General features: G+C 40.8%; 7 protein-coding genes across 7 annotated transcripts in view; 3 read left to right on the top strand and 4 right to left on the bottom strand.

Moving 5' to 3' along the window:
- Positions 1-13540, top strand: part of LOC111217575 (excitatory amino acid transporter 2-like) — a 20756-nt gene extending 7216 nt beyond the window's left edge. Inside the window, exons 2-11 of the mRNA XM_022739509.1 lie at positions 2245-2403; positions 3371-3523; positions 4317-4570; positions 6402-6507; positions 6677-6803; positions 8657-8890; positions 9743-9937; positions 12047-12181; positions 12322-12760; positions 13358-13540. Coding sequence (XP_022595230.1) covers positions 2250-2403; positions 3371-3523; positions 4317-4570; positions 6402-6507; positions 6677-6803; positions 8657-8890; positions 9743-9937; positions 12047-12181; positions 12322-12760; positions 13358-13540 — 1980 coding nt within the window. The 5' untranslated portion in view covers positions 2245-2249. The remainder of the gene's footprint in view (positions 1-2244; positions 2404-3370; positions 3524-4316; positions 4571-6401; positions 6508-6676; positions 6804-8656; positions 8891-9742; positions 9938-12046; positions 12182-12321; positions 12761-13357) is intronic.
- Positions 13541-22016: 8476 nt separating this feature from the next.
- Positions 22017-27057, bottom strand: LOC111217578 (potassium voltage-gated channel subfamily A member 7-like). The gene is made up of 2 exons (XM_022739512.1): positions 26368-27057; positions 22017-23012 (listed from the first exon to the last, which is right to left on the bottom strand). Exons 1-2 carry the CDS (start codon positions 27055-27057, stop codon positions 22074-22076), a joined length of 1629 nt encoding a protein of 542 aa, XP_022595233.1. The 3' UTR covers positions 22017-22073.
- A 3123-nt stretch (positions 27058-30180) lies between these two features.
- Positions 30181-36468, top strand: hsd17b14 (hydroxysteroid 17-beta dehydrogenase 14). The gene is made up of 9 exons (XM_022739519.1): positions 30181-30390; positions 30481-30519; positions 30758-30855; positions 31497-31563; positions 31676-31767; positions 33607-33711; positions 33811-33878; positions 34930-35026; positions 36184-36468. Exons 1-9 carry the CDS (start codon positions 30309-30311, stop codon positions 36328-36330), a joined length of 795 nt encoding a protein of 264 aa, XP_022595240.1. The 5' UTR covers positions 30181-30308; the 3' UTR covers positions 36331-36468.
- A 248-nt stretch (positions 36469-36716) lies between these two features.
- Positions 36717-48616, top strand: LOC111217581 (branched-chain-amino-acid aminotransferase, cytosolic-like). The gene is made up of 11 exons (XM_022739515.1): positions 36717-37105; positions 38837-38908; positions 39374-39574; positions 39692-39802; positions 41451-41570; positions 41944-42107; positions 44710-44852; positions 44984-45069; positions 45734-45874; positions 46395-46469; positions 46983-48616. The coding sequence occupies exons 1-11, from the start codon at positions 37088-37090 to the stop codon at positions 47022-47024; spliced, it is 1173 nt and encodes a 390-aa protein (XP_022595236.1). The 5' UTR covers positions 36717-37087; the 3' UTR covers positions 47025-48616.
- Positions 48617-49787: 1171 nt separating this feature from the next.
- Positions 49788-55162, bottom strand: ifi35 (interferon induced protein 35). The gene is made up of 10 exons (XM_022739516.1): positions 55088-55162; positions 54727-54753; positions 54285-54365; positions 53400-53558; positions 52645-52761; positions 52419-52563; positions 51243-51352; positions 50965-51148; positions 50572-50678; positions 49788-50454 (listed from the first exon to the last, which is right to left on the bottom strand). Exons 2-10 carry the CDS (start codon positions 54739-54741, stop codon positions 50248-50250), a joined length of 1125 nt encoding a protein of 374 aa, XP_022595237.1. The 5' UTR covers positions 54742-54753; positions 55088-55162; the 3' UTR covers positions 49788-50247.
- Positions 55163-56677: 1515 nt separating this feature from the next.
- On the bottom strand, positions 56678-60195 carry rpl27 (ribosomal protein L27). The gene is made up of 4 exons (XM_022739522.1): positions 60115-60195; positions 59088-59257; positions 57228-57338; positions 56678-56762 (listed from the first exon to the last, which is right to left on the bottom strand). The coding sequence occupies exons 1-4, from the start codon at positions 60193-60195 to the stop codon at positions 56714-56716; spliced, it is 411 nt and encodes a 136-aa protein (XP_022595243.1). The 3' UTR covers positions 56678-56713.
- Positions 60196-61501: 1306 nt separating this feature from the next.
- rundc1 (RUN domain containing 1) lies at positions 61502-68227 on the bottom strand. Its single transcript, XM_022739511.1, has 5 exons — positions 67711-68227; positions 65920-66078; positions 64767-64965; positions 64563-64658; positions 61502-64005 (listed from the first exon to the last, which is right to left on the bottom strand). The coding sequence occupies exons 1-5, from the start codon at positions 68101-68103 to the stop codon at positions 63143-63145; spliced, it is 1710 nt and encodes a 569-aa protein (XP_022595232.1). The 5' UTR covers positions 68104-68227; the 3' UTR covers positions 61502-63142.
- Between the last annotated feature and the right edge of the window lie 1518 nt (positions 68228-69745).

Below are 69745 nucleotides of genomic sequence, written 5' to 3'. Positions count from 1 at the left end.
TGCGACTGTATCCCTAGCGCTGCAGAAAATGCCATCGGCACAGCTGATGGATTATAATCATATCTGATTGCAATTGTCTCACTGAGTCGGATTGTTTGTAAATGTGAGATTCATACTTCTGACAAGGGTTTGGCATGGCCATGCTGCTTTCCAGATGTGTTTATATACGATTAATGTTTAGAGATGTAGTCGGTGGGGTCTTTGTCGAGTAGAAATGTGTAGTGTTATTGGACAGTGGACACATTCTTACTTGTTGACTCTTCATGTTGATGGTGATGACTTTGCCTCAGAGGGAAATTAGATTGCTTTAGTAACAATCCTGTGTTGACACACAAGGACCAAAATAGACTTGAAGTGATAATTACTAACAGTTGACAGGTGTTTATGGCTCTAGGGTGAGAGTTCAAAATGATCAAGTAGAGTTAAATTGACTGCCTAATGATGGGTTTTCATCAGTTTTTCACTATTTGCATCCTCTCTTATTATTCACACTACTGAGGAGACAGTAGTGAGACACATCATACTTGAATTTCATCAAAACTAAATTATCCTTCAGGGATGGCAATGTCAATCTGTTGGTCCACCACTTTCATCCAGACTGACATATCTCAACAATTATTGGATGGATTGCCATAATGTTTTGTACAGTCATTCATGATCCCCAGGGGATGAACCCTAATGACTTTGGTGATTCCTTGATTTTTTCTGTAGTACTACCAGCAGAGCAAAGTTTTTATACATCTCATGAAATGTATAAATGTTGACTTGATGGATTGGCACAGCATTTTGCAGAGGCATTTATGGTTCCCAGACCATGTATCCTAATAAATTTAACAATTCCCCTGACTCCTCCAGCACCAGCATGTGGCTGACATTTGTGGTTTTGGGTGAAATCTCTCAGTAACTACTGGAAGGAAGAAAAAATGCCCCATGACCACAAAGTTTAGTTCTACAATCATGTGTCATCTTGTTCCATCATCAGGATTCATGACCGAAACTAATGACATTCACATCAACCGTAGCCAACTTTGTGTCTAATTAGCAAACATTAGCTTATTAACACACTAAACTAAGATGGTGAACATGATAAACATTATACCTGCTAATCATCAGCATGTTAGCATTGTCATTGTGATCATGTCAGCATGCTCATAGTATCATTCACTTCAAAGCACCACTATAATGGTGGTGTGGCCACAAGCAGGGGGGGGGCAGGAAATATGGTGGGTAGGGTTGTAAACATAAACTGCAGGGGCTAGCATGGCTAGTGTGCTAACCACAGCAGTCCACAAATTTGGAAATTATAAAGAATTTTAGCAAATGCTTTACTGTCATTAATGTCTGTCATTGTCCTTACTTATTCTTTCACCTGCAACAAATATATATATATATCGTGTTTCCTGAATCAGTCAGTCCCACCCCCTCTCTCAAACTCGCTGGACATTTGCGAGCTTCACAATGTTGTGTTTCGAATGTCAGATGGAATTTTGTGCGAAGCAGAAGCCCAATTTGCGACCACAAGAAAATATCTCTCCCTGTTCCACATCGAAATTAATGGGAAGTGAATTTGGGTCTGACTACAGCTTCAGTCTTGTTCTTTCCTGTACTTTTCCAACATGAATTTAGCCATTAAGTAACTTCCACTCAAGCCTGTGTCAAGTCCTGTCAGACCTGTCAGTCACAGGTGGGCCAACAGCCAGGGGCCACATCTCATGGCTCCTTGCTGACTCATTCTTTACTGCACTCATCAACTATATCTCTTCCTTAATCAGCAGCTCCATATTTTGTGTAGTATTTAGATTCTGGCAGTTTCTGCCTTTTCCATTTAGAGGATGATGCACAGATTACATCTCTTGAATTGTTTCTTCATGTCCTGTTTAGCCATCGCCTGCTGTGTTTGGGTTGCCTGCAGTTATGCTTCTTTACTTGCCTTAGGAACCACAGCCAAATACTCAAAAGGCATTCTTGTTGTGTGAGTGAGTGGTAGGTGTCTCTAATCCCCATTTAAGAGCAGTCAGCCACCCAGAATGGTAACAATGTGAATCCTCACTAGCTACAGGAGAGGAATGTTTTGTTAAGATGGTCTATAAACAATCCAGAGTCTTCATATTTGACAAATCAGTTAAAAGATCCATGGGTGCATCATTAACCAACACTTAATACTGTGCACGCCAGTGCATGCTAAAGGATGTTGAAGCATGTGTCCTCCCAGCAATAAACCCATTCCTCCCACTGTCTCCACAGGCAGGATGACAAACCAGCCAACAGCCAACCAGTCCAACACAAACAAGGAGAAGGAGAAAGAAGAAAACCAGCGAGATGACAACACAGAGGTTGCGTATAAAGATGCTGGCCACTGCAGCCGCAACACTCACAACCTGCTGCTGGGACTCACTGTTATGGGTATGCATGGACTGGGAAACTGCAATTTCTATCAGCTTGTGTACCTCAAAATGGATTGTAATCGGAATAAACGTTAAGGCATCTTATGACTTCAGAAACATTTGACAAAAAAACCCATAATTTCAGCTTTTGGTTAACATAATTAAACATGCCAGATCCCAAAATTCCTGCATTCTTTACTGTTTGAATAGAATTGAATTTGTGGTCAGTATTATAGACATTTGTGCTGCAGCAAATATTAACACGCACGATCCTAAATGTACAGACTCCATGATCATTTTCCCACGGGACATCTGAGGCTTGTTGTTGTCATTAGTCTTCCTCTGTAAACACTTTGGTATGTTTCTGCATAGCTGCGTTCGTTGTCAAAAAAAAAAGCCCTGCGAAGTCAAGAAGTGTGTTATTTTGGTCGGTCATTTATCACACAGATTCAAACCCAGATTTAAACCCGTTTACATTACAGTAGACGCTTCTCATCAGTCAGAGGTCTCTTACATGTCAGATATGAAACAACACAGTTTTGGGGGCCAGAGGAGTAGGTCAGTGTGTCCACCAGTACAGTATAAACTGAGGGTCTGTCATCTCAAGGTTTCTGAAAACTATTTTAGATATTTCTGATATTTGGGGTTGATATATTGCACCAATCTAACTAAGTACACAGAGTAGCATTTATCCATGATTTTCTACTTCTCAAGAATCATGGGACTGTGAAACTCTGCTGAACCCAGACTAATGAGCAGCTCTTTGAGGCCACGGGACTGAACAGACTTTTTAAATGGTTTGAGAAACTAATGTGGACCTAATTTGCAAAATTATTGCGGAACAAAAACAAAACTTAATAATTTAATAATGTAATAACATTGATAATGATAGTTATTTTAGTAAAAATACATAGTTTTATCCCTACTTGAAAAAAAAAACTTTTCCAAAAAATTACTCTGAATAATGAACTCTCTCCTCTCCTCAGGTGTTGTTATGGGGGCGGTGTTTGGGATGCTGCTGCGCTACATGAAGGTGACGGACAGCTCTGTCCTCACTATGATTTCCTTCCCTGGAGAAATCCTCATGAGGATGCTGAAAATGCTCATCCTGCCTCTAATCATCTCCAGTCTTATCACGGGTGTGGCACTACACACATGTGCAAGCACACACACACACACACATCCAATGTACAGTAAGGTACATGTGGTATAAGTATAGCATTCTTTGGAGTGAAGCCGAAGAATAACTGATTTGTTTGTCTACACCACAAGAAATGTTGGTAAATCAGTCTCTCAGATCAACATTTGTATTCACCGTCAAATACCTATACAAATATTGGATGGATTGGGTTGTAACGTGGAACAGATATTTATCCCCAGAAGATGAATCTTTAATAACTCTGGTGATCCTCAGACTTTTCATTTAGCACCACTAACAGATCAAACTGTACTCGGAGAAAAGTGCTGCTAAACATTAGCATGCATACTAAGGAATATAAAATGCTAAATGTTACACCCCAATTAAATGTGGACATGTTAGGTAATGTACATAAGTTAACATTCTTATGTTAGTCTTTAAGATTTTTTTTTTATTGCTGGAACCAGACGTTGCTTAATAAACTATATATTGCATAATATGGAAATGCTAAAGTTTACACTAAATATCAGTATGTTAACTGTACGTAACACTCTTACGTTAGCATGTCAAGAGCAGTTTTGAAACCAAGACAATTCACAGTACATAGTGCTGACTGTAGCTAACTAGTTAATGCATCCAACAAAGACAGATAACAGGGTGGGAACATGTGGGACCAGAATACTGCAATTGTCAAACTTCCAGGAAAAACCACACTCATTGTCTCTGTGGACATTTACAGGGATCCTTTTGATTTTCAGTGAATGTGGACACTAATGGCCATCTGTCTCTTTCAGGGCTGGCTGGTTTAGACGCCCGTTCCAGTGGCAGGATGGGTAGTAGAGCCATGGTGTACTACATGTCCACCACGGTTATCGCTGCCATCCTCGGGGTCATCCTGGTTTTGGGGATCCACCCGGGGAACCCAAAACTGAGAGCGGGCGCATCGGGCACAGCCCCAAAGAGCCAGGAGGTCAGCAGTCTTGACGCCTTCCTCGACCTGATCCGCAACCTCTTCCCTGAGAACCTGGTGCAGGCCTGTTTCCAACAGGTACGTCTGGTTTCATTACTCTGTCCTGTTGCAAGCATCAACAAACATAACAAATATGGAATAAATGTAAATTGATAATTAATAAAAATGTGTTATTTTTCAGTCCATCATTAGTTCTTAGTTTGTCTTATAATGAAACATGCATTATTCAACTTTGAGGTAAAGCTGAACGATCTACGCTGAAAAACAGATTCAGTAGAGTGGTTTTCAACAGTGAGTTTTAGTGTCCAGTAAAGCTATTTGAGAAGTTATACCACTGTAGTCAAAGATAACTGTCATCCAGTCTGTGTTCAAAGTTGACAAAACATCTCACAAGGAGGTACATTTAGTATCTGTTCTGGAGCTTTCGGTCATGTCAAACAACCCTCTGCAATTCCATAACAACTGACTGAACTGATGGTTAAATATTAGAAAGTCCCCTCCGAGTTCCTCTGAAAAGGCTTTTAAGTCATCATCATGTCTGTACAAGGGATCAGTGAGAAGTTTGACAGGATGAAGGAACTGCAGGGAGATGTTAACTACTGGTGATTCTCTGGAGAACCCAGTTGTCCTCCAGACTTCATACACAATGTTTTCTACATGTGTTCTACCACCAGCAGCTAGTTAGCTTAGCTTGACAGAAAGACTGGGAACAGGTCTAGCATCTGTAAAGCTCACAAATTAACATGCTGGATCTGTGAGTGTGTGCAGGACTATTTCTTGCCTGTGTTTACACAAACCAGACATTTTAATTAGTGTCAGTAGCTGTGTGTTTACCATATAGATGTGAGAGTAGTATCACCTCTCAGCATTTAACAAAATTTAAAACTATTCCTCTAAAGATTTGGTTTTTAATTCAAATACATTAAACTTAAACTAGAATTTAAGACAACTGAAGTCATGTTTCACATATTTATTGTACTGCTGAAACAATGATTAGTTGATACAAAATTAAAGTAAATTTATCAAACATTTGGTGTCATCTCTTTATCAATTGTTTGTTTGTTTCATACCATTGTAAATTAAATACTTGTTCTACTTTTTGACTGATAAAACAAGCGACTTGAAGGAATCACTCCAGGCTCAGATAAGCTGATATTTTAATCTGTCATTATTTTGGGCCTTTTAAATGCCAAACAGTTAATTAAGTTAATACATAAGCGGCTGTTTCTTCAAAAATAATTCAGACCAGTAATTGCAACCCTAGTTTAAGTGTTTGAATTGAACGTCCATATCTTCTCTCTGTCATGCGTGTGTCTGAATGATTAGAAGCAGTTGTCTGTGTTTGACTGGCTGAGGATCAGCCCTTCTGCTACTGCTAATCTCTTTACATCTGTAACGCCACATCCTTATTTACCACAGTTATGCATCTGCTGGTGAACAGGGAGCACTGCGGAGAACGAGTTTATAGACTCCTCTCTCTCTTCTCTCCTCCCTGCGGTATCCTCTGTTTTCTCTCTTTGTCTTTGTGCCTTTCTTCACTGCTCTCTCTGTTCTGTCTACATCTCTGTTTTACTGCTTCTTTTGTTTGTACTCATCGGGGATTCTTTGAAGTCATAAAGGGCATAATCGCTTTTGCAGGAAGGATTCGTCCTTCACTTTTCAACCTTTCAGCCATCCTGTCTTCCTTTTCTTTCTCTTTGTTGTCTTTATGTGAGAATCTCATGTTCCCCCTTTGGCTTTTTTCTTTAAACACAGTTTATAGTTCATTGTGCTGCTGCCAAGCTTTTGTTTGCTCTCACACCAAACGAGTTACACAATCGGAGTTTTGCTATGTGAACTGGAATCATGTCAGTTCAGTTTTAGTCTGAACCCCCTGTTTCATCTGAATGTGGTTCTCTCCTCCCTCCAGGTTCAGACGGTGCTGAAGAAGGTGCCGGTTGTAGCACCAAACCAGACTGAGCCCATTTTAGTGAACAGAAAGAAACTGGAATACAAATGGGGCATGAACGTCCTTGGTGAGTTGATGACAGCATATGCTTCGTGCTGTCCTTCATGCTTAGTTTACTTTTTTTTCTTTTCTTTTCTTTTTTTTTTTTTTTTTTTTTTTTGCATTTGCATTGTGTGTGTTTTACTCCGCTGCATGTTGGAGTTTCCGCTGACGTGCCGCTTTGTGTCTTCCTCAAGGCTTGATTGGCTTCTTCATCACCTTTGGTATCTGCATGGGCAGGATGGGCGAGCGGGGGAAGATCATGTGCGACTTCTTCAACATCCTCAATGAAATTATCATGACGATGGTGTCTCTGATAATGTGGTCAGTGTTTTGTTTTCCCCTGTGCGTGTTTGTGTTTGTCTATCTGCGCGTTTGCAAGCATGCACAACACGCGTCTCTGTTTTTGCTCATGTTGGCCAACGGCTGCATTGCTTTGACATTCTGGAGATACCACACAAGGAGGTCGGTGACAGTGATGGATAGGGTGAACACTGTGCATGAGACAAATTGTGGGACCAAGCAACAGGGTTGGACAGGGAAGACTGAAAAGGAGAGAGAGGAAGAGGAAGAGGGAGAAAGTGTGTTAGTGAAGGACACGGACAGATGGAAAGAGAGAGAGGGTTTCCCTGGGTCATGCTGGAGTCTGTGGTATGCTGGGGAGTAGCAGGAGCCAGGGCCCGGAACAATGTTGTGGGTTCCCAGGGGAGGCGTGGTGGAAGATCTCCAAAATGTAATGGATCCACCAACGGCAGAGGAGCCACTTGGCAGCAGAGCAGAAAGCAGATGCGGGCAGGAGGGACAGCGGGACGTGGAAAGATGCGTGTGAGAGCATGCTTCAGAGAGCGGTGCGCGCCTTGAGGCTTCGCAGGACCCCGGCTAGTCGCACAGAGAGCCAGAGTGTAGTGGCACTCAGAGCGGGGATGGGAAGGGAGGGGAAGGGGGTGGGGGGTGGGGGGGGGTGGTTGGAAGAAACACAGCAGGATTCTTGTCTTGCAGCTCTCCTAGGCCATCTACATGTGCAGCTGGACACCAAAGGAATTGCGTCCTTGTTCGTATCACTCTCTCAGTATAAACAGATTACTCATGCGCCTATGGAGCCAGCCAAACACCGAGTCCAGTGTATACAAAAACACGTATCATACGAGGAACACATCCATCAGATCATATACGCGGCATACTCCACCAAACAACTGTCAGCGAATGCCAGCGTCAGGGTTGAGCTTGCAGCTGACCTGAGGGAGCAGGCCGCTGTCATGATGAGACCTGCTTTGACTCGGACCAGGAAGAGCTTAAAGGGGAACACCGCTTTAATTCACATGTCCCACAGCGGTCTGTGCTCATGAACAACTGCACTCCAAAGCTGGAAACTAGAGATCCAAGAATGTGTCATGTCTTCAAGTGGAGAAAAGGCCTCCTTTGACATTGAATTAAGATTGATTAGGTGTTGGGCTGACATTTCACACTAACACGAGGGGGGAAAATTTTTTTTTTTTTCTTTGTCAGAGAAATTGGTCTTCATTTTTAGCTGAAAGCTGATAAACACACTTGTGCAGCAGCTCCAAAAAGAGGATGGTTTACTTTTTATCAACTAAAATGAAAACTATGAGAGTTCTGCAGTAATGAAGAATCAAGGAGTAAAAACATGTTGTGTGTGATGTAAGATAAGAAGAAGAAAGTCAGCAGCAGTAGATCTTCAGTTTTCATTTTCAAGCTTCAAGCACAAATAAACTTCAGAGAAAGAAAGAAAGAAAGAAAGAAAGAAAGAAAGAAAGAAAGAAAGAAAGAAAGAAAGAAAGAAGAAAAGCACTGTTTTCAGACCTGGTGGTTTTTCACCATTTCTAATGTTTTATAGACCAAATGATCATCAATCAATTAAATAAACTGCAGATTAATTGATAATGTAAATAATCATTAACTCATAATCATTGCAGACCTTAAATATATGATGTTGTTTTTGTTGTTTGATTTGCCCAGAAGAATCATCCCAGATATTAAAAGTGCTTTACATACAAGAAATTATTGAAAATTATTTATACTCCAGCCACATACAGTTATTAATAAAGTATAGGAAATATGTGAAAGAATATGCAGAAAGATGATGTGACTAATAGAAAATAAAACCACTGTTTTATCGAAACCATATCCAGTCATTTTCTCCCCATCTCTGTGTTCAGGTACTCTCCTGTTGGCATCGCATCTCTGATCGCGGGGAAGATTGCGGCCATCGGAGACCTGGAGATGGTGGCCAGACAGCTCGGCATGTACATGGTGACCGTCATTGTGGGCCTGGTGATCCACGGCGGCTTGATCCTACCTGCTATATTCTTCGGCATCACCAGAAAAAGCCCCTTTGCTTTCTACTCTGGAATCTTCCAGGCTTGGATCACCGCTTTGGGCACTGCTAGCAGGTATGACAGCCTGCAGGAAGTATGTCTGTGTGTGTGTGTGTGTGTGTGTGTGTGTGTGTGTGTGTGTGTGTGTGTTCTGTTTGGGCATGTGTTAACACATGTGTGTCACATGTTTCTTTTACAACATCTATTCCTCTTGCAGCTGCTGTAGTTACTGTGATTGATCGGCGTAGCCTGCCACTTGTTTTCAGTTATTTTGGTAAAATCTAAAAGGGCAAAGAGGCAAATTCTGTATTTACACAACTGAACTGACAAATCAGGACAGCAGAGCCAAATGTGTGTAAGCGCAGGCTATCACAGACAAGTCCGTGTCTGATAGATCCTGTGTTGTGGATGTCTGAGCCCTTGGATTAGCCGTCACCAGCCAAACTGTCCCTGCTGTATCCTGCCTGGGTCGGCTTGGCTTGGCTTGGCTTGGCTCGGCTCGGCTCGGCTTGGCCAGTCTGGGATTCTGCATTTCTGCTGAAACCAACTGTCATTTTGGCACATTACTGAGGCTTTGGTGAATATGGGTAATCCTATCAACGTTTTCTCTAATTATATTATGACCCGAGCTAAGCAGGGCCAGAATCAAATTCCTTTAATTCACATGTTGGAGGATTGCAACAGTGGCCTACACCAGCTGTTAGGAAGAGGCTGTCAGCCGACTCAAATTTCTACTGCTTTTTTTTTTTTTTTTGTCTCTACCCCAAACATTACCCCTACACATCCCTCCTCACCTCTACACTTCTGTCTTTCACCACCTGTCCGCCTATTTTATGTCCTTCAACAGACACTTTGCTCCTGTTCTTTGTACATCTGCACCTTTTTTTTTTTTCTGACTCATCATCTCGTGGCGCCTTCTGTTCTCAGTGCAGGGACGTTACCCGTCACCTTCCGCTGCCTGGAGGAAAATCTAAAGATTGATAAACGCGTGACTCGCTTCGTGCTGCCCATAGGTGCCACCATCAACATGGACGGCACGGCGCTGTATGAGGCCGTGGCAGCCATCTTTATTGCCCAGATGAATGACATCAGCCTGGATGGCGGACAGATTATTACTGTCAGGTAAGGCACATGGGGGACGGCCTCTCTTAGTGGATTAGTTTCCAGTTTTGATAGTCTTGAGAACAGTGATATTAAGGTGTCAGTATACTCCATCAGATGGTTGAGTGGCCTCTTATCTTAATTTAGCTGAATAATAACAATTTGACTTAAAAGCCTATTATAGGCTATTTGTGCAGCAATTACACTGATCTTCTTGTGTTTTTTTTGTCCTGTAGCTATGTATGTGTTCGTCTTGCTGTTGCAACTACGCAGTCAATGTGACAGTGAGAGTTTGAAAGTTTTTACAGAGGAGGTAAAAGAGATAAAAGGCCTAACGTGTGTTACATTGTCCAGTAATCTGAACTTTACTTCAGATGTGATATGCACCAAAGCTCCACCCCTCTTTTGGTAATTTCACAACATATAAAGTCTTGCAGTGCATAAAAGTTTGGGAACCCCCAGATGAAATTATTTCTTTTATACCATATCAACATTTTTATTGGATTTTGCACGGCTCTAGCTGTGAATAGTTAAAAGTAGTTCTAAGTGTCTGTTTTAACTGTTGAGATTTTCAAGTTAAAAATGTTTGCAAGGGGCCACACGCTGCGTAACTCCAACTTGTCATTAAAACATTTCTCATTGTAAATATACTATTGTAAGCATGCAGTCAAAGTGACTAATGTAAACAAAATCCAGGAGACAATGTTACGTGACTTACATCAATTTTAGGTATTATACTGTATTGTCTAGAGATCAATGGCAGTCTCTGTGTGAATGCGAAATCGTTTCTGAGGTTTCACCAAAACATTTAAGTCTGATTGGAACCAGTCTACTTGGACCAGACGGTGATTGTTGTGGAGTTACAAATGATGTTCAGCACTTTGAGGGTTGTTTATTGTAGGTCTTTTATCAATCACTGTTTACCACCAAATTCCCAAATCTAATTTTCCAAAAGTTCAATAAGAATTGTTCTAAAATAAAATCCACATGTGCTGTGTAAATGTCTTGAACGCCCTACTGAATGTCCCAGCTGCTGTGGAGTCATATTTGGTGCTGTGGTTTCTCAAAAACGATTGAGATGTAATACAGATCTCTGAAATCAGACAGAACAGCATCGTGCAGTAAATAAACTGTCCAAACTGGCCTGCAGTCACAGCGGGCACCAACATGAACTAAACTTTCCGCACATATACGGCGTTTATATGATGTGGTAAATTTAACACATACCACACCTCGTATAAATCTGTTGTCCAGCGGAGGGTCTTGTTTTTTAATCCCATAACTCACCTTCTGCAATTATCTGAATGTATCTCTGTGAAGGAGAACGGTGAAATATCTACTGTGACATTAAAATAAATCCATACTAAATGTATGGTAACTGTAACTGTGATAATCCTACAATTATCATGCCAACTCATTCACAGCCTTTCAGTCTAAATCCAAGTGGTATCCAGTACCTTTTAGGGCTCTTCCACACCAAGTTTATTGGCTTTATTGGCGGCCATTCAGCCGAGTAAGCGTGCTGAATCAGCAGCGAAGGCACTCGGTGAGCTCTCTGAATGCCTCTTCAACCCCGTGAATCAGCAATTCCCACTATTAAATGTGGTTTCACCTCTGCCTTTTCTGTTGTTGCCACAGTCTGACATCACCGTGGTCTGTAAGTTACTGACAATGATCCTTTGACTGAAACGTTTCGCTTTCTCTTCGCATTTAATCGCCTTTTGCCCATGGAATAAATGAACTCTTCTTGCATCTGTCAAGAGGGCAAACCCTTTTACAGTTGTTCAAGAGTGACGCAATGAAATGTTCAACTTTATAGCAACTTTTTTTTATCAGGCATGTTCTCAATTCATATAACAAGTACATGAAACTGTTTCTCAGATACAGAACTTGCACGTCGCCCATTAACTGTAGTCCTTGTCCAAGTCCAAGTACACAAGGTAATGTGGGGTGAGGTACACAAAACATTACAAGTACTTTGTTGGCCTCACATCTTGGAGGTTGCATAAAGACCTTAAAACACTTGCCAGAGAGAAAAAGTTTTAACCATTGCATTGATGGAAAAAAACCTTTTTCCAGGTCCTTGCCTCAGCATGAAGATGGTTATGCTTCCTTGTCTCTCCTCCGCAGTATGACCGCTACCCTGGCCAGTGTTGGAGCTGCCAGTATTCCCAGTGCTGGACTGGTGACTATGCTGCTGATCCTGACGGCTGTTGGCTTGCCCACCCAGGACATCAGTCTGCTCATCGCTGTCGACTGGCTGCTGTGAGTCAGGTGTCCGATAGGTGGAGGGCATATGAGTAGAGACATTTGATGAGGGGGATTGTAAAAAATATTGGTGTTATTCAGCTGTTGTTGGGTCTCCTCATTTCACTCGCTGACACTGATACTGTTTGTCCACTCAGTGACAGAATGCGTACCTCCATCAATGTGGTGGGCGACTCATTCGGTGCCGGGATCGTGGACCACTTGTCCAAGGCAGAGCTCACAGAACTCGACGCGGCGGAAATGCAAATACTCCCGCCAGAGGAGGAGCTCGATTTCATCCCTCCGCCGCCGATCCTCACAGAGATGGACCTGATCGACCCTCTCAAACCGCCCGAGCTGCCACCTCGCTCCCCTCGCCCACCCAAACAAAACCACCATGGCCACGGCTTCTCCCAGTCCCACTCCATCACTTACTCCCCGTCCCGTTCTGTCCGATCTCCATCACCTCGCTCCATCCGTTCTCCCTCTCCGCGCTCCGTCTGCTCCCATTCTCCCCGGCCTTTCCGTACTCATTCACCACGCCTCCTCCGCAGGACGGAACCGGGCTACTGTGCTCTGCCCAGCCATGATAACCAGGTATCTACCCGCCACTGCTTCTTCAGTTTGTAGTGTAACGTCTCAGATTACATGCGTAACACAATGCTGACACGCTATTTGATTTCATGTTGATGTGTGGCGACTAATATTTTGTACCTTCTTGCTCCTTGAGGAAGTTTGTGTTTTGCAATGCAAGTTGGTCAAAGATTGATTAGTTTATATGGATGGATGGATGGATGGATGGATGGATGGATGGATAGATAGATAGATAGATAGATAGATACCACCATGCTTCACCATTGAGATAGTATTGGGCAGGTGGTGAGGGGTTTTGTCCAGACATGACACTTAGAATTGAGAACAGATGAAACATAAATATATTAACTCAGCTTTGTATTTGGAGGCTTATATCTTATAGCTTTTTTTTGCCTTAGCATGGTACGATTAGCGTTAGCATGGGGCACCAGAGTCCAAGATCTACCAGGGATCTGTTCTTATATGTTTTCAGGTAAAATGACTATCTCTCCAAACCCTGGTGGATTCCTTGAACGTTTAGCTTGTATTCAGTTTGTCAGTCACTTGGTACCGGCCACGTGGTCTGCCTGATCTCATCTGTGTGTCACTTTGCTTTCTCAGATTCCCACACTGCCTCGCTGCTACAGAGAAAGAGACCGGGAACGGGAGCGACTGAGGCGAGAGAGTGAAACTGAGGAGGAGGAGGAGAGGGAGAGGGTTTTGGGTGAAGTAAGCGACGGCGAGGAGAGTGATGACACTGCTTATGATCGGAGGCACGCCATCCCACCAGGCGACCTACCATGATTTGGATTTTTACCACCACAAAGCTTCCCCATCAATTTGTTTCCATTTTATGACAGCTTTCCCCACTTTAGTGCACCACTCTGCTTTTTAGCAACAGTCCAGCAGAGGTCCACAGTGGATTTCCAGCTGGTTACGTTGCTACTTCTTATATCTGTTATGAGTTCAGTGAACCTGGTCGACAGGACTGATTGATAAGCTCACTTTGAGTGTAATATTCATAGATATTAAAATGTTGTAATGACAACATGCTGTAACATTCCTGAAAACCAGCCCTGACATTTGGTTTTCTGCAACAGAGCTTAAATGGAGCGTTGTTTCCCTTGTTTAATCATCTGATTTCCTTTTTATAACTCTGTTACTGTGTTGATTTGTCATTTTATAACCAAACTTAAAATGTTCCCGTACGCCTGAAATTCTTTAAATATGCCTGATACCACAGAATTGTGATTCTGCTCTTGATGAGAAAAGTATGTTGCTGTTGTTACCAGCCTTTTAATGCACAACCACGGGTTATAAGTTGCTCCTTTGGTCAACTCCTTCTCTTCTACTTTTAATTTCTTGGCAGGAAGTGAAAATTATTAAACTTGAAGGAATCGTTTGACATTTTGGGAAATATGCTTTTTTGCTTGGTTGCAGAGAGTCAAAATCCATCTATCAATACCTCTGAAGTTCACTAAATAGCACCTTATATCTCTTAAAATACTAACTTGTTTTCCGGGTTCTAGGACTCATTCCTGCAGCACTCTGTGTCAACGTGCTGCCTGCATGTTTGTCCCACCTGTTTTGTTGCTGCTGCTTCATGTCTAATTTATTTTATACATCTGTTTCTTTCATGAGCCAGTAACATCAGATAACATTACTGACAGAGATATATTTTTAATAGGTACAAGGTACGTCATATTAAAGGACCTATTTGTTTTGCTGTGGCTACATAGCCTACATTAGTATTGGCAAGAAACCGTTTTTGGTAGCAGAGAAAACTTACATATAGCTCCTTTAATTGTAGTACTACAGGTCAAGTAGCTAAATCAACTTCTGAACAACAGATTTATTTTGGCGGCAGAGGAAATTGCTGTTGTAATCAGGAGCTACAGTGTGTGACTCTGCAGGTGCATGTAGATCGTTGAATAAGTATTTGCATGAAAGCAGTAATAAGTTAATGTGTCCATCTGGGGCGCCTCGGTGGATCACTTGGTAGAGCGGGAACTACATGCTTAGTCCTTACAGCAGCAGCCCGAGTTCAAGTCTGAGCCGTAGCCCTTTGCTGCATGTCAGCCCCTCTCTCTCTCCCTGCCTTTCCTGTCTCTCTCTCTCTCTCTCACTGAGCTATCAGAATAAAGAAAAAATGCCCCAAAAAAAAACAAAAAAAAAAAGTGTCCATCTTATGCTTTAGTATTTTCTTTGACGTCATAGTTCTCGTTTTTTAATGGTAACTTTTTATTTAGTTTTATTCTCATTTTTGTTTCTTTACACTAAACTAAGGTGAGCAGCTGTTGGTTGGAGCTTTATATTAATGTGCAGACACAAGAGTGGTGTCAGTGATATCAATCTAACGCTAGGCTATAAAGCCAACAAGCATATTTCCCAATATATATCAAACTATTCCTTTAAATGCCCTCAAGAATACAAGAAGACATTATTTTTATAATTCTCTATCTTCTTGCATCTCTACATTTTCATCCTCAGTGCTCTTCTTGCACGTCACCTCATTTTCCTTGACAGCAGTCACTATTGATGTTAATATTGTCTATATTATCTATGGTTTGTATTTTCTTGTTGTGGTCTGTTGTCTGAAATGATGAGTAATAGGCATGCTGTTTTAATTTTGTTGTATGTTTAAATTTACTAGTTATTTTACTTTTACTTGCGTTTATCATTTTGAGTTCTTAATTGCTGTAAATTAACTTCATCAGTCTCCTCTGTCCCACTGAATTGCCTTTCATATTAAATTAAAAATGCCTCCCTACATCCTTAGGTCTTAACTCAGATTCACAGGTCCAGATTGTGTGTAAATTGTATGTAATAAAATCTTAGAGATTTATTTGAAATAACTTCTAATGATTCCTCTGTGTTTTCTCTGCTGTCTAAGTAACTTGTACAATCTGTGGGGGGATTTGCACTCTAAACGGGACATGCGTCAGTGTTTGGTGTCTAAAGACAAAGGAAAAATCCTGCAGACCGAGATATTACTGAGTGGAAAAGTTGCAACAGACACACAAACAAACAAAAAAAGAGGCTGCGCTTACACATTGATGAAACAAAGACACACAGAGATACCAACACACTTAATCCTCTCAAAGAATAGTTAGAGATGGGAGAGGCAGGAGAGAGTGAGTGATGGGAGAGGAATCGGAGGGCGGCAGATGGCCAGAAAGACGTCAATCCTTTTCATTCTTCCCAGACAGCATAAGGGCACTGTGGGTAATTGCAAGCAGGACTGACGTTAGCTTTGGGTCACTGCACGTCAGAGAGGAGAGCAGAGTGAGGTGGAGGGAAAAGGTAAAATGCAGCAGATCACTGCTCGGCAGAAATCTGGAAATCTGACACTGTCGTGAAGTTTGTCTGAAACGATGGGAAATTTAGGTTGATTGATTGGACGCTGTAGCCGATGGCAGTCTGTGGAATGAGGCTGTAATCTGTCCTGTAGCATGAGAGAGAGCTGTCCCTGCAACACATGACATGGGGATATCACACCATCTGAGGCGACAGGGGGTCAGGAATTTAATCACTGCAGTCATCGAGAGGACTCGAGGTCCTGTGTGTGTGTGTGTTTGTGTGTGTGCGTGCGTGTGTGTGTAAGGGGTGGGGGGATTGTATGAGGAGCTTAATTTGCTCTAAAACCCTGTCCATTTTCTTTACTTCAGCTCAACTCAAACATATTCTTGAGTCTTTAGTTGTTATTACTGATGAACATGTGGGAACAATGTTATTCATCAATTCAGTTGTTTGATATTATGTTCCCTGAAATGTAACTAAACTCAGTGGAGATTCATTTACTGGACCTCGAAACTAAATGATTCACAGATAAAGACAAATGGTCATGGTAAACTGCTCAAACTGAAACAAATGAAATATCTATGATAACAAGTAAATTTCACGCCTCTCAAAAATCTAATAATATAGTGATGATGTAGAGCTGCAAGTAACAATTTTCTTCATTTAATAGTCTGACAATTATTGTATTGAATAATTGATTAATCTTTTGTTTGAAATATCTGAAAATAGTAAAAAAAATATGTCCATAACCTTAAGATATTGAATTTGAAACGATGACAGAAGCTGAGACCATCAAATATTTGACATTTCCGCTTGGAAAAAAAAGTATATAAATGATTAATTATCAGAATAGATTCCAATTAATTTTCTCTTGATTAACTAATCAATTAGTCGACTAATTGTTTTTGCTCTAAATCATATTATTCAAGTATAAATCAGTAAATCAGTAATAAATTCTAAACCAGTTTAATGACTTAATTATTTCACATGTGATAAAGTTAGGGATCTCAACGTTTTATCTGCTACCAGCTTGGTTTAATTAACCCAGTTAATTCATGTGGTAATGTATAATTAATCCATTCAGAAATCCATCATTAATATCTGAATTTTTCATTCCCGCCTCAGAAACTTGAACATGTCTCTGTTTTGGAGAGCACGGAATGAAAATATCATAATGCAAGTCATCTGGATCATATGGAACAAATGAACATGATCATTTCAAGATGAGGAGATGCAGTATTTGGACACTCTGGAGTCTTTTATGTCATACTCCAGTAAATTAAATCCACTGGCACAAGGAGTGAGACAAATGTCCAGGGTTGTGCAGCAGTGCTGTTTCACAAAACACAGTCTGACATCTAGAGGCAGGATCACTCATCACATTTGGCAGACTGGAATAGATGCACAGCTCATTCCACTATCCGTACTCATTCATATCAGTGAATGACCATAAAACTAAAAGTTGCACCGACGTATAGTATCCAGTGTGCATCACCTCCTAATATTACTGCATACATGCCTTGAGATGCTTTTAAAAAAGATGTTTACATTTACATTCTCCCAGAGCCACTGCACAGTCATGTGGAAGGAATTCAGAAATCCATTGCATGATTGATAAAATATGATCTTTATTAAATAACATGAGACATACACACATATATATATATATATATATATATATATATATATATATATGTATGTATACTGTACATCCTAAGAATATATCCTAAGAATATATCCTAAGAATATATGCAGGTCACACCACATCCACACAGTCAAAACAATTCATAAAATTATCTTATATTCCACTATTACTTTATTAAAGTAAACCTCAAAAACAAAAACTTTTTTGAGAATTAAACATTCACCTCCTTCGGGTTTGCAAAATATTTCATTCATCATGGCTGTAGTGATCTTGAATTCATGTCAAGTACAATAGATTCCAGTTGTGACTGGTATTCACAAAAAAGAAATCCCTTAAAAAAAAAAAAAAAACCCTCATACCACTCCTGCAACATAATCCACTTCTCCTCTTGCTGTGTATAGCATCTTTGATATCTTGAAAAGCACTATAAATAAAATGTATTGTTGTTGTTATTACTAGTAGTACCATTATGTCGATCCCTCCATATCCACTTTAACTGACAAAATATGGTTAAATATATTGCTTCCATCATCATCTTCTGTCCTGCTGGAAACTGCATTTAGCCGTATCATGGGAAAGGGCTGCCTGTGTTGAACAAGTCGGGTGAAGTCTATCAGCCCATACTGTATATCCACAGGTTTTTTTGAGTGTCCAGATGTTCATTCTTTTTGGCGTCAAATGACCAATATACTATCAAATGTTGTTAGGGTTCACATACCTTGTTTTCCAAGCATTCTTCTGCCTTAATCTGTGAAGATGTAAAAAAGGCCTTTTGTCTTTCTTGACTGCAGGTGCAGACAGCATACTGTAAAATATAAACCCATGCATAGTTTATAGATCAATGAGTGGGCGTCCTCCTTTCACAGTCATTTAGCCGTTTCTAAAGCTTTGAGTGTTCCCAGGAGCACAGTGGCCTCAGTAATCATGTCATGGAAGGAATTTGAAACCACCAGGACTCTTGCGAGAGTTGGTCGTCCAGCCAAACTGAGTAACAGGGCAAAAAGGGCCTTGGTCAAGGAGGTGACCAAAGCTTTAGAAGTCCTCAACAACGATGGGAGAAGCTGCTGTAAGGACGATCATCTCAGCAGCACTCCATCAATCGGGCCTTTAAAGCGGCTAAGACTCAGCAACAGGGAAACATGGTCAGAGTTGAGGGAAAGGTGAATTCAGCCAAATGAAGAGAGGTCCTTGAAGAAAACCTGCTCCAGAGTGCACGCAAGACTGAGACTAGGTTTGACGGTTTGCCTTTCAGCACGACAATGACCAGGAACAAGCAGCCACGACGACGATGGAGTAGCTTTGGGACAAAAAGCCCATACAATATCTATGCAGAGACCTAAAGATGGCAGTTCACAGATGCCTCCCATCCAGCTTGAGAGGATCGTCCAGGAAGAACAGGACAAACTTCCCATATCCAGGTGTGCAAAGCTTGTAGAGGCTTGCCCACAAACACTCAAAGCTGTAATTGCTGCCAAAAGGGCTAGTGCTGAATTAAGGGTAAATAATTAAGGGTAAGGGTAAGTAAAATATCAGGTCTTTAATGAATTTGCAAAAATTTCTGAAAAACTGTAACCCTATAACCCGTTTGAGTGTAGACTGATGGGTAAATTGGCAATTTTATCTATTTACAAAATAAAGCGTGCAACAAGGGAAGTGGTCTGCATACTTTCTGAAGCCACCGTATGGGAACCGATTTAGTTAAAACCTATATGTAAAATGTATCTGAAAGAGACTGCATATATACTGTCAACTGTGTGAACCCTGTAAAACTAAAGGAAAAGGAAGTTATTCTCTCCCACAGAAAACGCTGCTCCTGAAGTGCCTGAAACGTCTTGTTTGTATCCCAGCCCTTATCCACGACACTATGTTGTAGCCAGTTTGAAACGTATTCAAACTAAGCTAGTTAGAGCGAAAGCTGGGAAGAGTTTGGATAGTTTTAGCCTGTCGCCATGTAGAGAAGACACTTTCATATATAAATAACCGATGGTGCTGGTTGACTATACAGAAGGTTGGTGACAACAGAATAATATCTTACTAGCGACAGCAGACGTTTTCCACTTCAAGCTTCATTTTAGTGCATTTCCTACATGTACAACAGGGGCATATATAGAAAAATGTTTATATACATATTGTGATTAAAAGACTAGAGCCACCATTATGTCACACAATAAGCCGGGAATTGCCTAATATTTTCCAAACAGAGTCGTCCTGCTGTAATCTTTGTTGCTGCGGATGTTCGTGCTGTCCACTCTCGTATTCTGGATCTTTTAAGGAGGCCTCTCTGGGAGGCCAGAGATAATATTGCCTGTTTCAGTACCGGGCTCAGCTGAAGGGCTGCATTATGGGAAGTTTTAAAGATTCCAAGGCGTTCCCAGGCCAGATGAGATATATAGTCTCTCCAGTGTGTTCTGGGTCTACACTGGGGGATCCTACTAGTTGGGCGTGCCTAGAAAACCTCTGATGGCACCCAGGAGATCAGGTTCAGATGCCTGAACCACCTTAACTGGCTCTTTCCAGTGCATAAAACAACGACTCTTCTCCATGCTTCCTACATATGTCTGACCTCCTTACTCTGCCTCTAGGTGGGAGGCCAGCCACTGCACAAAGGAAACTCATTTCAGCTGTTTGTACTTGTGATCTTATCCTTTCTGTCTCTACCCAAAACTCATGAGTATAGGTTAGGGTCGGAATGAAATTACACTACAGCACATTGTGTAGCGTAACAAAGACAGTTAATGGAGGACAAAGCTGTGGTGCTTGCTCACACCACAGCTACTGTCAGTAGCTTTAGTTTACAGTGGTGATTAGTTGAACCCCAGACCATCAGAAGACAGTTTCGGCTTCACCAACGCGACAGAAATGTCACTTGGAGGCCCTACAGCTATACTGACCTGAGATCAGCTTTCTCCGTACATGTCCCCAAGTTGTATCCATTACACTGTTTAACTGTGTAGCATAAAAATTGGCTCTGGATCAACTGCATGAACTCTGTCTGCACCACCACCAGCCGATGAGTGATCTCTTTGGTGTCGTCGTCAGCGCAAGGTTACAGCACCGCATTTCTGACATAACTCTGACAAGTACAGGGCATCAACACCTGTAATACTAACTGTTTGGCAGCTGTGAGAGCAAAGGAACAGATAATGGCACTACAGTTCACATCTTTGGATAACACAACCAGATAAATATGCAGGGGTGAAGGGATTCCCAGCATGCAGCACTTCACAGTCTTCATTGTCACGTTACGGAAACAGAGACATAAGCAAACACTCTCTACCTGGATTATAAAAATGGTCTATCTATATCTGTATTGGGGTAGGATTAACAATTCTGTTCGTAGTATAGTATATTGAGTTTTGGTGTCCGCGTGGCTCCAAATTGTGCCTATCATGCAATCATCAGTTTCACATGCGAGACTTTTGCAGATTAGCTTTTGTCATAGATACAGTTTCTCTGACATCCCCTGGTTCCACAAATATTCCTGTGTCCAGCTGGAATGAAACATATTCCATCTGTTTCACAGTAAATCAGATTTTTGACCCGCTCCTTTATTTAGCCAAAGGTAGTGGCGTAAGTTGACACCTTCATATGACACATTACAAACTTTGAAACTTGGTAAGCTGTAAGAAATGACAGCCATACAATAAAATATGGCTCTGTCATTTCTTTCTTAATACTTTACTAGGAGGTTTGCTTATACAGGACTGTAAAGTTTGGTGCTAATTATAGGCAAATGGAAACCGTGGTAAAATTGGCATTCTTCAGCCAAAGGAATTCTGATCAGACAGTGTTTTCAGTCAGTGCACAGCAGCTCAACTGAACATTAAAAAAATAATAATGAAGTAATTTCTGGGAAACTTCCTCTGAGATTATTGGCAGGTTCATTAATCTATATTAATCTTGTTTTTCTTGCATTGCCTGAAATGAGCAAGTAGGTACCGTACGTCACTTGTGTCATCCATGTTTAAGAAGAAGATTTGCTACTTGAGAGGGTATTTAAATCTACTTTTCTCTGCAGCTAATGGAATATATGTTATTGCAGCTCTATGGAAGGTCCTTTCAGGAATCTGTCTTTACAACAACAGTATGTTTTGTCAAACAATGTGCAGGGTTTTTCAAAGAGTTACTTTTATTTATTTATTGAGAAAAACAGATGCTTGCTGTATACCTGTGTGTCAAATATAATCATGCAGAAGTCTCAAATGTAAAAAGCATGATCACATGAGAGACATAATCAGGGGCTTGTTTCAGTCCAAGTCTTTGTGTAGATGTTTCCTCCCATGTCATTCTGACATCTATTTCAACAGTACTTATCCAGCTTGGCTCTCTCCTTCTCTTGACAAGATACTGTTTGAATTTTACTTTGGCAAGTCTCCGTCCATCTGCTCTCTGTCAGACCTGAGTGACCAGAGGTTCTTTGAGGTAGAACTTTATTCCTCTCTGATCACCAGTCTCCTGTCCAGCACAAAGTCCTGCCAGAAGAGTCCCATTGAGTGGAGGACAGATACCCCTGCTGCTCTGGGCATACAGGGGCGAGTAATCTCCCGTGCAGTCAGGCCCCTCATCCAATCCATCCTCATCGTCCTCCTCATCATCGTCCTCTCTGTCCTTTTCCCAGAGTGATGTGGCGACATGGTGGTACTCTGTGTGTTCCTCACACTCCATCTCTCTGTGATAGAAGTAGCTGAAGTTGGACACAATGACGGGCACCGGCAAAGAGATGGTGAGCACGCCGGCAATGGCGCACATGGAGCCCACCAGCTTTCCCCCAACCGTCTCCGGGTACATGTCACCGTAGCCAACTGTCGTCATGGACACCACCGCCCACCAGAAAGCCTCAGGGATGCTGGTGAATGCCGTGTCAGGTCTGTCCACCTCAGCAAAGTAGACGGCACTAGAAAAGAGTATGACGCCGATGAAGAGGAAGAAGATGAGCAGGGCAAGCTCACGGAGGCTGGCCTTCAGTGTCTGGCCCAGGATCTGGAGGCCCTTTGAGTGACGAGAGAGCTTGAAGATCCTGAAGACCCTCACCAGCCTGATAACCCTGATGAGGGCCAGAGACACGGAGGGCTGCGTGCCTTTGTCCTTAGCCAGCTCTGTGCCAATTGTGACAAAATAGGGAATGATGGCGAAGAAGTCGATGGTGTTCATGACATCTTTGAAGAAGTGCGTCTTGCTGGGAGCGCAGGTGAAGCGTACGATGAGTTCAAACGAGAACCAGCAGATGCAAATTGTCTCTACAATGAAGAAGGGGTCCTGGAAAGGAGTGAAGCCAGGTGGGACCAAGATGGTTTCGTTTGCTATGGTGGGGTGAGGTATGGTGGTGAATTGCTGTAACACATGAAGGAGGAAAAAAGGATGAAGGAAAAGTGGTTACAGTTGCAAAAATCAAAGCATATGAGCTATTCTGCCCAACAGACACTGTTGTACCATCTGTTGTTTGTAAAACACGAGCTGGACAGAGAAATATGAGAATAAAGTGGAAAGGTACAGCAATAGTAAATAGCTCCATGGAGACGAACGTAAACAAAGGGAAAACAAGGATGAAGCAACCTGGAGGCAGACAGAGGATAAGTGAGAAGAAGCAATTATTGTGAAAGTTTGTCCTCTGCACATTTGGGGTATTACATCTGTCATCAGGATTTGATCGAGCCAGTGAGATCTGTGATACTGTGCTAACTTTTCTCTCCTCTCCATTTTCACCCCCCCATCCCCGGCTTTATTTTTCCTTACAGACTTTTAGATAAATCAGTTTCTCTATATTTAAACACACAAAAAACATTACGCTCATGTGACTCTGGGTTGTGTTACACCCAGACACCGGCATGACCGAGGCATTTGACACTTCGTTTTACCCGCCTGCTTGTTTTTTTCTGGGAAGTGGGTGCAGGTTTGAAATTACTCGGCATTAGTGTCTTTTAACAAGTTAGATAGAGTTACTTTAAGCGTTTTACAGCCTTGCAGCACATATTGTCCCCAACTCTGTGTATTTATATGTTTTTATGTTTCTCTCTGTCCAATTGCCTCACGTCCTCATGTCTGTTTCTTTGTATGCAACACAAACTCCCTGCAAATCTTACGAAATACGTTTTAAGACAGACACAGCTCAGTTAAGGGTGTCCTCACAGCATCCAGGGTCGGTTCGTCCCAAATCACAAGAAATTCTGCTTTGCATTGTTGCCGTGCAGACAATTTTATTTTTCTTTGCTGACGTTTTGAGGTAGCTCTGCGGTGCCCTGTTGAAGTAGCCTGTAGTCTATATTAAAACAACTCTGACATGCCAACACTTTGTACATGGCAACAGTCTTTGGACATTGTAATTGTCTCAACTGTTTGTACTGGCTGAAATACTTTCCTACAGGGTATCTTTCAAAGTAATAGTCATATTAGTGTTTTTGTTTCCCCAACAGTGTTTCCTTGCTGAGGTGCGATGGAGGGATACATCCTCTGCTAAAGCTTAAAATGCTTCTTCTTTTTTTTTCACAGAAAGCTTACTCTGGGTTTTGTCCCCCATCACTTGCCTTTGAATTACCTTAGGAGGGGATCTCCTCTTGGCCATAAGGGATAGGAGGAATAACAAGAGTGACAAAGAAAAGTTGTTTTATATCATATACATATTTACATGTGAGTGTTGTTTTAAGACAGACTTTAAAAATATGCATCTGTCCTTTAAGGTGCTGTCCATTAATTGCAACATCCCTGGTTCGACACTGTCAAGAGCTTTTGTTTCATGTCACTTTCCATCTCTCTCGGCTCATCTCCCTACTGTCCAAACCTCTGATACTGACATAAAATGCCTAAGAATTAGTTCCAGTGGAAACTATCGATATCCAGAGTAATCTGTGTCTATGTTTTCGGTTTTGTAATGTTTTATATTAATTTGGGTGCCACAAACATCATTCCAATAACCTTCACAATATATTGGGATGACAGCAGAAATCACAGAGGTCAATATATCAAAACGGTAAAAAGGTAAATAGAGGCAAACCAGAGGCAAGTGAGGAAAAAGCATTTTTGAGATTTGGGTGAACTTGCTCCTTCAGTCTTCTAAACGACACAGCTGAGAGTTGTATAAATACTTTTTTTTTTTTGTAACACTTTATGTCCCCCTATTTAGCATTTAAAACCACTACATAAATATTTCATAAATAGTTTGTAACACAGATATCAGGACATTTGGAAGTGTTTATTCATGTACAGTATTGTCAACAATTACAGCTCATAATGAAACATAATTACAGCTGTGTTTTACTATATTGCTATTCACTATCTGTTTATATAGTAGCCTCCACTTATTGGTGCCCGCAGGAGGAGTTATAGTTGTTTATAAATATCTGCTTACAACCACATTTATTACATGTTTATATTGTGATTGTAAGTGCTAAATAGGGGACTTAAAGTAAAGTGTTAGCATTTTTTTTCATATGGAAGCAAGTACGTGCATGCTTCAGGACCTAAGAAAACACATTTTGTTCGTTAGATTTCCACCACCACGTGTTAAGTGAGTGATTGCGTGGGGACGGCTGTGCGCGTAGGTCTGAATTTGTTTGTGTAGTGTCCAAAAGCGTCAAATGCTCTAATCATGTGAGCGTCTCTGTCTATGTATAGGAGTAACGGAGCAGTGTTGGTGGTGATGGGGAACGTAAATCCAAGTGACCGCTGCTGCGTTGCCACCTGCGCTTCACCAGCCCGAACCCCCAGAATCCACCTCGTCTCCAGGCTACCGGAGAGTGTGCGAGGCTAATTTCATTTTTGCGGCGGTCATCAGAAAAGTTGATCTTCAAGCCTCTTTTCCAAGCCGTTTTCAGTGTGTAGCCTATGACTCACACTGTTTATTAATACAGACGTTCGTTTATGTGTTGATGTGCTCTTAGGGTTGTCCTTCCTCTATATATAGACCTTTAGATCTCCAAGGGGTAACGTGAGACAAGCTCATCTCCTTTCCTTGCCTTCACACTTGCCTCTCTACCTTTAACTCCCTCCACTCTGTCTCGCTCTTCTCAGCACTATTGGAGTATCCACTCCATGTTAATGCACTTGTTGGCTCTGGCAGTCGTCCCCCAGTGGCTGACGAGGCATGATGTCTCCACGACCTATCCCTCCGCTAACATTACACATCCATGCAACCTGCTCTGTCTGCCTCTCTTCTTTCCTTACTCTTTCGTCTCGACCATCGGTTTAACTGCTCCCCTCATCTCCCTCATTCCTTCCCCATCAATCTGCGTGGATCAGATTTAACGACATGTCCAAAATAATCTCGCCCTCGCATTCTCCTCTCTATCTGCTGCCTTTGCTCTCTCTGCTCCTTGATCTTGATTCTGAACTTTGAAGTTTTCTTCTCCTCAGCCCTCACTTTTAGTCGCCGTTTCACCCTCAGCGTCGATGGGGGAGATAAAGACGTTTTCACCCCATGCTGCAAGAGGTGGTTTATGTTTGGCAAGGTGACGCCTGTCAGCACCTGTTCTCCTTCTATGTTCACCTCATCACTTCCTCGCAGTGTTAACCTCTGTTGTCTTTGCACCCTGTCAGCTCCCTCCCTATTTCTTCACTCATCTGGTTGTCTGACTCCATCACATGAATTCCCTCTGACATAACCTCCATCTGCAGCCTTGTGAATCCTCTGTGTTTCCTACTACCACTCACAAGTGGCTCTTGTACGTGTCAGCACCATGTAAGAACTCCTCACCTCCCTCTGTTCCTTCTCATTCCTGAACTCAGGCAGAGTCTCCAGGCAGAAGATGAGAATGGAGATCACAATGACCATGACACTGATGATGGCGATGATCCGAGCTCCACTGGAGGACTCCGGATACTCAAACAGCATCCAGAGGCGCCGCTGCAGCTCGTTGGTGGGTAAGGGCCTCTCCTCCTCCTTGGGGAAGCCTTCGTCCTCCTTGAAGCGGTCGATGATCTCCTCTCCGAGCTCGTAGAAGCGTATCTCCTCCAGGAACATGTCCAGGGGGACGTTGGCGGGCCTCCGCAGCCTCCCGCCCGACTGGTAGAAGTACAGGATGGCGTCGAAGCAGACGCGGCTCCTGTCCAGGAAGAGTTCGTTCCTCAGCGGGTCAAAGTAGCGAAGTCGACGTTGGGGGTCGCCCAGCAGTGAGTCGGGAAACTGGGCGAGGGTGCTGAGCTGGGTCTCGTAACGCATTCCTGACACATTGATGGCCAGGCGTTCAGTCAGAGCCCAGCCGCTCCTCCACTGGCAGCGACGGTTCTCCTTCCGGGCCTCTCTGCTCGGCTCCTTCTCGTTGCTCTCCTTCTCCAGCTTGTTGTGTTTGTCTTTGGTCTGCTTGTCTTCATCACCAACCTCCCCAACTATCAGTTTTTCCGTCTTCTCTCCTTCCCTCCCTCCTCCCTTGTCTTGATTATCCATCTTTCTTCTTGTCTTTGGTTTTTCTTCCTTGAGTGTCTTGTCTCCCTTTTCTTGCCACTTTGCTCTGAAGAAAATAAATCAGGTTTAACCTGTCATTCTGAAAAAACACAACAAGGGAAACATGACCGGACTAGATATGATAAATGCCCAAGGTACACCTCGAGAGAACTAATGCAGTATAATAGGAAGGTTATGAAGGTTAGGTTGTTTATTTTTAGTTGAAACGGTTTTAGAGAGCTGTCGATTCAACTGTATGGTGTTTCTATTATTTTGTCCCTTTCTATTAATGAAAATAGGCAAAATAGCAGAAAACCCTCACAATGATCATACAGTTGAAGCAACACCTCTCTAAAACAGTTTCAACTCACTGAACTTTATAACCTTCGTGGAGTATTTATTTCACGGCTGTTGGATTAGACTGTGGTAGCTTGAGCGAGGTTCACATTATAAACTGTACGTCAAAATCAAAAACTCACCTCTTCTCTTTTCTCTGAGTTCAGCGCAGTGCGTTTCTGCACAATAGAAAGACATTTTCTTAACTTGTTACATGCATTATATATGAATGAACATAGTAGAAGTGTGCTAGAATAAAAATAATGAAAATACTGACAAAGGAATTAAAAAAAAGGAGAATTAGTGTGAAAATTTCTCAAATTTTGGCATATTTTTGTAGATTTTTCATAAAACTCTGCAAACTTATGCAATTTTAAGCTTTTTTCCAACATATTTTGCAGCATTTTACTGTAAATGTACAATGTTCAGACCTTCCATGCAATGCAGTCAGCGTCATGTTCATCACCTGTTTATCACCACGTCCAGTGCTCCCGGTGGAAACCAAACTCAGACTGGTCTCCGCCTCTCACCCGTCTTCCTGCTGATTCCATTTAATCACACCATTGAGTGACCATGGCTCTCCTACTGCACCTCCACCTTGGGGTGCCTTTAGGGCTGACCCTTCCCTCTTTCTGAGACAGTTTGTGTATTAATCCCCTCATCATGATGTTCAGACAACCCCTCCTCCCGCTCTTCGTCCTCCTCAATGTTGTCCCACCTTCATGTGTCACGTTTGGGAAGGGAGGGGAGGAGGCAGGGGGAGCAGTGTGGCTCCTTCAGGAGCTGCTACAGTGTTAATCTACAGCCAGGGGTGAAGTTAAGATGGTTAAGCTTGTTTGTAGGTCACTCACTGTCTTCACTTGCTCCCTTGTGCTCTTTCTCACGCTCCCGGGAATGCTGTCGGGCCGAAATTCAATCTTCAACCCTTTCCTCCTCCAAGAGCACCACTGCCTCTTCTGCCCCCAGCAACCCTTCCTGCCCGAAAATGTCAGCCTCTTCACCCCTCACTCTTCCTTAAACATACTGTACATGTTTGCACGCATGTGTGCACATGAACTTGCATACTCACATAGCAGAGGCAAAAAAAAAAAGAAGGAAAAACAGTGATCATGATTTACACCCTATGGTGAGACCACAAACATGTGATGAGTACTTTATCCTGGTTTCTGTCTCCGTGTCACCGCTACCTGCTTTCAGAGCTTTGCTGTCATCATCTGTTTTAATGTTAGAATATAGATTTGACTGTGGTTTGTGCAGAATTGAACACAGATTTAGAACAGAGCAAATAAATCTGTCCAGAAACTTGACCTGCCAGACCAGACTTCATTTTATATTGAATATAAATCTGGATGTGTCTGGTTATTTTAGACACATCATGAAGTCTACACTGTGTGTGTGGCACTGTGTCAGTGTGCACTAAAACCACAACTCCCATAACACAGTGTTCTGACACTTGAAGTGTTGCCTTCAAATACTCAAGTAAATTTGTATTTCTGACTTTTTAGACTCACGAATGAAACGCATTTATATAGTCAGCTGCGTTTATTGACAATAAAGAATTTGACATGAATTAGAATAATTTTTGGAAGCAATTGTTTGATTCCACAGAACAGAAAAGTTTAGTCTGGCCACATCAGTGTCTAGTTGTAGAAACACATTTTAGTTTCAAGCTTTTTATTTTAGTTACATGTTTTATGCCAGCATTTTGTTACATTTTTTTTACATTTGTAAAATTGCAGGTGCCGTGGTTTTACTGCCTGTATGTCAGATGTACATCAGCCATGTAACTGATACGTACAGTTACATTGCTGCCTTTCCATTTCCTGCTACTTTATACTTCTACTCAATTAAATTTAACTGGCACCTTCATTTGCTGGCTACTTTACAGGTGAGGATTTTACATAAAAGCATGATAAACTTAAAAAAAAATATACAGTACTAGTTAAAGATTTAAGTGTTTATATAATCTGTCAGATCTGCTCCCTGCCCCAACACCTTTCCAACATCAAATTGAGGGAGGAGTTGGGTACGACCATTTCTTTAACTTTCTGTCCACTCCGGAGTGCAAAACATATCTTCCAGTATGAAAATCTACTCCGCCTTTCTATTTGGCCGTCCAAAACAACTATAAACCATTTGATTTCTAATATGGTCATACAAACTACCTCTGATGGAGCATACATCGACTTTAAACCAGTGTCTCCAGTTGTTTTGGTGTGTGTCCCCTCACTAAAAACAATGTATGTGAGACCCCTTGTCACATTTCAGATGTTTGAGTTGTAAACAGAGATATTTCCCTGCTGGACACTGTTTGAGACACAAAGAGATGAAATCATCTAGTATTTCACAAAAGCAGCAAAGGTTAGAGAAAAGATTTTCTTAGATATGATATGACGTATTAAAGAACTAGCACCTTGACCTTTATCACCTACAGCAAAATGCTGCTTGTGCACGAATGCATCAGTATTAACAATCTAATAATGTCATATATAATAACAGCTGTTTTTTCTGCAGAATGAAACACTTTTACCTTTGATACTTAACCTATTTTGCTTTTAATGCGCACAAGTGGGATTTTGCATTCAAGACTTTTGCTAGTAGTGTTTTGTTTGTTTAAAATTATTATTTTCATATATTTTAAGCATTTCCACTTTGCTCTCATACGAAGCATTTTTTAAGTATCAAGTGATTTGATTTCCAATATTCCTGACAGCACCTGAAGGCAGCAGAGCAGACCCCATGATTTTGTGAAACTTTGAACCTCACACAAACTTTGGTGATAAACGGCCGTGATTGTCAAAAGTGGGTGAACAAGAAGAAACGCGGAACTCCGGTGTTGACAGTGTGACGCTGCTGGACAGGGGCGCAGCTTTACGGCGTTTTACGATCAGACTTCATCAACATCACCGCGGCCCGAAATGTCCCCGCGCTACCTCAACAAAGTCGTTATAGTCACCGGAGGATCCAGAGGGATTGGCAGAGGGGTCGTCAAAGTGTTCGGTATGGTGGTTATGGTTATCTATGCTGTGGATTTGTTTGTGTTCAGAGTAGGAAGTGGCGCACTAAACATTCTGCATCTTTTGTTTTCAGTGGAGAATGGTGCAAAAGTGGTGTTTTGTGCACTAGGCGGTGAGTAATAATGTTTTTATTCAATTTTTATGCCACATTAAATCTCATATTAATTGATAAAAATGTATCAGAACGTTGCTTTATCATCTATTGGGAAGGTGTATTGACGCCTGTGATATGATTGATGACTACACCATATGCATCTGTTATGACTGAATATTTAAAAGGATTTCGTCCTAAAATGAGACTGTAATCTGTCTATAATTCACCACAATCGTACATATGGCATGTTTTATAGGTTCAGCTGGTGAGGCTCTAGAGGCGGAGCTAAACAAAGCAGGGCCAGGCTCCTGCACATTTGTCACATGTGACATCTCCAAAGAAGATGAGATCAAGGTAAAGTCCAACAGTGTTATTGTGCAGTTATATACTGCATGTGGTTTTAATGAACAGGGTCTAGTCCTGATCACAGGACCTGTCCTGAACATCACCTGACATCACATTAAAAGCACATTATAAGTCTAAATATGTCCAGTCACAACATTTAATGATTTAATTGGCAACTGAGTTGTTTTGAATGTTTAAATCTTTAACTGAATTTACATTTGAAGGGTTTTTTTTATCACCACAATGTCGAAGTTTGTATATAAGCCAGCATTTGATTTATTTTTTTTTATTTTTTTTACACTAAGTGCAGTTCAAAATGCTTCACAAATTTAAAAAGGGAGAAAATAGAATAATATAATGATGTATTTCAAAAGAGGAAATAATTAAAATTGTGAACAATTGAAATTGGACATACTTAAAATATAAAATGAAAGTAACACAGTAATAATGAATAAAAATGTTTATAACAGCAACAGCAGCAATCATCATTACCCTGTCAACCATCTTGGTTGGTGTAATCCTCTAAAATAGAAGCAGCGCCTCTACATGTTGCAGCAACGTCTGTGTGTTTTCATTCATTCAGTCTGAACTGGTTTCTGTTGCAGCTCTTTTGTTGGTAACTGGTTTTTCTCGTGTGACTGTCTCTGCAGAGACTGATTGCGGTCACAGTGGAGCGCTATGGACACATCGACTGCCTGGTCAACAATGCTGGGTGGCGTGAGTCACTTGTTTTTTTTTTTTGTTTCCCTAAAACAGAAAAAGATGATGAGGACACGAGGCCTTTCTCTTGCTTCAATTCTCTTTTTGGTTTTTTTATTTTCTTCTTCAGACCCACCTCATAAACCTACTGATGACACCACAGCAGAGGAGTTTAGAGATCTGCTCAATCTGAACCTCATCAGCTACTTCTTGGCTTCTAAAGTAATGTTTCCAACTTGTGTGTGCTCATTTAAAACTTAAAATACAAATAATTCAATATCATTTTACCGCATAAATGCGGACTTCTATGGAGTACGGTGGCCCTGAGAGCTCAGTGCACTGCAGCTTAAGGGAACACATGAAAATAGACAAAACACAGGTTAATTCATAAAACATTTTTATTTGACAACACAAGTGCTGCAGATACACACGATACAACCACAGAAGCTGCAAGTAGCACAGAAGCTAACAGAAGTGTCTCCAGGGGACACAAAAAAGTGATGAACCTGTAGCTGTCTTCATAACTTTAAAAGTCACAAAGCATTGAACAACAAGTGTGACCCGCGCGTCACTTCTTTGTGTCCTCTAGAAACAACAACGTCGTCTGTGCTACTTGCGGCGCCCTTCTGTATTTGGTTGTGTTTCGAGCATTTGTAGCATGTTTGTCTCTTTGCTTGTGTTGTGTGTATCTGCTGCACTTGTGTTATCAAACTGATGAACATTTTTTTCTGAATTTGCATGTGTTTTCTTATGTTGCAGTGCACTGAGCTCTCAGGGCCGCAGTAATGGAGACACAGCTTGCTTTTTAAGGATTTGAGTTTTATAAGCACCTGAAAATCAGCACTTAATCCTTTATTATTATTATTATTATTATTATTTGGAATGAATGTTAAGGGGGACAGGACAAAAGGGAGATAGGAATGATGTCCCCAGTCAGGACCCAAACTGGGGATGTTGCAGTTCATGGTTGGCGTCATAAAGGCCGGGTACACTAGAAAAGAAGTGGTTTGCATGAGGAGGAACTCCAGGCATAATGGAGCACTTCCTCAGACAGTCTCTCCTGGAAGACATTCATAGTGCTGCACTCAGTTGTTCACGTGAAAACCGACAAAGTTATGTAACTAAAGAGAGAAGTACAATCCCAGAGTGCTTTCTCAGCTCCACACAGCTGACCAATCACAGTGTGAAGTGGGTGTGAATGTTGGATCAACGGTTTTGGAAAGTTACAGAAGTGGTGGGACACAAGCCCCACAAGGTGTCGGGGGGAGGGGGTTTCTGGAGCTATCTGACCATCCAACAAGCAGGTCGGACTGACTGACTGCATACTGACCCTTTAACCCCAAAACCACGGGACACCACTACTGAACACTTGATGTTGAAATTTAAACATTGCTGAATTTTAAGTAAATTTAAATATTTTGGTTTGAAAAACATCTGAATGTGTGTGATCAGAAGTCCTCTTTTTTTTAAAATTAGGAAATGTATGTGTTTGTGCTGCTTATACAGGTCCTTGTTGTGTTTAATGGTTTATTAATGATATTATTAAGAATTATTGTTTTATACTTCTGGGATGGAGTGAAAGAAATGTGATATAATTTGAATAATTTCATGCACTTGTAAATAATTCTAGGCCACATCATCATCCCTGGTTTTTTATTGATATATTTCATCCTCTGTTTAGTATGACCATGAAACTGGTATTAAATAGTATTGTAATCTATGAGGTATTCAACAGTCTTAAATTTGGTGAACCTGCAGAAAGTCTGTTCATTGTCTAAAGTTTTTGAAATTGCGAACATCCAAATGACCGGACAGTTCTGAAGAAGGGAATTCAAACCTCATCATGATATTTTCAGTAAAATATTTCAATGCTTTAAATTCAGCAGTATTCAAATTCCAACATCCAATATTCAGTTTTGATTCAGTTCCACAATTAAGTTATCAGTTACTCATTAAGTTATAATTATCACAGCTTCATTTTGCTTTCACATACCCATAGACATACTGTATGAACAATACATAGGATCTTTGAATTGAACAGAGGTCTCACTCTCTTTGCAGTATGCGTTGCCGTACCTGCGACAGCGACAGGGTAACATCATAAATGTTTCCAGTCTGGTGGGCACCATCGGGCAGAAAGATGCTGCACCGTATGTCGCCACCAAGGTGAGTCAATCATCCGCGAAACAGTGGTTCAACCTGCATCATTCCTGTAATCTCAGCCAAAGAGAAGAGAGTCGTGTAATGTGATCTCTTCTCCACAAGGGGGCAATAATCTCCATGACAAAGGCAATGGCTGTGGACGAGAGTCGCTACAATGTGAGAGTCAACTGGTGAGTCAAACTGGTTTCTGGGTTCAGTTCCTCAGCTTCCTCTCTGCTCAGAAGATAAGAATTACTCCATGATTTCACTCTCGTCACATGTTTATTTAAATTTACTCTGTTAGCCTCTAATTAAAAGGGCTGTCATAGTGATGTAACTAGTATTATTCTTATAATTAATCAATCTTTATCTCTCTTTAATTTTTTTTTATTTTTTATTTTTTTTACTTATTAACAATGGTGGAAGAAGTTGTGAAGTAAAACAAAGTAAAGTAAGGTAAAAATACTCAATTACGAGCCTCAAACTCTGATTAAAGTAAAAATACAAAAGCAATAACAATAAAATGTACTTAAAGTATGAAACTTAAAAGTATTGGCTCTGTGGTGAAATATCCCGTGACTGATGTATTATTATATGTGACATTATTAGAGTCTTTATACTGATGAATCACTGCGTACGCAGCATTTTACTGCAGGAGCTGCTCGAGGTGAAGTTCAACTACTTTATAGGCACTTAGTTCAGTTTTTTGTGGTTCAAGAAAAATTTGTTTATACGGCATCATTCAGACACAAGGCAGTTCAAAGTGCGTTACAGAGGCATGGAAAATAAGACATTAAATTATATTGAAATTGCATTTAAAAGACAATGAAAACAACAATTCAGGGGTTGGGTCCCTTCAAATGGTCACAAGATAAATCTGAGATGATTTACGGGAGAGGAAAGGAAAAAAAATCTGCTACACATACTAGCAGGCGCTTTTTTTAATTAATAATCTCTGCTTTTTGTGAAATAAAAATAATTGTACATATTATTACCATAAAATATCAGAACTGTCAATAAGTACTTTTCTGTAAACTGACTTAACTGATTCATGAACCAGGAAATAATATGAGAGGATCTACTGCTATTTACAAAAGACAGACGCATTGTTCCAGTTTCAAGTAAAACCAACACAAACTCTATAAAATGATATAATTGATGTAAAGTTTATATTATGTACAAGTATTTAACTGTCTACAGATCTAATAGTACCCTTTGTTCACTGTCTGCCGTGTGTTGCAGCATCTCTCCAGGTAACGTGCTGACGCCTCTGTGGGAAGAATTAGCAGGACAGACTCCGGACGCGGCAGCCTCCATTAAAACGGGAGAAAATGCTCAGGTAGGTTCCCACAGAGGGAGACAGGCTCATACACAGGGACAGAAACAAGAGGAAAATATGTAAAGTAGAAGTGGTAGTTTCCGTGTCACAGAGAGTTTTCACCAATAGTGAGATGTCCTTGTGATGTTAGTGATGTCTTGAATTCTGAAAATTATAGAAATTGTCATTAGAGGATTTTATTACAAGACATGAATCCTACCATAGTTGTGAGTTAGGACAAACCTTGGTGCAGCACAACACACACATGACAATGATGCTTGTTGCTGCTACTCTGTGTTTTCCATCCACACCCACCGAAACTATTTGTCCCTGCACAACAGGAGCCAGTAAAAACTCCACGTCTCATTATAAATCAATGTGAGACAGGCAACAGTTCCTACATTATTGTTGTGTTAATGATCCACGCATTGCAGTGCGCCCTTTGGGTTGTAAATGCTAACAGCCTCTTTCTGCAAACTGGAGCTTTCTTTTCATCCCAGTCTGAGAAGGCCCCTGAAGCAGCAGGACTGTGGTGCTGAAGAGTCTCAGCTTGCACTTCATTATTCATAGTGGAGAGACCTCAAATATTTGACAGGACGGTGTAATAAAATAATAATTATGTGAGATTTTTACATCGTTACCAGATTTTATCCCATATAGGATGATCGCTTCACATTTAAATGTCTCGGTTCTTTACTTTGGTCTTTCCAGTTACTGAAGTTATGATAATGGAGGATGAGAGAATGAATATTATGTTTGGCATTAGGAAGTTTTCCTGGTTGTGAGTTGAGTAAATAAAGATCAGTGAATCTGCATTTTTTTTTGCGTGGAGTCTTGTGTAAAAAAAATAAAAAAAAATAAAAAAAAAAAACCTTCATGAATGTACTTGTCAGTTCCTGGAGGCCTCTGCAAGCAATATTGAAATGCTTCTTTTACTTTGGTTAAAAAAAAAGAAGAAGAAAAAAGAGCCAAGCTACCTTTGTTTTACAGTGTAATACACAGCAGCAACTGTGGGAACAGCTGCAGGAGTGAACACACATTAACACAAGGCAGTTACCCCATGAAACCACAAACGTGAACAGTTGGAAACAGAGCAAGAATTTCCATTAGGGGATAAATAAAGTATCTATCTATCTATCTATCTAGAATGAGAAATGACATGTTTCCTTCTCAAACAGCTGATAGGTCGCATGGGGACTGAGGCTGAGTGTGGACTGGCTGCCCTGTATCTCGCTGCTGATGCAACCTTCTGCACTGGGATAGACCTGCTGCTCAGTGGAGGAGCTGAACTCAACTATGGCTTCAAGAGTCAGATCCCGTCGTGACCCTCTGTTCTCTACAGTCTCTTTATGGCTGTGGAACAGCTGGTTAAGCAGATGGATTTAATGCAGATTATACACATGTATGTTTGAGTGTGCTGGTTACATTACTATGATGACTACTAAATTGTTTTAATAAAAGGGAGGGGGTTCATTCAATCAAATAAAGTCTCATTTCATTCATGGAGCTCTGAAAATTTCCTGGTGGAGGTTAGTCAGCTTTAAATTTTGGCATCCTGACCAAATGTGTAACACGACCTAGTCCACTCCCCACTGATCGACCAATCAGCGCCATCCTCTTCGACCTCTAATAACCTCCCCTTCTGGGTTTATTGGTGTGCACCAATCGTATGTTACGCTTTTTGTCACGCCTCCGGTGACTTTCCTAATCAGGGTGCACTGGTTAATAAAACCGGTCACTATAACTACATTTTACTAATGTAATTTTAGTGAAGTAATTTTCCTCACTAACATTCTTGTGTCTTTATATAGAACAGTTCAGGCGATGTTAAATTATTAATCCAGAAAAATAAAAATTACAAAATTGTGACAGGTTTTTTAAAACATAAAGTAGCTGCTGTAGGTCAAGTGTTTATTTAAAGGACTAATAACCACGAAAGGCATTTTATGTCTGAGAGGTTTCTCGCTTCACCTCAGCTGAGCGGCGTCTCGTATTTCAAAGCGGAACCCAAGTTGACTTTGGGCTGAGTGTTTTGTTTCTGCACGAACAAATAATCTGGTTTATCTTGGTTACGTAGCGGAGATGGCGGCCCTCCGGACGGTGAGTTCATTGACCGACGTGTGTGCTGTTTGTTGTCTTTTTTCCTGCCTGGGTAGATGATTCACTCAAAAGCTTGATAAATAGGCCGTAATTGACCAGGAGAGATAATACGTCTTCAAAGTCGGCACGGACTGCTCCGTCCGTCCCGCCAGCACCGAGGGTGGCAAAACAGTGCTGCACGGAAAGAACATAAAACCAAACCTCATTCAGAAATATGGAAACTAAATTTGTCTTACTTAACGGCGAAAATAAACATCTCGTAAAACACGACTGAAGGCCTTCTGCAAATGTTCATGCTCTGACACCAGGTTCGGCAGACCTCCAATCCAGCAAGTTCAACCTTGATCTATGAAATGTACGTTTATTTAAGTGACTCAACTTTACAAATCTTATCACCCTCCACGGTTTTAGTGGATGGAAGTAGAAAATCATGTAGATTGTTAGTTTTGATACGTGTTTTTCGTATATTAGTATTATGCCGAATTGGAAAATATATCCTACTACATCCAGAATAGTCATTACTTAATTACTGTGTCGTTGCGTAAGTTACATAATAAGCCATTGTTCGTCAAATTGTCGGATTTGAGAATGCAGTCTGGCGCGAGGCTTGAATGTGGCTTTACCAAGCATATCTGCAGAATATGCCAAGTATATGTTATTACCGTGTTGTGACTTTGCTACAGATTTGGTACATGTAGTTATTATAGGTAGCCAATTCATTTACGATGCTGCTAGCCCAGATGTAAGGCACAAATGCTAACGGGTGTTAATGCTAGTATTTGCTAATTCAGTTTTAATTTAATTTCAGACCGTGGGTCCAAATGAATAAAAACAAGAATTAAGTTTAATGCATAAGATTTACATGTGCATGTCGCAGAGGATACAGCAAAAACAAATAAACCTTTTCATACTCGTGGTCGCAATAAAGGCAAAACTTGCATCATCCATTCAACAAAATGCACACTTGTGTGCAACCTGTAGGAATTACCAAGGCATGATGCTCTGCTGCTCTCTATGGCGGTGTCAGACGTGGCTGCTTTTATTTTGATGAAAATATGACTGGCACCCAAAAAAAAAAAATCTTTGCACACACAGTAACAGAACCATATCGGGGATGTAAACTCAGGATTTGTAAGAAAGCAGATTAAAAGATGAGAATTATGAGTTTACTAAAAGCACCACATGTTTAATTGTTAAACTGCCTGCATAATTAATCTATATACAGGTTAAACAGTCGTGGAGATAATATCACACCTTGCCTAACCCCTTACTGACATGAAAAGAACAGAGTTCCACATCTTATGTTGCACTTTTCCAACAGCAAGCCGATGTTGTTGGAGGCTTATCAGGTGTGTCCCACTCTGCCTTATCTTGCCTTGCAGTTATTTTGTGGCCTTTTGTTTCCCACTAGCATACTTTTAAACTTCCTCACCTTGCATTGCTGCTTTGCAGAGTAGCCTGCATATGTGCCTGATTCTATTTACAGTAGAGCACTATGCACCAGCTGTGTTAGTAGCTACATACTTTGAGCTGTAGAGTGATTGGTGCTGTGTCACACACACCCACAAATATACAATGTCAGACATGGTGTCCCTGTGTATTCTCAAGGCTTGAGTTGAGACTGCTTTAATTTTAGCTAATGTGTACCTAATAAACTGCCATCTGAGTGTATGTAGATTTCCACAGTGACTGTGCTGTTTTGCAAAGAGCTTTGTCATGTTTCATCTACAGGCACTCCACGGACGACTTGTTCAGGCCCTCCCTTTTCCCATTGGCTCCCTGCGGTTTGCCAGCTCCTTTAAGGTAATGAGGGAAAATATTAACATTTTCTTTCTCACCAGGTAAGGCTGCATCATCTCCAACGAACCTGATTTGCAGCCTGGCCTAAGTGCACATGCCTGGTTTGTAGATCATTATGGAAAGAAGGGAGTGACAAACTAAAAAAAAAGAGATGGATTGTCTCTTAACTTTTACTTGGAAAAGTTATTAGAATTTAAGATTGTGTTTCATCTTTTTCTTTCCCTCACTGTCTGCCTGTCGTAATTATTTAATTCAGTTTAATTGAACTTGATTCTGTCTAATTGACCAGATAAGTCAGCACTTTGACTGACTCTGTATAGTGCTGTGCTAATTGTCCTTTTAAAGCATGCTCTGTCAATGACATCAATTTAAAAATCAATTGCTGTCTTCGTCGCCTGCTCTCCTCTTGTCCCGTCTACTTCTTTGCCTCCGCCCTCCGTCCGGCTTGCTCGTCCGCCTCCACCTCAGGCAGCAGATATCAACATCGAACGCAACACAGCATGCAAGCCCAGGCCCGACCCCTCCACCTTGGTGTTCGGCAAACAGTTCTCCGACCACATGTTGACCATCAACTGGTCGGAGAAGGACGGCTGGGAGGTTCCACAGATCAAACCTTTCAAGAACCTGTCGCTGCACCCTGCCAGCTCTGCCCTGCACTACTCTATAGAGGTGAGAGAGGAGAGCTCTGCCAACATGCAGCACACAAATCAGACCTGTTGTAGCATTTTGTGTCTAAGACTGAAAAATGAAGAATAACCTCCATAAAATCATATCGTTTCTCTCCAGCTGTTTGAAGGCATGAAGGCTTTTCGTGGTGTCGACAACCACATCCGTCTGTTCAGACCCATGCTGAACATGGAGAGGATGCACAGGAGCACCGACAGAAGCTGCCTTCCTGTGAGTCTGTGCCCCAACTCATCCTTAGAAACCCCCCACACCCCCTGTCAGTGAGGGTTCTTAGTAGGGTTAGGCCCTACTCGGAACATACTTGGTATCTTTACACTTGACCAGCTCCTAGGCCCATTATTTCATCCTGAAAAAGCCTCTAAAACAGCATCATGAGACACTAAAGCCTTGTTCAGACAGATTCTAGCCCTGCATGAATAAACTCACACCCTGGTTTATTTTGAATGGGACCACTTCATCGACACAGCAGGCTCGGACAATCAAAAAAAACGCAGGCTTGAACGTGTTCCAACTTCTGCTGCACCGCAGCACAATATCATGTGTCTGTCATATACGTGCAAGCACACATTTCTTGTAGGATCCTTTGAAATGTGTGTTGTCTTAACATCACAATCATAGTGATGAAGGACACCTGGTCGAACACCCGGTGGTATTTACCGTAGACCGTAATGTTAATTTACTGCTGCTTCTCAGAGTTGTACTGAAGTCCTTGGTTTCATCTTCTGTACCTGTGCCAACACGTCCACAGCCCTCACATCGTTGTGCCACAGTGCTGCTGCTGGTCTGACTGTGTCTCAGATTCCTCTGATTCTCTGAGCTGGCAGGACCGGGCAGGTTTCATTACAGACTAACGCTGTGAAGCTGTGAGCCGTTATGTAACCGCTTGGCACCATTCCCATTTTTGGCTTACTAAATCACACGACGAAACCACAGCCACATGGTCAGAGTCTGTTCTTTACTGTGTGCTCCGTGGAACAAAAGCATTTTTAAGATCTAGAAAAAACATGAAATATTTCACAGTGTTTCATGAATTAAGATTTGTAGTGGATGGTTGATTCTCATGCAAAACTACTAAAGTCTGCACCTTTTCAGAGACAACAGCCTCCCACCATTGTGGTTTATGTAAAGTAGGACCACAATAATTACTCAACTAGTCAGTTGGCAGAGAATTAATCAGCAACTGTTCCAATAATCATGTAAGTAATATTGCAAGAGCGAGTGTCAAACACTGAGTTCCAGCCTCTGAAATGTGAGAATTTGTTGATTTGATTTGTTTTTCATTGCAGTAAATTTGATATTTGGGGGTTTTGGGACTAATGGCGTCGTCCTGGGGAGTTGTTTTTTTAATGTTTGAGAATTTGTATAGACAAACAATTTATGAATTAATTGTAAAAATAATTGGCAATGAAAATAATAATTTATTGGTTGCCATCCTAATTCTAATTTAAGTGAAATTTGTTTACATAATGCTTTACTTACGTGACCTGTCATTAATGCTCTTTTAAGTATTTCATCCTCATTTAGTTACTTTACAGTTATATTTACTGTTTTAGATCAAAGTCTTTATTGCAGATAGACAACAGGTACTTTTTTACACACCAAAATTTAGGGTTAGGGTTAATGATTGATATATTTCAGTCGTTATGATTATTTGATTCATTTCAAGGAGAATTTTAAAAACTTATAATATGAATATTAATTCTCACATAGCACAGGAATGAGGCATCTGCCTCATCTGAAAAAACGGTCGCATTCGTTCACATTTCTAAACCCTGTGAGTGAGTCATTGAGTCAGTGAGTGAGCGAGTGGTAACGAGCGGTGAAGAGCCACTAATGTCCTCGTCTGTTTTCTTTGCAGCTGTTTGATAAAGGTGAACTGCTGGAGTGCATCAGGAAGCTGGTGGAGGTCGACCAGGAGTGGGTCCCCTACTCCCAGGACGCCAGCCTCTACATCAGACCCACCTTCATAGGAATTGAGGTGATCTTTAACATCAGTGTGCAAAGCACAGAGAAGTGCACAGGAACCTGGTGTTTTCAGTCATGTGCAAAAAAATGACATGTGCAGGTTCCCGCCTCAGCTGAAGTAACTGCTGGGTGTCTGCAGGTCTGGAAAAGGGTTGAATTAATTTCCCTCTCCCTCATCTAGGTCCATGTCACATTGATTGATTAATGACATTGCTAGGAATTATTGCTGTGATATAAAATCAATAGATTAATGGACCTATTAGATAATTGAAGACCTTATTGTCCCTAATGATTTTCTATGACTGAAAAAAGGTTTTCAAATTAATACATTTTCTAATTACCCGTCTTCTCCTCTTCTTCCCCCTGCCTCCCCCCTCCTCCTCCAGCCATCCCTTGGCGTGTCTCGGCCAGGAAAAGCCATGATCTTTGTCATCGTCGGCCCCGTGGGGCCCTACTTTGCCACAGGGTCCTTTAACCCCGTGTCTCTGCTGGCGGACCCTTCGTTTGTCAGAGCCTGGAAAGGAGGCGTCGGGGCATATAAAATGGGAGGGTGAGTTTGGTGTCTTTCCTCTTTCAAGTCCAGTGTCCTGCAGGTGTAGTCTGCCTTGTTTAGTAAACTGACTCTTAAGATTAAAAGCTCTCCTCCTGTAAACCTGGCTATTCATGACGCAAATTCAAATTCAGTGGCGTCCTCATCCTGAACTTCTCCTTGTTTTTTTCGTGATATTTGCTTGTACCAGTGTTCCAAGTTAGATTCACCCATCCCTCTTTGTTTCAGCCTGATGAGTTCTGGTTACATGAATATGTCCCACTCTGTTTGTGGACAAGTTTCATGCATCAGCAAACGAAAGCATGACAATTTATCAGTGTTAGTGGCTGTATTAGAGGACCTGAAACAACTTTTAATACAGCTGCCGACAACATGTCATCAAGGCAGAGCCAGACTGCGACAGACATAAAAAGTGAAAGGTTTGGCAAAAAAAGTCTGATGCCATAAAACGTCTTGCAAAAGCAAAGTAGCCCATAATTTATAAGATGGGAGGGTGGATGAGACACTCATGCAAATACCAGTTAAGAAAATATTCGCTTATTACAGTAGGTGATGTTACAATGGCCTGAACTGTGGCCCGTAAGTTCTAAAATTACATGTAAAAGTTCTCAAAGTAAATCAGCGAGCAGTGATGACGATGATATGGTGAACAGAGTGTTAATTTTGCCTCAAATCTTATTCATTTACGCGTGTATTTTTAAAATGCATTGAGACCATATAATCCTCCAGTCAGACCCACTGAGGCGACAGGCAGACTCGTACACCAGGACGACTCCTCAGTGTGGTATGTTCCAAAGTGGAAACTTGTTGCCAGTGAATTTCCACTCTGCTTATGAAGCTGGAGAGACCTGCCACAGAGCCAGCGCCAAACAAAGAGAGCGAGCGGTAGTAAGAGAGCTTTTTCAGAACAGACATTTTGTCTCGTCACGGCAGGAAAAGATCAGATTATTAATGTTATCAGGCACCTAAAGAGATGATATGTCATTTCCTGGGAGGTGGAGAGGGTTATGTGTACTTGTGATGCAGATACATGATTGATAAGCAGCCTATTTTAAACCACAGTGGCTGAAGCTCCAGGATCACAGATATGACTGGTTTGACCTGTCAAACAGGTGAAGAGTCAAAGTGTTGCTGTGTTTCACACTGTGATCAAGATAAAAAAAAAAAAATCAAAGGAACGAGGTCAGACCAGGACAAAAAAAAACCTAAAAACTTCCACAGAGCCTCTAGTAACAGGCCTGCTTCAACATGGCTCTGGTATCCCAATGTAGCACCTGCTCAGCTCCAGTTTGATTACATAACACCGCTGCTGAATGCCCACTCCACTCACTGAGCCAACAAAACCTGCTCTGCTCTCGTCAGCCGGCGAGGATACACTTCAACTCTCAGGCCTGGTTTAGTAGCAGTCATCACGGGACTGCAGGGTAGCTGGAGGTCGATACTGATGCAGGTATTTGAGACCCTATACCTGCAGTTGGTAATTTAAAAAAAAAAAAAGTAAATAAACAGTCTCTTTTCTTGTTGCTTTATTTCTGAATTTTAACATTAAAACAGAGAAACTCAAAAAAATGATGTTCACCAGTCCTGAACATCTCAACAACAACAACAACAGCAGATCTGACCACTCTTCACCCCATGAGACTAAATCCATAATAACATGAATAAATAAGTAAATAAATGCAAAATACGTTAAAAAAAAACTTGTATGCTGATACCAGTACCAGTTTCTGTGATATGATAACAGCTGATAGTCAGCCAAACTCAAACCAGACTCTTCTCAAGAGCTGGAGGAGACCAAATCAGAGCTAAAAGGAGAGTGAGTATTGGACTTGTGGTGCACAGAAAAACAACCCACGCTGTGCGTCTGCTGGATGTATCATTAGAGGCTTGTTTGCTAAAATATTATCAGTAACAACTTTATGAGGTGAACGCAGGTCAGGGGTGTGTGTTTCTCTGCGAGCCGGGAATTGACGTGCGTTACGAGGAAGACGCTGACAGATTTCCACAGTGTGACTCAACTGTGAGTTGTATTGTTGATTGAAATCTCTGCAGTCTGCAGTTTGTATTGTTGCCCATAAATCATTTCTCAGAATGTCCTTCAACTTCTTGGCAAGAGTGAAACATTTTGTTTCAAAGAAACCACTGTGTACTTTATAGGATCGCGGAAGTGTAGCGCGGTGGTTTTTTTTTGTTTGTTTTTTTTATGTGATGAGAAAACAGTAACCAATTGAAATCATTCCAGAGTCGTCTGTTGTTCACGCTGATGTTTATCAGCAGGATCCTTCCTTCTCAGCACAAACACCCCTATAAGGAACAAGAAATACGCATCCACTTCCTTTAATTAATGAATTTACCACTAATGCACTACTTCTCAGTAGCTCAGCACATGGCTAAATTTTTGCGTAAGATATTTAAAGCGATGAAATAAAGAAACTCAAGATATTCAGCAAGCACATGTAGAACACAGGAGAATAGTGTATTAAAAACATGCCTGATAATTAAATTACCTCTGGAACCTGACGTCCATTTTTGACCCATGTTTATGTCTGTTTATATTCACTGTGTCTCTCTTATTTGAACTGCGTCTCGTCCCTCTCTGCAGTAACTACGGCCCCACGATAATGGTGCAGAACGAGGCGGTGAAGCGCGGCTGTCAGCAGGTCCTGTGGCTGTACGGAGAGCAGGAGGAGATCACCGAGGTCGGCACTATGAACCTCTTCATCTACTGGACCAACGAGAAAGGAGGTCAGACTCTTTGATGTCTTGAGCTTTCTCACAGGTCTTTGTGGACAGCTGAAATATGTTCCTGGACTTTTCTGTCCATGTTTTATTATCAGCTGAGCTCATCTAATGAAAGCGTGTGTTTGTGTCTGCAGAGAGAGAGTTGGTGACTCCTCCCCTCGATGGCATCATTCTCCCAGGAGTCACCAGACAGTCTCTGCTGGACCTCGCCAGAGCCTGGGTAAGACGACCGGAGAGGGGACCCAGCGCAAACTGTCGTGCAGACCTCAACAGCTTTTTTTTTTTAACAGTATCATTATAGTTAATCATATCAACTATAAGTGGGATTTTTAAACTGATTTTCTCCCACATTTTTCTTACTGTGCGTCTCAAAGTTTCAGTTACGCTGCTCATGCAAAAGTTCCACCAGAGATCCACTGTGGGGCGGTTTGATCTGATTTAAAAAGAAATAGGCATCATGTTCAGTTTCTCCCAATGTGAAAGTGATTTTAGAATCACAAACCAAAAGGCAGTGTTGTGGTGAGCTGCCAAGGCGGTAGGACAATGTGTTTTACAGTAAAATGTCCCATCAGCCCCCTCTGCTTACTGTATTTATATCTATGTTCAACAAGGTGGTTTTAAGTACAGTAGATAAATCCGAGTAAATCAACTCAATAGGAAATTACAAAAAATCACAAACATTCATCTTTGATAATTTTGCATCTTCACACGTCTGTAAATTCTTCAAATAAACGTCTGGTGGAACTGCTCACAACGCACTGATGTATGCTATCAGTCGTGAGGGAGTCACAAACAGACATTTCTTTATTTTGAGTCAAAAACGTTCAAAAACATTGCATTAAACTTTGAACCTATGTTGATGTTCATTGGTTTCTGTGCCGCAGGGGGAGTTTAAGGTGACAGAGCGTACAATGAACATGAAGGAGCTGCTCAAGGCTCTGGATGGTGGCAGGATCCTGGAGGTGTTCGGGGCAGGGACGGCCTGTGTGGTCTGTCCTGTGGGCAGCCTCCTCTACAGAGGGAAGGTAGGAGCTCACCTTTTCGAGCATGTTTCTCTCTGTCAGTTTGATGATACTGTTCTGCACTTGTCTGTCAGAAATCCCTTGTGGCCCTTGTTCTTTGCTTATAATTAGCTCATTCTACCGTTGAACTCATTGAGTGTGTTTACGTGCATTTAAGTAACCAGATGGCTCAGAGAAATCAAGTTATGTGGGAAATTGGATGGGGTGGTTACTGTTCATACACTTTAATACAGCAGGAAAGTGTCTTATGACTAGTAATGATTCCTCCTTTTATCCACCCTGTCTGCAGTCTTCATCGTGTACATGCGTCTCTGTAAAAATCAAGAGAAAACTGTGCTCCCCAGGAGAGCTCTACCTGGGTAACCAGGTTTCTCTTTTACATGATGTCTCGGAAACCATTTCACTGCAGATAGCCGACTGTAATCCGGTTGTTTAAGCGCATGTACACACACTGATTGTAAATCATTCTGGAGAAAGGGCTAAAATGTAAATGTTGGTGTTTGCTCTTGTCTTTTTCTCTCAGACGTATCAGATCCCGACGATGCAGAACGGTCCAGATCTAGCAAAGAGGTTCCACAAAGAGCTTACTGATATTCAGGTACGTGCACTAATACTAAAGCTTCGCGCTCAGCTTTTATACTCACAACATGTTACAGCTTCCTTTAAAACATGCGTGCATCATGAGGTCGAAATCATTTTTATTGTCTGTGAATCTGCTGATTATTTTTTCTACCAGTTTTGTGATCGTTTAGTCTGTGAAAATAGAGTGACATCACAGTGTTCAGTTAACCTTTCATATAAAACACAGAAAGTCAGCAAATGTTCACGTTGGAGAAACTGAAACTACAGAATTTTGGCCTTTTTTCACTATTTTTATTTGATAAATGACTGAAACAACTGTCAAGATACTTCCTGATTATTAGCCTGTTGATTATATAGAATAATTTTATCAACAGCAGGTTGTTGCAGCTCTAGCTTGAAATTTATAATTTATTACTGCAGCTGAATTTTTATTTTGCAGCTTTAACTTTTACATTCACAAAGAAACATTTTCTGCTTTTTGATTTATTTCTCTTTCCCTCTCTTTCCTTGTCGCTCTTGCTTCACCCAGTATGGACGCAAAGCAAGCGAATGGGCACCACTCGTTGTTTAAACGGCCATTTTGCACATGCCAGTTGTATCAACGGTTAATCCCATAATTCCAGTTTGGACGACCAGCCCCGTCACCACCACCATCATCCCCCTCTTCCTTTCCTCTCAACCCACTAATACACTCCAGCTTACTCACAACCCGAGCAGACAGGACGCTTCTCTCTGTCTTCTTGGGCAACTTTCTCTACGGACGCTCATAGGAATGCGGTTGGTGGTTTGAATGTGACGGCTTGCTTAGAGAAGCAATATTAACAACAATATGCAACGCTTTGACTCAACACAACCCTTAACCTCGAGGTGTGAACATCAAAAACAGGAAAAACAGCTGTTATTGGAGGAAGAAAAAAAAAAGAAAAAGTGAATGCAAGAAAACAGACGATAAATATTGATCAAAACATAAAGATGAGCTGTATCTGGTGGTCATATCTACTACACTAGTATGAGTGCATTCAGATCTCCTTAGAGTGTCTGTCCTCATATTCACTTGCTCATAGTTAAGAGCACAAACTTTCATCATCATCGACATTGAATTCTTGTCTCAAAAGACGCACAAACTGACATATTTATGCATAGGAAGTGAAGTATTTGCAATACTAAAGCAGCTCTGTATTTGGTGTGTAGGACTTAACATTATACATATTTTCTAAGTAATGTTGCTCACCAACATGTGTATTTCACAATACAAGTGTTTTACTTGTATTAACAATAAACTGTACCGCTCACCACAACCTGTGGGGAGTTTGCTCCGGAGACTTTTAACTGTTTCAGTGGCATTAGCTGAAAATAGAAGGTCAGGTGAATACCTCTAAACGCATCATAGGATGTTTTGTTACTGTCGTGTTCATAACGATCTGTCTGAGAGAGCTGCCGTAGTTCTTCTTGGGGCCATTCCACTTTGAACACCAGAGTTTGCACTGACCTTGGGTTAATGTCAGGTTTGTATCTGAGTGTGACTCAGATTTTTAGCACGGATAAACAAACGTTTTTTTTACGTTTGTTGGTTTTGTTTGTTACGAATACGACTGCACAACAACTAAAGATTGAGATTTTTTTTTTTTTAAAAAAAAAGAAAAAAAGGCAAGGTCAAAGTGAACGTTAGCACACACACACACACTCATAAGTGGTAGGACGACAGAAGGAGGCCTACATGCTGTAGAAAGGAAGGACTGTTAGATGCTGACACTTCCTCCTGCACAAGTTACTGTGTAATCATTATGAAAACAATGTATAGTAACAAATAGAATGTGTTGTTATTTTAGAGGTTTTTAAATTATATTTTTTTCCTCGTATTGATGTGAAATTAGGTCGACTTGTCTTCCAAAGTTCTCGGATGTGTCACCAGTGTTTTTGCTGTATCCTCGGCTTCGTGTGCTTCCCTCGCTGGTTTTCCTCTCTTTTGAATGTAATTTTATTTTTACACACAAACTGTACGACACCTGTCCCTCTCTTCTAAGTGCCTGACCTCAGTCTGTTAGCTTGTTGCTGTCAGCTGCTCTTGTATTTTTCCAGTTTGTGCACTAGGGGATTTAGCTGGATTCTTTAAGTAATGTCAGTTTAGTTCTTGTTTTTTAAATGTGTTGTTATTTTAACTCGGCTGTTATGTTTTTACATTAAACATGATCTGAGTTGAGTGAGTCTCTTTCTTTTTATGTGGCCGTGCTGTGAGCACAATAACTCAAGAGTGATACATAATAGAAACGTCATAGTTAAACCACAGGTACTGGTTCTGTTAGCATTCTTAATATTAGTCCTGTGAGTATATATATCCATGGATAGTACTACTGAACGGGCCTACCAAGTACAAACCCAGGAGCTCAGGAGCTCGGGACTCCTGGGCCAGAGTTTCTGAATGAAGTGACTGCTAATATTTCTGGGTTTAGTTCAGTTAAAGGTCCATATTTTACACTTTTCCAATGTTTTATTTGAAGTGTTGATCCATAAGAAGATATATTTGTGGTTTTAAGAAGCAAAAACCCTCTCAGTGTAGTTTTACATCTCCTCTCTCAGGCTTCTCTCTGGAGCTCTGGTAACAACAGGTCGGTGAGCCAATCAGAGGAGAGACTCTGAGTCTGTCTTATGATTGGCTGACTGTTTTCTGAATGATTAAATAAAAATATAGCAGATTTCAGGTAAACACCCTGAGAAACTAAATCCCACAAGGTTGGATGGAAAGTCCAGGTGGGTGGGGCTAGGGCCATGGCTGAGAGCAGTGACTGCTTTGTTGTGACATCACAAAGTTACAGAAGTCCTGATAGCTTGTTTTAAGGCTCAGTTCCTGAATACAGGCTGTGTGCATTTCTCCACGGACTGAGCACTTCAATACCTTTACAGTAATAGTATAGAACCTAAACCATCAAAAAAGACATGGAAATCTCACTTTCTATACTATGGGACCTTTAAGTTCCTTTCAATGACCACAAACAGATGCAAAACAAACACACAAAGGCACAAAATGCCCCAAAACTAACATGTTTTGTGTCTCCTTCAGTCAGGGCGTCCTTTAAAGAGGAATGGGGGGGGGTCTTTTAGCGCATTCATATTCTTCCGTCAGGCAACATATATGCTCAGGCAGATTTTGCTTTCACTGGGAAAAGGCAGGCTAGCTGCTCCCCCTTTTCTAGCCTTTCTGATAATCTAAGATAACGAGCCTGTGACCTTTTCCTTAACAGACCAATAATCAATCTGCCAATCAAACACTCCACAAGGCAAATAAGTTTTTTTTTTTTTTTTTTTTCACCAACAACAAAAACTTGTTAGTCCTGTGTCATTTCATTTCTTACACCAGTTTAATTACACTGTGCCAAAATGTACATGATGTGTTACATTTTTATTCCATAAAGTTGGAACAGTTACACACAAAAAAGAACATATTACTTGTTGATTAATGGGGTTATTGCATCATTGTAACTACACAGTAAATATAAGCGATTACTTTTAAGTTATATTTTTTAAATAACTACACTGAATTCACCCTCTGACAAGTTCTATAATTCTCAGAATTAATATCACCAGGCGAAGCCTTCTTGAGGCAGTTTTATCGACACCAAAAAACATCCCTAAACAAGAACTTTACTCTGTAATGTACTGACGTCCATCACAAGAGGTATGAAAACAGAAATGGGACTAAAACAGATTGTGTTGACAGGGGTGTATCATTACATCAGGCAAATGGTATCACATTGAACCTGAGACGCTTCTTTTTGGAGGTTCTGCAAACCTACAGTCTACTTCTCCTCTTTGTTTTTGGAGACGCTCTCAAACAGCGCGGAGGTCTGCTGACCCAGCGGGTTGTAGAGGAAGGCTTCGATCTCTCCGCCGCCGTTGCTGCTTTTCTGGAAGTGGATCTCCAGCAGATCCTGCAGGGTCTCGTGCTCCATGACGGGATGGATTCCTGTCAGAAGCACCGTCCGAGGACACACGGACATCTTGGTCTGGAAGGGAAATCGCCGCAGACAAAAGAGGGTGCTGCAACTTTATCTAGACTTATTTAAAAAAAATCTCTGATGGTAGAAAGCCTTGTGCAACCCGGGCTCCTGGCAAATGCTTACCTTTAAGTTTGTAATTTTCCCATTCAGAAAAGGAGTCACTCTCACTTTGTGGATCTTATTTTTTAGCTTCACTTCATGGTACTCTGTTTCTGTCAAACCTCTGGCAACTGATAGAAGAAAGTTTTATTAGTGGGGATCAAGACTGAAAGGGGGTTTAGACAGTGAACTTTACAATTGCAAATACATAAAGCTGTCTATACTGTAGGAAAACTAGAGTTGGCTTTCAGGTGCATAGCCTCCAACTCATGTTTTATAATACTAATCGTGTTTCAAAATATTTAAAAAGAGCTGTAGTCTACAATATTCCCCATTACCTCCAAAAATCCTCTCAATCTATTTCCACTGAATAACATTCATCTATAACTATATTCCAACATAATCTCAGTAGCTCACTGTTTTTCTCCACGAATGTGAGGACCACAGTCCCAGAGTCAGGCAGCATCTCGCACTCTTCCACCTCTCCGCCTCTGTGTTTTCCCTTGGAGAAGTAGATCTCCAGCTTGTTCATCATCACCTCTGTGTCCATTTTGGGCAGGTCGGAGATTAATATACGCTGAGGACAAATTTCAGAGTCGATCTGGAAGGAGACAGAGACGGGCACAGAGCAGTTAAAGGAAGTTAATGCTGCGACTGAAACTTCAGGCTGGGCTCACTCAGTCTCTTTGTTGCACCTCCACCAGCTTGGGCATCATCAGTTGAACCGGCCTGGCCTCCACAGTGATGCTGCACTCTCCTCCCAGATCCACCCGATGCTTCTTCATCTCCAGGACCTTCTTGGCCACTAATGACAGAGGGAATATAGATATTCAGGATTTCAGAATAGCTGCCAAAACCGGTCCAACATAATAAAAAAATGTCAGTATTTCCTGTGACTGAAGTCTTGAGATAAATCAGATGAATGATAATAGGGCCTTAAGGTGCATTTAACACCTAATCCTGTTTTACAGAGAGGCCCATGGTCTAACCTAACACAGATTAGATGCTGCTTTCATCTGTGACCGACAGGTACAGTACTTAGAGATGAAGGGACAGAATCATTTTTGTTTCAGTGCCCCCTGGTGGTCTCATCTGGCCATGCAGGCAAAGCTGCACCCAGACATGTATTACCTGTATCTGCTTATCAAGTAACCTGATGTTTTCAACCTCAGTATGACAAACAAATTTAGCAGTTAGTAATGTTACTTTTAAATAAGTGGACAGACTCAAAGAATCAGACTTCTCTCACAATTACAATTTACAAACAAACAATTTGAGCTGTGTTGTTGAGAGAAGCATTAACACTTAAGTACGTGCAGCAGATGACAATATTAGTGTGTATTAGTACATAGGTTTACAATTTCCTGAAATTTTTATATAGAGTCCCTACTGACTTGGTTTTAAACAAACACTACAAGCGATGGATTCTACGGGAAAACATGAAAATACAATAGAAGTCAACTTAGTTTTTAGTTGATTACTTTCTAAATTTTTCTGATGTTTTATTTTCTAATTCTGCACCAAAAGCCTTTGAATTTGGCAGCCATGTTGACGAGAGGAGATCATGCTTTTACTGCTTCAGCTCCAACACTGTGGAAACCCCCGACCCTTGGTAAGAGATTATCTGTATCCCATCTAAAACACCATGTGTAAAGGTTGGCTTTTTTTTTTAATTCCTTTTTACTCCAGTGGTTTTATGTTTTTTATGTTTAATATTTAGTTTTCCATACTTTTGATCGCTCCCTGAAGTTCTTGTTGTATTTTATGTAAACCTGTGAGGCACCTTTAAAACATGATATAGAAATAAAGATTCACTACCTCTAATAAACACAGATGAATTAATTTAAACAGGTGACATCAGGCAAACTCACCGACTTCATCCTCAAAGGTAATCAGCGCCGTTCCCTCCTCCATCGGATAAACTATACGTGATTTCATTTCAAACGTTTGTGTTTGGGCTGCTTTTACCGTCTGCCCGAGGAAGACGACCTTCTTCTCTGGCACAGCGGTGAACACCTGAAACCAACAGGTACAAGTTTACTGGACACGTCATGGATCAAGCTGCAGAGAGCGGCGTGTGCTGCGAGGTTCACGTACATCAGTCTGCTGTTTCAGATGGTTGTTTGCGTCCTCCTCCTTCTTCAGGGCGGCCTCCACTCTCTCGATCTCCTGCATGAGTTCGAACTCCTCTCCCTTTAGTGAATCCAGCTTCGCCTAGACGACAGAAATTCAGACAGTGATAAGGCAAAGAAAAAGCAACCTATTGTTTTATTAATTAATTAATTTGAAATGATCGTATGTGCAAAAAACATATGAAAAATCCTTTTTTACAGTATTTTATCACATTTTTTCTTTATATTTTCCTCCCTTTGATGATATTCTCTTTTGCCTTTATTGCTATTTTACTTCAAATATTTACTTTTAATGATGCAGCATCTCCCTGAAATCATAAAACAGATCTTCTCGAGTCAGTGTCCAATGAATATAATGTGGTTGTGTTGATTCTTTACATGAGAACGAGTCCAGTGTCATTTTTAAACAAGTGAAACATAATGTGTATTGTCAGAAAGTTAATAAACCTATTTCCCCAAACGTTACACTATTCCTTTAAGCTAAATTTTGTTTTTAGAGTATCATGCATGTTTGTGCATTTTATTTTATTTTATTGTTTTCAGTGTTGTCCTGTCCTTGTCCCAACAACGTGTGTGATACCCTCAGACTACGCCCCAATCAGTGGTGTCACAGTGGGTGTTTCCCCAAAACTGTAAAAGATAAAGCACCTACTGTGTAATGTGGCCGTTGAAGATCTGGAATCGCAAGGATTCAGATCGTCCTCAAATAAAAAGCCATACCTTTTCATTTTCAATCTTCTGCTTGTTGGAGTTTTGTTCCCCGTCCAGATCCTGGCTCAGTTTGAGGGAGCGCTCCTTGAACTTCTGAATCATCTCCTGCTGGTCGTCTCTGGCGACGGCCAGCTCTTTCTGCTCCTCGACCAGCTGATCGTATTTTTTCTATGGATACAGAAGCAAAGCTGCGTCCATGAGGGCTGCAACTAATGTCAGAAATTGATAAAAACTGTCGACTGTCTACCTATACTGTCTATTGACATAGCAGCCAAAAGCATGTATAGAACATGGCATTTAAATAAATTTGATCTCTTCTCATCTGTAATAACTTTTTTGCACGTCTAAAATTACTTTCAATAACTAATTTAAAATCTCTCCTGTATTTATCTAAAACCACATCTGTATGTTCTGTTTACATTCGGGGTTTTAGTATCGTATTCCTCATTTAAATCCCGCTCTGTGAATATAAACCTGTTACTTCTTTGTTATTGCAACCTTCTAATTGTCCCAAAGTGAAGTTTCTGCTTTTTATTTTATGCTAAAAGAGAGACTTTGTCGACAACATGAAAACTTTAAACTCTTTTCTCGACTTCATGGCTTCTGTAGTTACAGCTCTCTGCCTCTGCACGGCAGATTATTGTTCCAGTTTTTTGGATGCCGTCATGAATGTGTTAATTCAATTCCAGGTTTTAGCACTGAGTCATAGTTAAAGGTGTGGTACTAAACATCATTATATCAGAGGTGTTTCTTATATTCTGCCCTTCTCATGTTTCAAAATAGGCAGGATGAAAAAATGCACTGAATTGCAATATACTGTATGGGTGTACCTAATAAATTGGCATTACCAGCCTCACTACACCACTGTCAGATCAATCATGAGTTTCAGTGCACCTTGTAGTTGCTGATTAAAGTCTGGATCCCCTCCAAGGTGTCCTCTAATGGCTGTGGATTCTCCACCACCAGAGAGAAATCCTAAAACACAAGGACACACAATTACCTCTCAAACAGAAAAACAGAGAGGAAAACCACCTCCATCTCCACCACCACCACCATACAATCATCAAAGCACAGGGTTTAAAAAAACAAGGTAGCTGTGATTTAAATAGACAAGTTTATGAGGATAATTCAGTCATTTTATAAGTGAAACTAGTTTTACACTTGTGTAACTAAGACTAAAACCCAACAGGAAAGTTACAGAAGTTTCACAGAAAAAATGGCTGTAACAGAAATATTACTGATGCATTTGATAAATTATTTTTTTGTGTAATATTTATTTTTTAACAACATAAAATTGAACGGAAATGACGTAACAACATGAAGAAAGACGTCTCACCTCATCTGAAGACATAGTGAAAGTGACCTGAAATGATATACAAAATATTGGAGCTTTGACATGCTGTTAAACTAAATCAGTGTTTCATATTGTCTTATTAACACATGTACATACTGTATGTAAAAAAAAAAGTTAAACAGAACTTCTATTAATGTACTGTAGGCCCTGACTTCACATAAACAAATGGACGCCCTAGCAAATCTTTAAATACGTCACAATAACTTCAGTTACATCAAATTACCCAAAACTAATGGCAGCTGAAAACACCCACGTTGTATCTACACCATTGTTCTGTTGTATTTAACTAAACTTAGCGGATTTAATTTATTTCTCATTTTAAAGCAGCTCGGTGTAAACTCACCTCCTTTCGACGATCAATGCTCTGAAGCTAAATAATTCTTTCAGTTTCCATTTCTCGGCAGAAGGAAGCCTTGAACGTCTCACTATTGTCCATCCGGGGGCGCTAATGCGCACCATGTGATGTTTCGTTCAGGTGCTGTTGGAATTATAACCTCTTTACGATGCAACAAACGCGAAGCACAAGAGGACGTAAGTACTCTATGTGGAATAAAGTTTAATAGCTGCACATCTGATTGATTTTATCTGTGAGGATTCGCAGATCAAATTTAAGTGGGAAATTTACTTCTTTTTTTAACTCCATCTTATAGCTATATACACACATATACACAGTGATGAAGAAATATCTAGACCTTTAACTTATAGTACCACCACATTAGAAGTAACCTATTATAAAAGTCCTGCAATCAAACAATAGAAAAAACAAAAGTACTTAGTGTCAAAATACTCCGCGAAAAAGTGGCTAAAGTGACTGTTAGTATACATTACTGATAAATTTGTTCACTGTAAGTGGATTTTACATAGTTGGTTAAGCTGAAGCTATACATTTTTTGGTATATGATTTATTTATAGAATTTTCAACTAGCTGAAGCTATATTGAACTTGTTTAGTTTAGAACAAATATTATTTACATAATCACAATCTGAAAGTAACTGTAGCTGTCAGATAAATGAGTGAAAGTCTAAAGTAGCATAAAATATGAATACAAGTACCTCAATGATGTGTTTAAGTACAGTGTCAGAATTAATGCTTGGTTACTTTCCACTTCTCTTCATCAACAATCCCGTTTAAGCCATTTAAAGATACATGTAGTAGAGTATCCTTACATGAAGTATCCAAGGCAGATTCAAAGCGAGAATTACTTGACCTCGATATACTGGCGTGTAGTTTGCTCCACTCTAAGGTAAAGATGCAACTAAGCTTTAACAGGAGAGTCAGGGAAAAGGCAATACGTTGTTTATTCAATGTGGTATTCCTACATTAATACTAATTTGAGCAGCACATATAATTTGTGCTTTTTCCAACAGTAAAATTACATTGTGTCCTTAAGTCACCATGTAAGGTAGAACCGTTAGGTTTAAGCTTGGAGCCAGTAAAAGGTTTATTAGCAAGTGGTCTGAGGGAGATCCACTGAATGACCAATGTAAGTGTGTAGAGAATCAACTTATTTGGTGAGAAATTATGGATGAGGTGTTTGAATGTTAAACTGTAAATCTGTCCCATTACAATGAAAACCTTTTTCTTGTCAACACATTTTGTGAAAGAAAAAAGGTTGAATTCCCACACTTTCAGTGCCAAGTTAGTCAGACAGCTGCCAACCAGGTGATTTAATAACATTTTGACTTCAATGTCACTACATCCTACCTCACTGAGATTATTAGCATTTGAAAGAGTGTAGAGTTATCAAAATGTAGGAACCAGACCCATGATCCTGCTCAGTCCACAGCATACCACAACCTAACTTTAACAATAATTCTTCTCACACACAAAAATATATAACATTGATGGTTGGCACCACAGTAAATTTGGTTATATTCAAAGCTTTTGTCAATTTCAATTCAGAAAGATAGAAATCAAAAAGAAATCAACAAAGTCCATTTTTAAACATTTATTGTGAAACCAAGTGAATTTAGAATCTGAGCTTCTGGAAGAACCACTTGTTCTTGCCCGTCTTGTACCTGGAAATAAAAAACAAAAAAAGAATTTAGCAAATACAAGAAAATTCTTTAAGCATAGTTCATGAGTGTACATCTTTATACAACAAGGCTGCATCAGGTCTAATCTAAAGCAGCAAACACGCAACTTGACACTGCAGCAGTTTGAACACAACTTGTGTCATTACTGATGGTAACTCCCGCACTGCTACATCACAATTATCCTATTACAAAAAACAATCATGCCACCCAACATGACTGGTGAGGACAATATTTCTGGCTGCTGGTTTGTACTGATATACAGTAGGTATATAGCATGTAGGTAAGTGACAATGTAGACATTTGAATTGCCTTTCAAATACATGTGAAATTATCATTTCGGTTGTCTTTTTAGCCTTCCTTTATTAAAATATGAACACAGATAATAAGTGATGGTGATGGAAAAAGAATCCAACAAATCTACATTTATTCTCATGACCGAGGACTCACCTCTCCTCAAACTTGATCTTGGCCTCCCGCCTGGCTTTGCGCTTGAGAGCAGGATCCCTGAAGACGTCCTTGTTGACAACAGTTTTGTCCAGAGGAATATCCACAGAGTATCTGAAGGAAAAGAAGCACAACAACGAAAATTATGTTCATATCCTCCAGTTATCCTGTGAGGTGATGCTGACCACAGATGTCTCTCTTGTGTTTCATTTAACTTTGTTCAAGTACTCATTCATATCTGGAAGCTTGTTGACACAACTGAGCAGTTTCACTGTAGAAACTCAAAGTGCCTAGCACAAGAACAGCTAGAACAATGAGCTCATGATCCAACTGTGGACATCGAATATAAACCTGCTCATTGAATCTTGTGTTGTCAGTCCACAGCTCATACAGAGAACGCTGCAGCTAACTGAATTAGCAGGCTTTTAACAGGCAACATCTTTACATCAACAGCCATTTCAGGTGTTTACAAGTATCATGGTGTAATGTTCAACACTGCTCCAGAATGACAACTAGTGTCCAAGGAAATTCAGACATTTCCTCACAAAAGCATCACCCAGTTCACTTCAAATCACATCTCATTTCTTATTCAGTCTCATTTCGAGAACCAACTAAACAGCCCAACATCTATCAAACATGACAGTAAAGCTGATTCCTGCATCTGGACTGAAACTAAACTGCTCTTAAGGAATCAAGTGTTTCCTCAACACTGCACAATACCTCCTTCGCTGGAGGAAAGGCACAAAAATCCTGATTTATTCCTTTTTACGCAGCTCCAGGTAAAATGTCCAGAGACAACACAAACATACTGTGGTCTCAGAAGTGTGTGTAAAGAGGCAAACTGCTGATATAAGCCAAATCCAACATCCAGGCTAGTTATTGTAGTATATTGTGTTCACACTGGAAAAGTGACAAATTTAAGTATGTCAAATAAGATAGTATGCACACTATACAGTCAATTTCCGAGTGTGTCATTAATGCACACCATTTTCCCACAATGCAATGCATAAGGAGCTGCTCACTCTGGGGGGAGAAAAAAAAATGTGGATGATGGTTAAAAACATATCCAAAAGATTTTTGTTAGTTTGGTCAGCAAACTTCCCCAGTTTCCCACATGCAGTTTGATGTCACATTAAACAATAACACAACACATAGACAATCAATAAGTCTACAGTATATACTGTATAGAATAAAGCAAGTAGTATAGATTTGTGTGAGTCATCTCACATTTACTACCCATGAGCCTCATTGCTATAGAAAAGCCAATCAGAGGCACAGAGCAGTAGTGACCAAAACATTACTATAATCACAGAATCAACCCTAACTTTGTCCACCCAATGCAACAGTATAACTTACTGATGTGTTTTAAATAGTTTTTGGACCACATTGTATCGCGCTCTGGATACATAAAAATATTTATCAGTAGGATTAATTGTGTTGGTTTTGATCTTTTCATGGGATTTTGATGACAAGGAAAATACAGAATACCACTTGCCTTACACTTTAAGTTCACTGATCGGATGTTTCTTGGTGAAATGCTCTACAAAAATGTACAAAACTGCAGGTACAAGAACCTGATTAACGCAGTTGCAGTTTAAAAAAAAAAAAAAGGATTAAACTAGGAGAATGTCATGTTCATTCATGCACTGGATCTGTAAGTCACCCAATATTATCGATGCACAACATTAAAAAGTGATTTTACTTGATCTCTGGACATCAAACTTTGCAATTCTTTTCAGAACACTGGCATAAAGATCCAACACCTTGTGACTTTCTCAAACTACAAAAATAAAGTATTCACCACCCTGGTGGGATATTTTATCCCTGCTTGGTTCCCGACAAGTTTCGGCATCAGACACTGACCTGGTGGGCATGAGGTGGTTGTAGTTGAACACCTTGACAAAGGCCTTGATCTTGGACCTCTTGGCGATCTTCTTCTTGCCCATGGTTGTAGTCACCTTACGGGGATAGCGGTCGATGCCTGCGACCAAAGCGTGGCTGTAAGGGCGGTCAGTTGTGCCATCATCAATGTTCTGCAAACAGATGTTAACAGGTGACTGTGAGAAACTGCAGCCACAGACCATCCACAGTAAAAAACCAAAAACAAAAACACAGCTGTGCTACTTTGATGCAATGCCTGTTATTTTAAATTAATGCACTCGCTCAATTGTAAGATTTTTTTCCCCCTAGGATTATATTCAAAAAGTGGGGTTCATCTTATGGCCAAGAAGCAGACGTCAGATACTGTTTCTGAATGGAGAGAGTAGTGTTGTCATCAATAGTCGTTTGTAGCCATAATGGTGCTGGTAGGGTTTTCAGTCTGTTAATACTGATTCTTTCAAAACGTACATCAACACCCAGAGTGTTTCTGTCGTGTCTAAAGGCTTATATGACATGTTGCTGCCGTGGAGGAAATAAATTCAAATGAGTTTTGTGAAAATGAGTGCTTAGAATCTCAGCATCTTTACTGCAGAAATTAATTAGGGGGGAATATCTGCTAAACAGCCAAGATAAAAGACAGATTGATAAATATTTGCTGTAATAAAATGATTGTGATGCTTCAATAGTCTGAAAGGAGAGATGGTGAGTCTGCAATCGATAGCCTCTTTAATGTTTCACTTCTACAAAAGCAAAAAGTCTTCGATGATGAGGCATCTCGTCTCCTTGGATTAATCATATCTCAGGGAAACCTCCCCACCAGGACTAGTGTAAAAGTACTTTCTATGATCACAAAGTCTTAGATGTTGGATGACATCCTCTGTTCCTCATTCAGGCCAACATAGCACTTAACATTTCAATCTGGTTAAACAGCTGCTGATTTTGAAGCCAAGATGAACACAGGAGAACCGGCAGTGACTGACAGACATGTAGCATCAGAGCTCTGGCTTACCTTGACGATGACAGCTTTTCGCCCGGCGTAGCGTCCAGCTAGGACCATTACCACCTTCCCAGGCTTCATGAACTTGCCCATGTCTGCCACAAAGAAAGCGAGGTTAAATACGGTGGCACTGAAGTGAGTTCAACACTTCACAGGCAACATTACTGACGAGAACGGGACAAAGATAAACACTTAACATGTGGGGTTTTTCCTATGGAGTTTGACTGACCATTATTGCCTGGCTAAGTTAGCATTAGCCTCGAGTCACTTTCTAGGGCTTTATATTTACTTACAAGTTCACACAGAAACAAAATTACTACCAATGATCATTTACTTAACACGAGACCATAAGGGGCATAATGCGCAGGCGAGATATTTAACAAAAGCCCCTTTCATAGGCAGTTCAGATGCAAACTGAAGCCGCCATGTTGAAATAAACGCAACGAAGTGCTTGCAATAATTATCCCTTTTCTATCAAAGCCGATTAAAATACACGAAAATATCTATCGCATCTCGGATAGAGGAGTGATTGACACAAGCGTGGAGTGATAAAAACTGTAAATATGGCCAGATTTAGAGCGATGGTTGAAGATTGTTTGAAGGGAAGTTTCACTCACTGATGCTGTTCTACGGCCGCCGCTAACAGGAAAGGAAGTCCTGTAGGTTTTAGTCAACTTTGACCCCACCGATCATGTACGTCACTTCCGGAAACATATATATTCTTTATTTTTATGAATCTATTTCTTTAAATTATCGACTGAATCATAATAATAACATTAAAAAGACTATCAGTGATATAGGTTCATCCCTCATCTGCCGTATTGTACATTATCATTGTTTTTTTTAATCCTTAGCATTTATTCAATGATTATTCTGCGACAACACACACAGTATACTACATTTTTTAAAAGTTAATTTTATTTGTGTGAAATATTTAAATCTGATTAATTGATAGGAAAATGTCTGAAATGGAAATAAAATTCTGCTGCAAGACATCCTGCTGTTGGTGATGACCATGTTTAGACATTTGTTCTTGTTTGATACATGACAAAAAGTGGTGTAACATCCTATCAAATGCAAACAATAAACCAAGACTAGTTCTGTTCTTAATTATACTGCTTCAGCTAATGTGTTATTATGATAATAATTATTATTATTACAGAGAAAACAAAGGCGTTCAAAATGTCACTTAACATTTTGTTGATTTAAATTATTGGCTGTATCATATACTTGACTGCTAAGATATTCTTTGAAGGATTCTATTAAAAAATATAGATTTTTAAAAATGGACATAACAAAGACACATAAACATCACAGTGGGTCATTTATGTTTAATGTGTTTACAGCTGTAATTATACATTAAACATGATAAAAAAAATAAAAAAAAATTAGACCACAATTCATATCTCCAAAAGAGATTATTTTTCATTAAAGTGATTAAATAAAAATAACATCAATAGAATTTAACGTAATTTAAATGATCCAGTGTATCTACAGCTACAGTACAGCAGCTACCATAGTGTTCTGATATGTTCCACAAACTTCAGTGTTGAGCTAAAACATGCCATCAAATAAATAATAAATGTCTCTGTACATAAATCACAATGTAACAGTTTAACAAAACACAACAAAAATGGGAAAAGTGAGCAAAATACAGCATTATATGTACTAAACATAGCGCAGAACAGAACACAAAATTTCCATTAACATATAATAATATGAACAAGTTAATAATAAACAAATAAACAAGACAAAATGTGTATGCACATGCACGCAAGTCACAGAGTGCGCCAATATGGAATCAGGTTTTTATCTCAGGAAATACAAATGTAGTGAGCTTTTATCAGCACGCCTGCTCTCAATGGTTTGATACGTACATGTACACGTGGGCCCAGGAACACTGAAGTTTCATTCCCATAAACAGAAGGAAAACATACAGCACGTATAAAGTAACCTCAGTTTAATAGCATCTATGGTTTGTACATTCAGTTTTTAAGGACATGATTCGTGCAACTCAGCTGTTTAAGGAAGATAAAATCTAATTTCTCTGAAAAACAAACTGGACATAAAAGTAAACGTTTTAAATACAGCATTAAATACAGGATGTAAGCCATTACATCATGACATAAATTGTGGTCATATAATATCACTGTCAGTTCATTTTGATTTTAACTCCACCTGGAACAGGAGAAAAGCAGCAGTTCATACAGGGTCTAAATGCTGTTCACACACCTGAAACGCAACATGCAACAACTGATAACAGCTTCAGAGGATTAAAAATTTAAAATGGAGTTGAGAGCAATGTAAGTAAGTTGATAACTGCATATTTGTAGGCAACGTTACACAACACTTTAACTTCACACCCCAATGGAAACTTTAAGATGTTCTTCATTTCAAGTTGACCTGAGTGCTGATGTTTAGCTTCACGATCAACCAGTCTGCTACATGGGATTTACCACCTCAATAATTCAGTCCATGACAGAAGAATGGAGCAGCACAAGCACCAACACCAGGACCAATACATCACAAGCTCTTCTCTGCTCATTCATTTTCTTCCTAGATTGTCTAACTTGCAACCACGTTACAGTTCAGATTACTGTACAAATCCAACCTCTTTCTTTGATGCATAGGCCAGGAAACTATCACGTAAACAGGGGAATGATACTGTATGATGAGCACAGGTCGTAATGGTCAGGAAGGCTTTACTAAAGATGAGGTATCTATCTCAATCTCCCCTCTAAGGCAGGGTTACAGTACAAGTGACATTGTCCTCTCGTCATTTTGGCATCTTAAACGTAGTGGGATATGCCATTTATGGTTGCTCATGGCTGAAGCTCAAACAACATAATCATCCATGCATGTACTGTCGATTTTACTTCAAATGGGTGGCTGCGTAAACAACTTTTAAGAGGTTACCTACTTGAAGCACAAAGACATGCTTTTGGTCCTGAATGCAGGTAAGAGCTGTGTAGTTTAGCTGATAAAAGACTTGATTTTTTTAGACTGGTGTTTCTCTATGTTTCATGGATTTGTTGCCTCCTCAGAAAGCATCCTTAATGTTCTTCAGCTGCCGAACAGCCAGGTCCACTGGGAGGTTGAATTTGAGGTGGCTGATGCGGCCCAGAATGCGCAGGGCTCCTTCGAAGCCGGTCTGGGCCATGTAGCTCCAGGACTGGTAGTGCGGGTGTATCAGAGTCCCTGACTTACACAGCAGATTGAGCCATGACACCAGCCGCTGCTCGTTCAGAGCCATGCACACCAGCGCTTTGAACTCTGTGTCTGGTCCTCGCTTATAGCGTCCATGCTCCTTCAGCACAGTGTGGATGGCCCACAGCAGAGACTGTTTAGGGGTGACGGTCACCGGGCCGCCCCCGACAGGCAGGCTAAAGGACTGTGAAAGCTGGCGGGCTGGTGACTCCACAAAGGCCTTCCCGTTTTTGGAGTGGTAGTATTTGACAAAGAGTTCCCATGGGTGCATGGTCTGTGGGGCTGGTCTGTAAGGCAGCAGGCAGGAGATGGGTGCCAGCACTAGGCTCATGGTCTGAGAGGGCGAGAAGAGGCCGTGAGCCAACAAGTCTTTCAGAGCAATCGCCAGCTCCTTCCTCACAGACGACGTCAGCTCATCTCGGGGGCCCAGGGCCGAGTTGCTGGTGTAGTTGACGACATGTTCGAGGGAGGGCTGTCTGCGTGAGCCCAGCACTCGCACCTTCTCTACAGCTGCCTCCAGACGCTGCAGCAGGGGCCCATAGTCCTGTCCTGCAGACTCCTGAGGCCACATGCTCTGGGGAACATGGCCGGCCGCGCAGCCAAACTGGCTTGCAGCAAAGATCTGCAGCACGGCGAGGGCCTTCTGGATCAGCTGCAGGCCGGTCTCTCGCATCTTCTGGGCCTGTTCTGGATCCACTGCAGTGAGACATCAGAACATATTAACGTTGGACCACATCATCACCTGCTGGTTTTGAACACCATCTCAGGTAAACGGACCTTTTATAAAAGGTTTATTAAGAGCTTGCTAGTAAATAAATCTTTAAAAACTCAAGCTCTTGTCATTGGTATAACACCCTACAGACGAGCAGACACTGTCTGGATTAATACAGATTTTGGCCTTGAACTGGTTGCCCCAGACTAATTTTAGAATCAGGCCGGATTTCTGCCAGATCAGCTGTCATCTGACGTGCGGGTGGAGAGGGTTCACGACAACTGATTAACAGCCTGAATGACCACAGATCTGGCTCTCAGACAATCGGTGGGATTTCTAGCAGGTCAGAAATTTTGTGTGTCTGCAGTTTGAACATGCAGATTTACAGACAAATGAGTATTTCTGCCCTGACATGTGGCTCAGAAATGCATGAACTTATAATCTTTATGCATAATGTTGTAAGCCATCAGAAGAGATCTAGTTTTATTACTATCAACATTACATTGTACTTGCAGTTGGAGTTTGATATGAACTGACTGACCTTTCCTCTTCTCCCCTGGAGTTCTGGCATTGGTCCCTGCTGCTTGTGGCTGCTGGCTGTGTCCAACATCTGACAAAAGAGGATTCCCCACCTCATCTTTTGGAGGAAAAGGCAAACGTTACGTATTAAAATAATTTTAAAAAAAAAGGCAACTTACAGATGCCAACAAATCACTGAAATCATGCTGTATATAGGTTTGTGTACCCTGGATGAAGTTAATGAACATCTCAAGGTCCCTGATTTGGGTTTTGAGCTGCTCCACCAACTGCTCCTTCACTCTGGCTGGGTTCACTATCTGAGCAATGGCAGCGTCGACTCTCTGTCTAAGCTCCTCCGGCGACAAGTTCCCGATGTCCTCGTTCAGGTTCACATCCAGCTTTTCGATCAACTCGTCAATGATGACCTGAGACAGATTAAGGGTTAAAGGTTTTGTAGGATATATCACACATTTAAAGCAAATATGTCAAACTTGTTAGTAAACAGTTTCTTATTTACACATCCAGCAGTTACAGCTCATCATTAATTTGGAGTCATGTTTCCGTCACCTGATGAATATAAGTCCAATATTCACTCTATATTAGCTCTGTTTTTGGTCTCCACTACTTTCTGAGGGAAATATCTGGCTCTTTAGCTGTTAAATGCTCCACTATATTCATCTGCTGGTCTCTAACTGTGTGTATCTGCTGTTTGCTACTGAGCAGGTAGAGTACAGTGGGTTCAGAGTTGTTTATGTCTGTTACGGCAACAACATGATGAGTGAAACAAAACAGTAAATTTATGGACTAGACAGTTAAACAAGCTGAAGTTCTGAAGCTTCATGAAGCCAAGGGGAGCTGCAGATTCAGATGATAATTCACTGAAGGTTCATCACTACGTGTCACTGTCACACTGTCATTGGATGCATTATTTATTATAAACTAACTGATTACAGCTGCTTTACTGTGCTTGTAGGAAGCTACATCTCCCTATACTTAAGAGTTGGGTGCAAACAGCTTTGTATTCAGAAGCTAATTTCTTATTAGCAAAGTTCTCAACGTAGAAGATTTTCCAAACACTTTTCTCACTTTTACAAAGAGAGAGAGAAACACAAGAATATACAAACACTGTAAAGCCTGGAGCATTTTGAGGACAGATGTTTGACTTGTTACACCTGATCTAAAACAAGCAAACACCTCATTATATGTTCAACATAACAGACACTTTGGATCTTACAAAAGCTTTTAGACTACAATCGTTTGGCTCTCTCATCTGGGATGTTGTAATCATTATTTATTCTCAGACACCAAACAGTTACTAAATAAACATCAATACGTCTTCCAATGGCGATTATCATACTTTTGCGATTCCACATTCCCACCTTCTGTCTCTCCATGACAACAGACTGCGGCAGCGAGTCGTAGCTGCCCTCCTGATAGGCGAAGCGCTCCAGATCGTCCAGCTGTGTCTTCAGCTGGAAAATGAGATCCTTCTGTTTTTCCCTCTGAGCCTCCAGGCGCTCCCTCTTCTCCCTCTCAGTCTGACGGCAGAAGAACACACAATGATTTAATTTCTACAGACAGAGAGTGATAAATGGCCACAGTAACACAATAAACAGCGTGTACTAAATGTCAACCAGTGTGGGGTTTTTGCTACCACTACCAATATCAATATTTACGATTGTGAGGGAGCCGATTCTTTGCAAAAACATTTAATTATTAAGATTTACTTTGAAAGCTAGAAGCAGTTTTCAGTTAAGAAGCAGTTTATCATATAGAAAGCTGCACCTTTTATCACGTGCGTCACAACATTTACACAAAAGTACACAAACCAAAATCTCAAAGATGCGTCAGGTGTCATACTCACCAGATCCCCCTGAAAGTCAAGCATGTGACAAGGGAAAAATAAATAAGAAGACCTTTAGGTGGGATATATGATGAGCAATTATGCCATATCACATGCTAACAATGACCGCAAGAGGCCGAGTCTTTACTTCAGTTAAGACTAAATGTAAAGAGGCCGGGAGTAAACAATCGCAGGAACAAAGCAGGCTGCTTCAACATTGCTGTGTACACAGAAGCCTTTATTAAAAAGATAGTGATCTGCCAGAGGCATTTTCATTGAGCCTGTGGCGTTGTGAGTCACACACTTGTGGCAGAAAGCAACATTTTCCACCAGAGATAAGGGATCCCTGGAAACAAAACAGAGGTGGGTGCAGCAGCCTCGAGTGTGACGTAACAAGCACGCTTTAATCAGTTTTACCCTGGTTCCTCACAGCCACTGAGGCGATTCATTTCAGTTAAACTGACCAGGTTTAACACGACACAGACTCAAACGTGTGTGAGGCTATATTTATATCTGTGCATCTATATCTGTGTATTGAACGCTGTTTCTAACTTCAGATTTTTATGTGTGAGTGTTAAACATTTCTGACCAGACCTGCAACTAACCACTACTTTAATTATTGATTAATCTGACAAGTATTTCCTCAAATCACTGATTATTAATGGTTTAGAAATGCAAAAGGCCGTGTTCTGAATCCCTATGTAACACTTACAAATGATCCACCTTACAGTCTAAACCCCAAATATATGCAGTTAGCCTTCACATAATTCAAGGAATAGCAGCAAATCCACAGTTTCAATAACAGACTCACTTTCAAGCTGCTCAGCAAAGACAGACACTTACAGATGATCATGGAAGGAAACACTACACTACAATCCTAAATCTATACAAAGATATGTAATAAGCATGGACAGATTACTGAGTGGGCCCACTGGGCACAGGTGCAGGGGCCAAAGAGGTCAGGGGGGGCCTGGACCACAGCTTTTGGATGAAGTGACTTAATTTTAGACAGCAAAATGACCAAAAAGAGACACAAAAGGGCAAAAAAAATGGCCAAAAACAGGAACAATTCATGTAGTCATTTCTTGTCTCTTTCGGTCTGGGGGTCCTACATAGGAGGGATGTGGAGTCTTGTAGGTTATACCTGTGCCTGTGTCTTCTTTTATTCTGTCCATGGTAAAAATCTATATATACATATTAAACCAGGAATAACTAAATCAAAGATATTCCATAATGTCAAGTTGATTTAGACACCTGTCATCTTTCGCTGGTATGTACACTGAGTGTTGGGGAAATGTGTGGAGGTTATGTTTTGAGATAGTCTCACCGAGTTCTCCAGCTGCTTTGCGTCCTGAGCTCTGCAGCCCACTACATGCGGACAGCCTCTGAAGGCGAACTCCTCCAGCTCGGCCAGCATCCTCTCCTTCTCCTCGCTCTGGGCGTGAACTATCTGCTTTAGTCGGAACTGAACCTGAGCAAAGTGGGAGGTGAGGGCGAGCAGAGAGGAGTTCAGCAGGTCCTGCTCCTCTTCCAGCTTCTTCATTTTGGTGGCCATTTCCTCCTCCGGTACAGAGGACGAGCCTCTCTGCCTCGGCTGGCCAGCGCTCCTGTTGCCGCTCTCATCCTCGGGACTGGCCACAGCGCCCACCGGTGCCCATCGCTCCCCTGCGCCGGCCAGGACAGCCTCGCTGTCCGAGGCTGACAGCTCCTCTGTGGACATTTTGGACGAAGGAGTTCACTCCAGCTGTTTGACTATGCCGCCAGTTTATTAGGAGAAGTTTTATTTTCGTTTGTTGCGCAGACAACAAGAAGGATCACCGCTGGAGAGACAGGTGTAACGCCATCTTGGGAAGAATGATTCATACGTCAAAGCGGAGACAGGAAAACACCGGAAGTATAGCACGCGTGTCTTCAAAATAAAAGCATCTCCATTACATAAAAAGTCTCACCTAGGCTGAATTACCAATCGAGGAATAGGCCCCCAAATCCTCAGGGGCCCCAGAAGCCCCATATCATATGGGTATAAATAATTTGATTAACTGCAAAGTTGTTTTTAATTTAAATCTAAATAATTTCTTTTAGTTTATAAAACAACAATAACAAATAATAATAATAATGAAAAGTACATTAGAAATAAAGAAAGAAATTTGCACCACTTGAAGTACAATGTCAGGTCCCCCAACTTGTGGTTCTGGTCTTGTAAAGGCACTATAAGAAATCTAGGCATTCACAGTTTTAGTTCATATAATGCTCATTTGTTGTAAAGTTGTGTTTTATTGAATTGCTTACATGTTTTTCAGGGAAAAAACAGAAGACCAGGGATGATGGTGTATCTAGTTTTAGCTTCTCTACTCTGGCTTCAGTATGTTTTAGAATTGATTTTAAGATCTTAGTGAAGGCTCTTTATGGCCTTTCTTCCTGTTACATTTATGATCTTTTAGTACCAGATGAGCCAGTAAGTAGTTCAAGAGCCTCAGACAGATCTCTTTTATCTGACCCCGAGGCAGTCTTATAAATCCTGCTCCTAAGAAGATCTTTTATCTGCAAACTTCCTGGCCTCTGGACCCGAGCTTAAGAGAGACACGCTTCACCCTCCACATGGGGATGAGAGGGAGATTTAATTATATATACAGTATATACTGTGTATATACCTAGCTTTTTAATTTCTTAATTCATTTCTTTAATTTAATTTTTTTTTTAATTCTGTTTTGTCACCTCTTAGCCTATCTCTTGTGCTGCTGTAACATGTTAATGTCCCTCTTGGGGGTCAATAAAGTCTTTGCTGAACGGATATTTTTTATATTATATATTTCAATTAACAGTCAAATAGAAAGGGTGGGCGGCTTGATCCCCAAAGTATCCTGACTATTCAATCAATACTAAGTCTTGTTTTAAACATATTCTAGCATCAATAGATACGATGCCAAAAGAAAAAAAAGGATCCGTCACATCTTAGATCACATGATCTAATGACACAGGACAGTTGGGTGCTTTAAACAATAGAAAATGTCAATATCAGAATCGATATTGGCTGACTGGTTTCAAATCGAAACCAAATTTTGCGGTAGGCTATTGCCAGCCACGAGAATCTAATTTAGGCTTTTATTTTGAATGGCGTGACCGGAAGTTTTAATTTTTACTTCTACTGTGCTTTACACTGTTCACAAAGGGGAGGCTCCGGGTAAACCCATATGATAAACTACAGTGTGACGTAAAAAAAAAAGTTCAAACAGTATAACGTCAGCCTGAAAAGAAGGAAGCCATATCGGCAGAAAAGCTTCATGGATAATGAAAAACAGGCAGCTAACATCATTTTGTCATCATATACATACATATTCATATTCTAGTGCACCTGTTTTATT

This window comes from Seriola dumerili, unplaced genomic scaffold (genome assembly GCF_002260705.1).
Source record: "Seriola dumerili isolate Sdu_G_001 unplaced genomic scaffold, Sdu_1.0 BDQW01000044.1, whole genome shotgun sequence".
In the NCBI taxonomy this organism is placed as follows: domain Eukaryota; kingdom Metazoa; phylum Chordata; class Actinopteri; order Carangiformes; family Carangidae; genus Seriola; species Seriola dumerili.
This window is presented reverse-complemented; position numbering and strand designations above follow the sequence as displayed.

Bases quoted from the DNA above. Each gene is read 5' to 3' on its own strand.
- hsd17b14 (XM_022739519.1), top strand. From the start codon at position 30,309: ATGTCCCCGCGCTACCTCAACAAAGTCGTTATAGTCACCGGAGGATCC. The intron at 30,391-30,480 runs GTATGGTGGTTA...TTTTGTTTTCAG, and splicing joins AGGGGTCGTCAAAGTGTTCG to TGGAGAATGGTGCAAAAGTG. The intron at 31,768-33,606 runs GTAATGTTTCCA...CTCTCTTTGCAG, and splicing joins GCTACTTCTTGGCTTCTAAA to TATGCGTTGCCGTACCTGCG.
- LOC111217581 (XM_022739515.1), top strand. The intron at 38,909-39,373 runs GTAATGAGGGAA...CCTCCACCTCAG, and splicing joins GGTTTGCCAGCTCCTTTAAG to GCAGCAGATATCAACATCGA. The intron at 45,875-46,394 runs GTAGGAGCTCAC...TTTTTCTCTCAG, and splicing joins GCCTCCTCTACAGAGGGAAG to ACGTATCAGATCCCGACGAT.
- ifi35 (XM_022739516.1), bottom strand. The intron at 51,353-52,418 runs GTGAGTTTGCCT...CTCTGTCATTAG, and splicing joins TACCTTTGAGGATGAAGTCG to TGGCCAAGAAGGTCCTGGAG. The intron at 51,149-51,242 runs GTGCAACAAAGA...GTCTCCTTCCAG, and splicing joins TGATGCCCAAGCTGGTGGAG to ATCGACTCTGAAATTTGTCC.
- LOC111217578 (XM_022739512.1), bottom strand. From the start codon at position 27,057: ATGGATAATCAAGACAAGGGAGGAGGGAGGGAAGGAGAGAAGACGGAA. The intron at 23,013-26,367 runs GTGAGGAGTTCT...CATGTGTTACAG, and splicing joins ATGAGAAGGAACAGAGGGAG to CAATTCACCACCATACCTCA.
- rpl27 (XM_022739522.1), bottom strand. From the start codon at position 60,195: ATGGGCAAGTTCATGAAGCCTGGGAAGGTGGTAATGGTCCTAGCTGGA. The intron at 59,258-60,114 runs GTAAGCCAGAGC...ATCTGTTTGCAG, and splicing joins GAAAAGCTGTCATCGTCAAG to AACATTGATGATGGCACAAC. The intron at 57,339-59,087 runs GTCAGTGTCTGA...CTTTTCCTTCAG, and splicing joins AACCACCTCATGCCCACCAG to ATACTCTGTGGATATTCCTC.
- rundc1 (XM_022739511.1), bottom strand. From the start codon at position 68,103: ATGTCCACAGAGGAGCTGTCAGCCTCGGACAGCGAGGCTGTCCTGGCC. The intron at 64,966-65,919 runs GTGGGAATGTGG...AATCTGTCTCAG, and splicing joins TTGTCATGGAGAGACAGAAG to GTCATCATTGACGAGTTGAT. The intron at 64,659-64,766 runs GTACACAAACCT...TTCCTCCAAAAG, and splicing joins GTTCATTAACTTCATCCAGG to ATGAGGTGGGGAATCCTCTT.